Source organism: Barbus barbus (assembly GCF_936440315.1).
Source record: "Barbus barbus genome assembly, chromosome: 47".
Classification (NCBI taxonomy): Eukaryota; Metazoa; Chordata; class Actinopteri; order Cypriniformes; family Cyprinidae; genus Barbus; species Barbus barbus.
In genome coordinates, this window is record NC_136725.1 from 13,116,577 (window position 1) to 13,185,028 (window position 68,452).

The 68,452-nt window shown below is 36.6% G+C and overlaps 3 protein-coding genes across 6 annotated transcripts; 1 reads left to right on the forward strand and 2 right to left on the reverse strand.

The window, feature by feature from the left end:
• The first annotated feature begins 6,410 nt into the window (after nucleotides 1-6,410).
• Nucleotides 6,411-11,627, forward strand: tlx3b (T cell leukemia homeobox 3b). Its single transcript, XM_079410071.1, has 3 exons — nucleotides 6,411-7,105; nucleotides 9,340-9,577; nucleotides 10,495-11,627. The coding sequence occupies exons 1-3, from the start codon at nucleotides 6,658-6,660 to the stop codon at nucleotides 10,706-10,708; spliced, it is 900 nt and encodes a 299-aa protein (XP_079266197.1). The 5' UTR covers nucleotides 6,411-6,657; the 3' UTR covers nucleotides 10,709-11,627.
• A 1,407-nt stretch (nucleotides 11,628-13,034) lies between these two features.
• On the reverse strand, nucleotides 13,035-18,046 carry npm1a (nucleophosmin 1a). Of its 2 annotated transcripts, none has more exons than XM_079411081.1 (10): nucleotides 17,908-18,046; nucleotides 16,726-16,808; nucleotides 16,517-16,636; nucleotides 16,306-16,399; nucleotides 16,111-16,220; nucleotides 15,979-16,025; nucleotides 15,819-15,882; nucleotides 15,530-15,733; nucleotides 15,277-15,351; nucleotides 13,035-13,999 (listed from the first exon to the last, which is right to left on the reverse strand). In XM_079411081.1, the coding sequence occupies exons 1-10, from the start codon at nucleotides 17,945-17,947 to the stop codon at nucleotides 13,958-13,960; spliced, it is 879 nt and encodes a 292-aa protein (XP_079267207.1). In that variant the 5' UTR covers nucleotides 17,948-18,046; the 3' UTR covers nucleotides 13,035-13,957. The 2 variants fall into 2 exon arrangements, with proteins under 2 accessions (XP_079267207.1, XP_079267208.1); XM_079411082.1 differs by having other exon boundaries at nucleotides 15,979-16,022; nucleotides 17,908-18,032.
• An 867-nt stretch (nucleotides 18,047-18,913) lies between these two features.
• On the reverse strand, nucleotides 18,914-56,995 carry kcnip1b (Kv channel interacting protein 1 b; the record flags this gene model as incomplete). 3 transcript variants are annotated; one of them, XM_079411083.1, is made up of 8 exons in its annotated part: nucleotides 18,914-20,054; nucleotides 20,433-20,495; nucleotides 20,879-20,983; nucleotides 21,062-21,169; nucleotides 21,265-21,335; nucleotides 21,427-21,496; nucleotides 22,199-22,323; nucleotides 56,136-56,995. In XM_079411083.1, 8 exons carry the CDS (start codon nucleotides 56,221-56,223, stop codon nucleotides 20,007-20,009), a joined length of 678 nt encoding a protein of 225 aa, XP_079267209.1. In that variant the 3' UTR covers nucleotides 18,914-20,006. The 3 variants fall into 3 exon arrangements, with proteins under 3 accessions (XP_079267209.1, XP_079267211.1, XP_079267210.1); XM_079411085.1 differs by lacking the exon at nucleotides 56,136-56,995 and adding an exon at nucleotides 37,804-37,861; XM_079411084.1 differs by lacking the exon at nucleotides 56,136-56,995 and adding an exon at nucleotides 32,058-32,232.
• Nucleotides 56,996-68,452: the final 11,457 nt, after the last annotated feature.

Below are 68,452 nucleotides of genomic sequence, written 5' to 3' on the forward strand. Positions count from 1 at the left end.
GCAGGGAGACTGGTGGCTCAACAGCTTGCTCCACCCTGAGGGCCCAGCGTGCTGGGAGGAGCAGGGGCTGTAGCCTAGGCCTCTGCCAACGAGAGGGGCAGTAAGACTGGTGGCAGCTGGTCCGCGCTCCCTCCCCTCCCGCCGGCAGGCAGCAGGCAGGGTGAGAAGGTCAAAAGGCAGTCGTTAGGAAGACAAAGAGAGGCACAGCGACACACTGCATAATCGCCTTTTATTGAGTGCCTCTGACACGATTCACGGCGAGGCTGACACCGACGACACACACGCGCAAAACACACACACGCAGGAGCATGTACACACAGATATAGGCACATATGAAGACAAAAAAAACACAACGTAGATGTAATAAGGTTACAGTTAAGCAAAATAAACAATCTGGAGGTGATTAAGGAGTAAGAATTACCATCAAGTGTCCCAACAAAAGTTATTCTCCAAGGCAAAGAAGTCAGACTTTTTCAATGGTTCCTGCAGCTGCCCCCCTCAAACATGCACCCCTTACTCGTCTGCCCCGTCTCATCTGCCATTAAAGCGAAACAGAGCCACGCACTCAACCATCAGAACAGCGGTTCTGCTCTCCACATGCCACAGATCTGCCATCCCCTCCGGCACACACAGTGTCAGTCTACTTTCCATACGGCCATCACATCTGCCTGTTTTGATGTTGGCTTTACCTGCAAACCTGTTAGCAATGGATTGTGTATGGGGTCTGATTTGGTTATGTTTTATATAACATCCTGTAACTGTCCAAAGACTACCATTAATGTTTTTTTTTATTGATCCAGATGAGAATACCATGTTATTTAAATGTAAAGTATATATATATATATATATATATATATATATATATATATATGAAATAGACAACAAAATACTTTTAAATAAAAAATAAACAAATGTAAATATTGAAATTATATTAAATCATAAAATATATGAATGTTAAATAGGAAAATAATGTTATATAATAATTATTGTAAAATATATAAATTTCATTTCAATATTAAAATGATGCTAAATTAAACACATTTAATTTTATTAAATATCTTAATATTAAAGCATATATCACATTGTTATAAAATGTAATAATAAATACTTCAATGTACATAATATATATATATATATATATATATAAAACTTGCATGCCTTTATTAAAATGTCTATTATTATAAATTGTATATATTTTATAAAAAATGTCTATTATAAAAAGAGTTTGTTGTTCATTCAAGTCAGTGGCGTCTGGTGTTATTTTGGACCCCACCAACTTGCTTTGTATAGTTAAGAATATGTTATTTAAATCTAAAATAAATGCAAAAACAGATGTTAATATTAAAATCTAAATATAAGATACTACAAAATATGTTAACGTTACTTACATATTAATGGTAATAACTAAAACAACAACAACAACAATACAAATATTCATCTCATTTTGAAACAAATGCAACAAATTTTATTCTTTAGGATAAACAATTTGAGATTAAAATAATATTAAATCAATTACATTAAACATTCTATATAAATATCAAAGCATAAAATCATTGTTATAAAATTTAAGTACATATAATTAAATTAATGTGTAATAATAATAATAATAATAATAATAAAATATTTTGCTGTATAATAATACAAAACTTGTTTAGTTTGTGGATTATATGTGGGAATCTAGGCAGTACTGTTTTGTGTTACTGATAAAGCTCACCAAGACAGACAGAATGTGGAAATACTAAATGGCCATGGTGAAGCATTTACAAGACCGCAATCTTTGCATCACATCAAACAGAGTCCAGTCAAACACACACATCGAGAGGAGCACTTCTGATTGCGGCTCATTTCTCCACAGCGTGGTGTGTTAAACTCTCTCCATCTCTTCACTCAATGGAGCGTATCTCATCTGAACACTGAGCAATAATGAGGCACAGAGATGCACTTGTGTGTCTGTGTGAACCAAAGCGAGTGATCGAGAGAGCTCTGTAAGAGGAGGGGGAGAGAGAGGCTATCCATTTCCTCCCTGGGGCAACTCCTCTTTGGCTCTTTGTTGCTGAAATGCTCCCAGTGAGCAGGTTACACTAAAGCCTGCTCTATTGTCTTAAACAGCTGTGCGTTGCACGCTCTCTCTTTCTCTCTCTCTCTCTCTCTCTCTCTCTTGCTCATCTTTTTTTTCAGGTTCCTCAATCAGGGGCAGTTTTGAGATCTCTAAAAGCAAAAGCCTGTGGCAGTGCTCCCCCTTACCCAAATACACACAGAGATCTGCTTCTGTTTACAGTGTCCCACGGTAGGGGGTCTTTCCTGATTCAGCTCCTTTCTGATACTCCATATAGAGAATGCAGATAAATAGACTCATATTACCATACATTGCAGATTACTAATAAAAACAACAAGAAAAATGACAACAATAAGAAGCCGAGAACTATTAAGAATAATAATTATAGCTGATTGCATGCTGAATAAGAACAATAAGAAAAAAAATGTGCTGTTCTCTGGCATCTAAAAACAAATGTCTGCCTGCATTAATCTGTCTTGTATATTTCAACAGACAGACTGCTAAAATTATTCAGAAAAATGTATGTGTATTACAGTACAGTGGTCTTTTGTAAATTGTGGCAGACTGCTCATTTTGAAGGCTTATTTAATCATGCTGTGAAACTGTAAATCTATCAGTTGGATATTTGTGGGGACAAATACTGTAAATATGTGTGTATCTGCATTCAGAAGAAATACTTGAATAGCAAGTAATCTGATACTGAAAACTCTGATATGAATCAATTAGGGTATACAGGAAAGGGAAGTGTTAGTACCTAAGTTACTTGTAATTTGTTTGTGTGTGCTATATGTCTCATATGTTTAATAACATTCCATGTTTATCTTCGGCAAATTAAATATGTTTAGAAAGCTGCAAGGTATGTCTAAACTGTGTAAATTAATGTCAGGTATAAACAGTGCTGTTGTTACAAACTGTGGATTGCAATCATGTAGAAATGTACAATTTTGTGAATTATTCTATAATTTGTTGTGGTATTCAAATGTACTTGTTAATAAAATAATAATCACTATGCCATCACAACCCATTGCTTTCATTTCTAGATGTTTAGTTAAAATGTTAAACAAATAGAAAATGGTTTAATTGTGAACACATGCAATTGGAAACAATAATTCAAATGCATAAACAAATAATGTGTTTGCTGGTCTCGCTCACAATTTTGGCAAACAAATAGCTCCAAAAGACAGAACTAGTATAATCTTGATCAGTAGGTTTTCTTGTTTCCTTTATATCCTCCACACAAGTTTACACGTTTAAATATCATAGAAATATAATGAGGGGTTTAAAAATGGTCTAATGTGTTGTTGTTTTTTCCGGACACATATTAACTGCACAAAATAGGTCAGTGCAAAAATCCATTATAACTAAAATATTTTTACTGTCTTGCCACAAAAAAATGTTTTGATTTTTACGCAGAAATGCACACGTTCTACGGTTATACAAATGTATGGTGAATTCACTGTCCACCAAGAAAGAAAGAAAGAAAGAAAGAAAGAAAGAAAGAAAGAAAGAAAGAAAGAAAGAAAGAAAGAAAGAAAGAAAGAAAGCAAAAGGCGCAGATGACGCACCATGTAAACTAAATTAAAAGGAGTTCTATTACAGCCCAAGAATAATAAGCAAGAACAACAAGCAGAAAAACAAAGAAAAGCCATAAAGGACATTAGGCGCTGAGCTTTATATAACATTTGAGTGAATATTTCATGGGCAGAGAGATAGAGAGAGACTCTAAACTTTCATTAAGCAGGGTATTTCGCTGGGAGGGAATTTCGGCGCCTTTCACTTTTTCTTGGCTTTTATTGCAATAATACAGATATCTCTCTGGCTCCCAGCCCCTCCTCATTCAGCCCATTTCCTTCCCGCCGTCTCTCTCACTCTATGCTTTTTAAAATATAGTAATAAAAACATACTAGATCCTTTTTAAATGCACTATTACTTATCATGGTCTTTTCATATCGTAGCATCACAGGTGTTTTAAAGCCGCTATAAAAGTGCGTCATTTATTATTCAAAAGCAGCGTCGTCTTTTTGCATATTATCTGAGCGCTTTTATACTGCGGGCTGCCAGACTCCCATTTAAAATGTTCGGCAGAATTGATAACGGCAGACACGCGCAATAAAAACAGCGCCGGGGGCAGGGTGGCACGCGCACCCGCTCATATGCACATCCCGGTAATTACTCCAACAGTTCGCCAACCATTCCTTTATTTGCTCTTTGAGCGAGGGATTTCACGCTTTTAATTCAGTTTTCATCAATCTATTGATTCTCGGCTGCTAAATTGTTTGCACGGGTCAAAGATAAGAAGTGGGTCCGAGTTCTCCTCCAGCACTCTGCCAGGTGAAAGCGTTTGTGTCCCTCACAGAATCGGGATGTTTATGAGTGCATTTCATACCCACCTCCCAAAAAAGAAGAGATTAAATCATGGTTAAATTCAGACCAGAACTTTTAATTGATGTACAAAAATGTAAAATTTCACATTTATAGCGCTTTGGACAAACTTTTGGAACAAAACATAGCCTAGCTAAGCCTACTATTTTTATTGCACATAATAATAGGCTATCCAAGAAGACAAAAAGTAAAATATTTTTACTTCTTACGACAGGCTTTATTTTTTTACGCGCAATAGATATCTATTTTATTATTGAAGAAATCTTACTTGGATGCATCCATCTATCTATCTATCTATCTATCTATCTATCTATCTATCTATCTATCTATCTATCTATCTATCTATCTATCTATCTATCTATCTATCTATCTATCTATCTATCTATCTATCTCATCGAATGAGAGGAAAACATGTGGCATGATAAAAGCAAATAGGCTCAGAGCGAGTGACCATGGGTCAACGACGGGAATGACGTAAGCGTCTTCAGCCACTGGACGAGGGCCGAACTCCTGGGGGAACGAGGCTTTTTAGCGTCAGCACTCACTAATGGTCTATTAAAATATCAACTACTTCAAAGTAAACGGATTTGCTCCACACCAGCTCCCACCCCCTGAAGCTAATCAAACGCGGCGGCCAGGCCAAAAGAGCATAATCATTTTTACGTGGCAGATTACAAGGAACCACTTAGATCCGCTGTCAGAAGATCGGGTGTCCCAACACTCTCGATTAAATAAGCGCAAGGGAGTGCAGCTCTCCGAGCGCCAACAGTGCAGGCTCCTTTAGGCGCACAGAAACTGACGCTTTCCGGATGCAACAACTACAGAGCATCTAAAAATCACTGAAATGGTGCTGGGCCTATAAAGGACTCAATTCAGTAATGTTTTAGAAAATATTAAACAGAAACAAAATGATTTACTTTGGTTCAAGAACGCTTTAAAAAGTAAGCTGATGTCTGCATTATAACAAAATTATTAACTTGTGATGTCCAATGTTTAATGTTACCATTATTGTAGAATGATTGCCTACTCGGCCATAAATACACCGTCCCTAAATCGATTTAGAGAGACTTCAATTAATATTTTTCAGTCTATTTTTCCGTTTATTTTTATACCTTTTAGTCTGAATACCTTTCAGACTACGTTTAATATCGTAACATTCAGAAGTTAAAAAGAGCTTCAATTAACATGGTTTATATATATAAAAAAAAAATCTGGATTTTAATGCTTCTGTCATAAATAAGAATCCTAAACTTATTATTATTATTATTATTATTACCTTTTATGTTTTATTTCGGCTTGATGCGATATATAGCCTAATTTCATATGAACAACTACTTTCCAACTGCCCCATGGACAAAATAAATAAAAAGGATATTTAATTAGTTTTTTTCTAATAAAGCCGAGAACGAGTCTAAAGTTGATTGGCATATTAGAAAAAAAGGTTGAGGGCAGCTTTGAGGTCAAAAGCACTCTTCCAGTTGCTTAAGGCGATATATAAATTCGATTTTTTTTTTCTTAAAGCGTGAATTGATCATAAGTGTTTCTGATTTTAATATACGCCGATTAGAGTTTCTAATCCAGAAAGATTATTAAAATATTAAAGTCATGAAATTGTAAACTACATTCCTCGTCTCATCTCATATACGCTAACTAACTAATTTCTAATAAGATCCGTATGGTAATAGCCTAATACAATTGATGAGCACTTTATTTTCCACATGAAGCCACGGTAGAATCTCTATTAAATACTCAAGTATTTAAAAAGCCAGCGATGACGTGCTGATGTCAGCATGTCCATAATAAAGAGATACTTGACCAATACAGAAATTGGGGACTAAACGATCTGCATTTCAAAGAATGATGTCACAAAACGTGTTATGTTTTGTGACTTGTAACAAAATGAAAGCCAATAAGGAGAGGGAGATTGAGCACTGTCCAATCAGAGAAGAGAAGAGCCCAACGAGTTCCGCGCAGGGAGCCAGTGGAGAGAGAGAGTGCCAGAAATCTGCCAAGTCCTCGTGCCAAAAACTTTTCACCCACAGACCAATGCGTCCAAGCCATCCTATGTCAAGAATTGAATCTCGAGGAGTAATACATCACAAAGTAGCTATTACTAGGAATTCCCTCACTCATAGAGCTACAGTTTTCCATAGTACAATTCCAGGGCAGTCCGAAATTGTCTGTGGAATAAACTCACTGGAAAGCTACGGGAGGTGAGGATGGACCGAGCCCCAAGCTCCAGCCCAAGTGGCACCAGTCAAACATCACAACCTACCCAACATGAACCCATCAGTTTCGGCATCGACCAGATTCTCAGCGGCACCGATCAAGAGCCACAGCAGAACTCAAGCAGGAATAACTCCGAGAGCAGCAGCAGCGGCAGCGCGAGCGGAGGCAGTTATCATCTCGGCAGCCCAACAGGAGCGAGTGCAACGCCGTACACGACACTAACCGGTACTTTTCACGGTATCGCGGCTCCATATGAGGAGTCCAGTCCATACGGAGTGAACTTGACCCTTGCACCCGGAGGAGTGATTAGGGTCCCGGCTCACAGGCCCCTGGCCGCGGCCGTGCCTCCACCCATGGCCAGCGCGGTTCCCGGTCTTGGGAGCCTCAGTTTTCCCTGGATAGAGAACAGCCAGCGCTTCGCAAAGGACAGGTTTGCAGGTAAACGAATAGTCTTATTCTTTCGATCTGTTCCTTTCATTTTCTTACACGAATCCTCGTGGTTAAAGTTATCAGAATCAGGAAATGGTGAATTGTCTGAGTAACCAAACATCACTCAAGTTCACATTTGCGTCTTATAATAATTATAATTATGTTTAAAAATATTTGTTGTTTAAAATGTCAGTGGTCATGGAGTTTTGACAGTAAAAGTCAAGCAGACTTAGCCTCCAACTTATGAAATGTAAAAACATACTAATTTCTAACACAATATAGGCTACTGGTGTTTTTTTCTTCTTCCTGTTTTAAATATATTTATCTTTAATTCTGTATCATTTATTTATTTTTTTATAGGACGGCATAATTATGGGAGAAGAATTACCCCCCCCCCCCCCCCCCCCCCCCAAAAAAAAAATAATAAAAATAAAATAAAAAAGACAAAACAAAAAACACTCAAGCTATGAGTTGGTTACACGCTATAATAACATAACTTTAGCAATAACTTTAGGCCTAGGCTACGATGTTATGTGATGCTTTAGTTATCATTAAAGTAGCCTTTAAATAGCCTAATTAGTCAATACATGTTATTATAGCCTATATCCATATGAACGCACCACAGATTACTTAAATAGAGAAGCCTATAAAATGTCTTTGCGAGTTATCGCAATAGAAATGTACGCTATTGCCCCAAAATAGGATAACGCACTTTTAATCATTTGCCATTTCAGTTGTGCTAATTGTGATGCTGTTGCATGTGTGCTCGTGAAAGAATAAAAGGATGAATTGGTGGAGGTTTCAATACAATAAATTTTAGACAGTATGTCTGGGAAACGTGATCCTGCTGTTTCCATAAAGAGCCGGCAGATGAATGGATGCTGCTGAGGAGCTCGTTTTAGTTTTATTTGACCTTGAAGAGCGTGAAACACCTGTGCCGGTTATGGGCGAAATTAAATGAAAAGGCCGATAGAAAGTCAACACCTCACAATGTTCAGCTTAGGTCAACAGCGCGAGCAAGCAAAAAAAAAAAAAAAAAAAAAAATGTTTTTGTTGTTTGCATGATTTTGCTTTATATTTAAGCTTATTGGACGTGCAAAAACACATATCTGAATAATTGTGTAATAACTGAAATCATCGCGTTTTTTAGATTAACCAGATTCAATTATACATGCCTATTTTATTTTATTTTTTCAAATATGTATTGAACATCTACCAAGCGGGCTACATAAATAAATGAGAATAGTTTAACCGCTCTTTTGCATATGAATATAAACTCTAACAATTCAGAGCTGCCACATAGATCAGCAGCTTTCTTTATTCTGGGGTAAATGCGAACGCTGTGCTATTAGAAAGACATATCAATATTTCACCAGCTTTAATTATTGCCACCTATAGCTGCGGTAACAGGCGCTCTCTGCTGCTCTCTGTGTTTTGGATAATAAATAAATGAACAATATAGGTAATTACTGTCATTAGGAGAACAGCTGCTGTTTGTATTTGATGCAACATTAATAGGATATGTTTTGTGTGATTTTATTGTACAGTTTATATGTAACCTGAGTAACAGGCCTCTCAACAAATCCTAAGAGCATCAGCAATCCATCTATTTATGAGGGGTTTTAGTATTTATCAATCAATAATATAAAGTCTAACTTCACATCTAAAAGGTATAGTGCCTGAAGGCATGGAGTAAATTTATAATGATGAGGAGCAGAGTTTTCCTTTGACTCAGCAAGAGTTAGAAACTTCGGCTGATTAATGTAGCACAGAATTACACAAACCTTTAAGTGAAAGCTGGCTTAATGTGCAAAAAGCAACTTACGTCTTAACTGTCATTAAGTAACTTCATAAAATAAAAAAAAACAATTTTCTTTATCAATTATTATATGGAAAAAAATTCCTTGATTCTAAAAATGTGCAGTGCATCCCATTTTTTTTGTGGGCTTGGACAGTCTGTCTTTAGAACATTTAAATGCATTTAAAATATACTCTAATACTGCAAAAACAACAGAAATATTTTACAATGTAGGCATACAAACTACTAGGTATATTATATCTAAAAAAAGATCACATTAATAACAAAAAAGATTTTAATTCTTGAAAAGGCAGATTCCAATTTTGTCTTTTTCTACTAAGAAAAATTATTTAGTGTGACAGAAGGAGGTCAATAAGCTGTGTGTCAGACTCTTCATGACTTACCTCATCTCTCACTGGTTTTTCCTTCCTTCTTGATACTACAGCAGCCCTGACGCCTTTCACTGTGGCTCGGCGTATTGGTCACCCGTACCAGAACCGCACACCACCGAAGAGAAAGAAACCCCGTACATCTTTCTCTCGAGTGCAGATCTGTGAGCTGGAGAAGCGCTTCCACAGACAAAAATACCTGGCCAGCGCCGAACGAGCAGCTTTGGCTAAAACTCTGAAAATGACAGATGCCCAGGTCAAAACCTGGTTTCAAAACCGCAGGACCAAGTGGAGGTGAGACAGAGAAAGAAAGGGAGATATATTCTAACGGAAAATGTTGAGAAAAATGGTGAAAAACTCAAGTGTGATCACATATGAGGAACAAAGCCACAAGAACGCCACACTAGACTATATTTCCATTGCATGTCTTTTTTTCCCCCTCTAAACGTTTGTCTGGACATTGATAATGTCTAATAGCACACTGTGAAGTAGGTATCCGGGTTGTTTTAATACTGTAACATGGTTTTAGCCAGAGTTGTAAACAGGCAACAGAAATTATTGGAATGATAGAAATATTTACTTGATAAAATTTCAAGCCTGGACATAAAATTATTAAACAGACTGAAATGTATATTTCAACTGCCCTATTGAAAACCTTTTAAACGTGTGTGTGTGTGTGTGTGTGTGTATATGTATATATATAGACTAACCACATAGTGTCTGTAATTACCTGAAATCACTTTTCATATTTGACCTACTAACGGCCATGATACCTGTAAGAATTAATGGGAAAATAATGGTGTTGTCAAGAAGAAACATGAATTATTAACTAAGGCAAACACACTAATGACATACCACACTTTGGAGAAGAGGATGGGCTGCTTGAACATTACACAAATTTAATGTTTAAACTGATGTTTGAACTGGATATTTACCTCAATTAATCAATTACATCTCCACACAAATTCACAAAATTTCACACACTTATATCCAAATCCATATGTTGGTAAAATGTTCTCACAGTTAGTGATTTGTTGCTCAAAGATCACCCTGTCTTCTTATAGCCTTGCTGTATGTAGTTCATTTCACCCTGCGATTCATTGTTTGCACTGAATATCTGAGGTAAATGTGCACATGAGCAAGTTTGTGGCAAATGTAAAACTTCCACTTCTCTAATTTTCTTTATATCTTTTCCCTTCTTCTCATGTCAGACGGCAGACGGCAGAAGAGAGGGAGGCAGAGCGTCAGCAGGCCAACCGGCTGATGATTCAACTCCAGCACGATGTCTTTCAGAAATCTTTGACTGATTCAGTTCCAACAGACCCGCTCTGCATCCACAACTCATCACTGTTCGCCCTGCAGAACCTACAGCCTTGGGCGAGCGAAGAGAGCGGCAAGCTAGGGGGAGTGACTGCGCTCGTATGAGTACCAGAACTCAAGAAGCAAATGACATTCTCGCACTTTTTTGATGGACTGGGATGTTGGTTGACCTCATCTCCATCCTAAAAGACTATTCCATTCCACAAAAAAGTGTAAACTAATATTGGCCATCCTACAGTGAGCAAACCCATACAAATAAAACGGTTCTGCGTCGTACGAGCCTCTGCAGAATAAATTAAGTCCGTTTTCTGTGGTGTGTCTGTGCGTAGAGACTAATATCCCCATAAGGGTGTTTCATTGACTTGTGCAATGACTTGTAGAATGGAACAGGCCATCTCAGCTGACCCTTTTACAGATCCTCTGATCTTCTCCTCCACCCTTTCATTTGTCCTTCTGCCCCCCTGTGTAATTTCTCCTCCACTCAGAGCTGTAGAATACAGGATTAATGCAGAAGAGGGAAGTAACAATGAATTAATTATTTATAATGTGAGTTGCACAACCTAAAATGCCCCCAATCTGGCCATTTGTGAAAATAAAAGGACACAAAGACGCACAAATAGACACACTTTTCCCTTTTTGTCAGGCATGGGTTTGCATATTTTTTTTTTTTGGGGTTCAAAGGATAACCAGCTACTTTTAAATTTTTTTATTTTATGAAACTACATCCTGATTATTTGAGAAATCGCATGAAGCGTTCAAAAGAGAGGCGTATGACATTGTACGGGGTGGTTGCAATTTATTTTATCTGTTAGATTTATTCAGCAGTGACTCCAAACGCCGCTCCTCAGAATCATGCTTCGATGGTTGAATGCTGCGTGTCAGAGGGAAAGAACAATTTCAGACGAAATAAGGGTTTGTTAGATGATGTAGGTGTGCTGTTGCATCCCAAACTCTGTATTATACTTTGTATTTGATAAATATGTAAATAGCAAACAAAAAGTAATAAACATTCTGTTTTGGCATTAACACAAAAGGTGTGCTTTGGTTAATTTCTTATTCCCCTAATGTTTTTTTTTTTTTTTTTAAGAAGAGGCGTTTTCCAAATCCCTAAGCAGCACTGTTCGCTATAGTAATGTGTTGCTTTCAGAGGTCCTACCACTGTTCTACACAACTTGATCGACAAATAAACACTGAGTCCTGGTAGTTGCTTGCAGTCGATTATGCCTGCCACAGCAAAGAAGCACTTATGTCCTCAAGCAGATAAATGCGGGATCCTGTGGGACCATAAAAATGCCTTTATGCCCACTGCAACCAACTCCCTCCTCCCAAAGTGCTGACTCTCAGGAACTGACCTGTTTTAAAGGCCTGGGTGGGGGGTAAATGGAGGGGTGTCCATTATAAAGTGATTTAACAGACTCCTTACATTATGATGCTGTCAATGCCTCCGCAGGGTGAACCTGTGGAGTTCTGCCACAGCTCTTTGTGGACAGATGGTTAGTAGTGGCCCGTGCTGTGCCAGGCCCGCTTTGACTGGAGAGGGTGAGGTGATGTGTACGTTAGAGTCGGGGTCATCTGAGAAAGCCTTCGGTAAAATAGACTCAATGCTCAAGATAATTTACACAGGAAGTATTCCTGGCTCCTTTCCACATCCACAGCAATGACATCACTTCTACAGTTGCTCAACTACAAGTGATTTGTAAAGCGTGGTGTTTTAACGCCCTCTGCTGGCTATTAAGTACAAGTGGTCCTCTGTCAGTCTACACCCGCGAACTCGCAACGAAAAATGGAATATAGGGTATTAAAGGTCTGATACAAAATAAACGTAACATATAAATACATTAAAATAATCAAACTTGTTTAAAATGCTAAAAAGGTGTAGAATAGTTTTCGAAAATATAGCCTAGGAAACCTGTGGAACCACAGCAACCTGACAATGTTGATAGAGAACTCTTAAACTATTTATAACTCTTTGTGAATCTAAAAAATAGAATTTATTTGATAGAAGCAAACAGAGCTGGGTAGATTACTTAGGCCTACAAATTGTAGTCTGTTACCGATTCCAAATTACATGACACAAATTGTAGCCTAGTTAGTAATGTAATCCGTTACATTACACATGCTAATCTAATCAGACTACTTTTTGATTACTTTTGACCTAACTTGTTTATCGCATCGATTTAAATAGGATAATTTACATAATAAGAGTACATTATGTAATCTTTTTTTTGCTACTGTGTGAATTAAGTAATCATTAAAAAAGTAACTGCAGTCTTGATTACGAGTATTTTAAAATGTAATTTAATCTAATTACAAGTACTTCATTTTTGGAATCTGATTACGTAATCCAGATTACAAGTAATCAGTTACTAGCTCAGCTCTGGAACCTTGAGATCAGATCAAACATTTCTGAATGAAAGACAACAAGGCAAAGCAATCTACAATTTTTTTTGTGTGAAAACAACAAAGGCAGGTTTTTTTTCAACTGGTCCTGAGGTAATGTTAAAATTCACAAATCTCTATACAAACAAATCGAGGATAAAGTAAAGTTTAAGTGGGGGTTAACAGTCAAGATAAAAGAAAACAGTCCTGACTTCTCCAAGAGGGATTTTATAAGCCATATTAAATGGGTTAACACTTGTGTAATATAAACTTCATTTGCATTTAAACAGATTCAACCAAGTCGAAAAAAGTGAACCACCTCTGAATTGTAGTCCACAGATTACGAGTTCTGAGATTTATCTGCACAGACTGTGACATTAACAGTATACATTCTTGACATTTGGATTTCTTACAGTTAACCAATCAATCCCAAACATACAGTACATCCCACCTTCTAGCAGGTTACAAGATATTGACAATTTCAAAAATAACATGAACTTCTGAATTCATCACTGATACCATTCTGAAACCTAATAATCATGCATTGCAAATCAGGTCAAGTTGTTCAAGATTTCAGTAAACTGACTTCTCAGGTGCATCTCTAATCAGAATGCCATATACAAACTTCCATGTAATTTTAAAGAAACAATGGACGGGTGGTCAACAAATCTCCATAAATTACAGGGTTGAAATCTTCTGCTCAGACTCTCATTTAAGCAACTAGGCTGCCAAAAGAAGGCCACACTCCATGGACATGACAACACCATAGGGGTGAGGAGAGGCCAGATTGCAAAGGATGAAAAAGCTCATGTTCTGAGTAAAGTCTTTTCAGGGAATGGCACGGATTTGACATAAAAACCGAAGAGTATGGGGACGAACTTAAAACTGCAGGTAACAAAAAGTAAAATCATGGTCAAAAAAGAAAAAAAAAGGGAGCGCCTAATAATTTAAGCAAAACAAAAGATGGTTTTGCTCTTATTGTACACTCTGTCTCCACTTCCAGAGCTCCTCGATTACCTTTGGGGAAAAAAAACAAAACAGAAGTACAGGTAAGACCTTCATTCATGACGGTTCCTAATATGTTCCTTAAGCTAGCATCTATTAATTTATTATAAATGATTCTAGCATACAATGACTTGAATATACCTCTTTGATGATTAAAGGGTTAGTTCACCCAAAAACGCAAATTCTCTCATGTTTTACTCACCCTTGAGCTATCCTCGGTGTATATGACTTTCTTCATTCAGACGAATCCAATCGGAGTTATATTAAAAATTGTCCTTGCGGTTATTGCAGTGGGTGGGCGTTTCCCTTTAACAGTCCAAAACACGTTAAATAAAGCGTGCCTCACACAGTTTAAATAAAGCCCTCCTGTAGTGATTCCATGCGTTTTTGTAAGAAAAATATCCATATTTCGAACACTTTTCTCTCACTTCTGCTGACTGTTGTATGTGGAAGGCGTTCCGGCAGATGACGTAGGACGTATGAGTCACGCACGCACGTCTGAGATATGCTAGTCTCACGAGTTTGTTGACCGGAGCAAATAAAGCAAAAGGAAAACCAGTCTCCTCTTGGATTATGTCAAAAGCCCCCGACATTTATCTTTACAAATATTCGGTTTGTACTTCTAATTCATGACCGGCGTTTTGTTCTCTCTCCACGTTCACTAATCACGCAATGCTGACGTCCTACGTGTTTATGTTTGAAATATGGATATTTTTCTTACATAAATGCATGGATTCGCTACAGGAGGCCTTTATTCACCCCCCCAGAGCTGTGGGAGGCACATTTCATTACGGACGCACTCACTTTATTTAACGTGTTTGGGACTCTTGAACAGAAACACCTGCCCACTGCAATAATAGAGCTTAGAAGTGCCAGGACAATTTTTAATATAACTGATTGGATTCATCTGAAAGAAGAAAGTCATATACACCTAGGATGGCTTGAGGGTGAGTAAATAACAGGCTAATTTTCATTTTTGGGTGAACTGACCCTTTAACATATTTTTACTTTCATTTATTTTAAACATCTGGTGGCCAAAAAACCAGGGTGTCCTATCATAATGAATATCATTAAAGCATTATTTCTTAGACAAAAAGCAATGAAGCAGTTTTCTTAACTTCATGAAAAACTACTGTATGCAAATCTAAATTTGCAGGGATTGATAAACAAAGAAAACGTGTCTTAGATGTTCTTTTTTTCCCCTCACTGGCAAACATCAATATCAAAACACAACATGACACAAGAAAAATGACGTGACATACTGACGACGACGGCGTCAGTGCACATACCTTTGCGTCAGTGACTTTTAAGCCGTGCTTTATGAAGTTCTCAAACTTTGGCTGTAATTTTGGCAATGCTATACCCTGAAAAAACAAACAAAAAAACATGAGTGCTATTTTCTGGTATGACACCCCCCCATTTTCAATAATATCATGCACAAATCACACTTTTCCCCCGAAGCATAGAAGGATGATAGTTTCTTACGACATGCAAACACATATTGTGACTTCATATGCAGAGAGGATGCAAAAGAAAACATACCTTTTCTACACTCGCCATAATCTTGGCTTTGATCTCTGGGACAGTGAAAGCCCGTGGTGTCTGTGGTGTTTTGGGCGACTGTGTTTTCTTGTCATCCTTTTTGTTCTTTTCAGGAGTCTTGCTCTGTTGTTTAGCAGGCGTCTTGGGCTTAGGTCCCTTTCCGTTCTGTGCAGGGGTCTGTGGTTTGGATGGTGCCTTCTTTTCCTGACAGAACAATTGGGAAAATAAGCATGTCTGACCACAGTTTTAAACATTCTACAAGATGTAGGTCCTGATTAACTAATTTCACCTTCACAGGAGAGTCTTCTTCACTTTCCTCCTCATCATCTTCATCCTCCTCATCATCATCATCTCTGGAAGGTAAAATGTTAATATTTAATTGACTAAATTTTGAAATACTATTTCTAAAATACCTATGACTTTACATAGATGGCAAAGACAACACGTACTCATCATCATCATCATCATCGTCCTCCTCATCCAACTTCATTTTCTTCTATGAGAGAAAGTTGGTTAGAGAATGAGCCACAAAATTACACATATATATTAATGAAAGGACCTCGATTCATTCCAGAACTTACTGAAGGCTTCTGAGTCACTGATGCTGGCCTCTTCTTAGCTGTTGTCAATGTCTCCTCTTCTTCTTCTTCCTCCTCCTCTTCTTCATCAAAGGACTGGTCTCCTCCCATGACTGAAAGAAAAGTACCAATAAGAAATTCCTGAAAGTTTCCAAAATCACAAAAAATCATACACTTCAAGTATTATGAAGTACTCACTAATGAGATGCTGTCCACTAATGTGAACTGGACCAGAACCAGAGCGTAGGCGGAACACAACAGGTGGAGTGATCTCAAACCCACCCAAACACACCTGCGATACAAACACATCTTTAGTTAAAATCAACAAGAGCAATTCAAGGAGATCAACTCAAGTGTACCCAAAAGATGTGTGAAATGACATTGCTCAATGGATGGACATTCTACTTACACTGGGGAGAGTGGAGGGCTTGAGTGTGGCCAGAACCGCTTTGACCTTCTGACCCTCTGAATCTTGCCCTTCGATCTCCACAACGTTCAGTTCATCTTTTGTTGTGGGATCAATGCAGGCCTGTAACAATTAACAAATAAGCAAATGCCTTCTAGGAGAAATTTAAATGTTGATAAAAATTGGAGGACCATTTCAAAAAGGCCACGTACCATTCTGATTGATAACTGATGATCATAATCATCATCATCCTCTGGATTAAAAGTGACCTCCTTGCCTGCCTTGAGCTCACAACCTATAAAAACAAACAAGTGTATTTAAAAAAGCATTAATTCGAGCAATTCTCTCTTCAAACCAATTAAGTGATTCATTTACTTTGGCACGTGGTCCCTAACACGGATCTTGGATTAAATAGGAGTCAGTGAACCGCATTGTCTGATTCAATCCATTGAAATGATCTGGCTCCAAAGAACGATTCGTTCATGTTCATTTTTATAGCCTGCAGTGCATTTCACTCTGCATCGTTTTTAGAGAATAGTGTTTAAAATCGCGTGTTACCGCAACACAACTAACAATGCAGCCAACGGTTTCACGTGGATGCAAGTAACTACACGTGGCAAGTAAGTAACATTCATGTTGATATTTTAATTTACTTCTAAAGACCTGACAGTGTCGTCAAAATGTTTAAACCAGAATTGCGTTTCCATTGTAATAGGTTTCAAATGCCGTTAGCATTGGTATCATTTGAGCAAAAGACTTGGTGTGTCTGTTAAGAAAACGAAACTAAGAAAAAAAAACAGTACTTATGTAACGGTGCCCTCCATTACACTTAATTAGTATATATTTGACTTATCACATATAACAAAGAATATACATTTAAGTTGCATGCTATTCAAACACGTGTAGCACATTGACGCCATTTTGGAGCGCCAGGACCAGTGCACGTGTTTAGAGAGCGCGTGCAGGGAGACACGGGTTCGTCTCGTTGCTTTAAAATGTTCAATTTAGAAGTTTATTTTGAATTTGTCTATAAAGGCTAGAACAAACATAAATCGGTCTCCGGTTAATTGCTGACTACCACTATGTGAATAATGTAGTGCTAACCGATTAGCTAGTGCGAATTCATGCTCTACACGTGGGGTTTAATGTCACTCCACATCGAGCCATTTAATAACGATATTACGTTGTATTTATACCAGTTAACACATCAACACGTGCTAGTAAGCAATTTAAGTCTGACAATATAACTTAGGGTAACGTTAGTTGGCTGGCAACTACACTAAGCCATGCTTAGTCTGCGTAATATACTAGTGCCACGTTTACGTACTATACGTGTGATCTAATAGACTATATGACATGAACGGCTCAATATAAGTATTTAACTCATTACATACCGTACAGGAAGGTTTGGGGACCCATTTGCTCGAGATCCATCTCCGTAGGCTATGTGAGTGTGCGTAGACTGAACTGTGCCGTGCGCTCGAGTGCAGGGTGGACACACTAACCCACATTCAGTATATCACGCCCATTACTGGGACGCTCTTCCTGCCCAGCCAATGAATCCGCTCCACAGACAGAGTATCACGGAGTTTGGGGTCGGATTGATATGTGCTGTAGAACATGACATTTATCCAGTTAAGCGTGTCTTGGAAAGATTTAAATGAAATGTATTACTCTCGCGAATTGGGTGCATTGGAAACAGAAATACACTGTAAAAATGAATTTTCGAATTAAAACAAAATATTATTGGAGTACATTTTACAAGAACATATTTTAGGCTCTCCTTCCAAATTTCACGTCTAATTCAATGTGCTAATTTCCGTTTCCTAGTAGTTGGTTATGAAATTTACTGGCAATTTCTGAGTGAAAATTGTTTCAAACTAAATCCTACACATTTATTTATACATGCATACATCTATATATCCTACACGTATTGTTTTATACATAGCCTACACACACACATATATATATATATATATATTATACACACACACACAACTATAGGCCTATAAATTAGGAAGCATTTTTGTTAAAATACATAAATAAATAGAGATGATTTATGTTGCTTCACTTACTATACATTATTACATACTAGTGAGTCAGGTTTTTCTTTGCTGTTGTGGTGCATCCATTTTTTTTTTATAATCGACTATAGTTGAGAACCACTTATCTGTTCTGTTGTTTATATAGCAAAGCAAGCAGTGAAACATTTTTAATATAATGGTTACATAAATGATTAACATTAAACATAATGAATTTAAGGCATCATTGTCCAGTTTTTAAATAATAATAATACACAATAAAATGATGCCATTCATACACTACTGGCACCTAGCTAAAAATAATAATAACCCAACAGTCTTTGGCGTATAAACAGTGAAATAAGAAAACACAGCTGAATGCTATTCCACAAATGTTTTTAATCAGTTTCGACTGAGATTTGAATTGCACAGAATACTTCATTATCACAGTTTGTATCTGCCTCATTGGACATGTCTTCATGTGGCACCGTACTTGCAAGTATATACATAGCTTATATGTCCTACGACTGACCCTGACCCATAAATAATAATCATTTTTCTTTATTTCATGTGATTTTTATCTGGGGGTTTTCTCCCTCTTACAAATACTGTCTTGTCCTTCTTGAAACTCTGCAGATGTATCTGGGGACAGAAGGGTATCCAGGGACTAGATTGTCACTTGTTGGGTTTGAATACAGTTGTGATTTTGTAGTTTCCTTAATACTTACTTTCATACTTGGATACACACATTTAACTTCTGTCCCAGCTTATTCACTATATATGATCTGGTGGGCAAAAATGGCCTGGAAAATACTGACACAGACATACATTAAGTGGGCGGACTGGAAACTGCAATTACTAACAAACAACGCTGACAACACAAGACAGAATCAACATCAAATTAAGTATCCTTTAAACTCTATGTCATAGATAATAAATAAATCATAAAATTAGATATTTTTAAGGCCAGCATTATTTTCAAGCAACTCATAGGGAACACTGGTTTTTCTCATGCAAGCTTTTTTGGCAAAGAAAGCAAGCAAAGGAGGCTGTAGTTCCTCCTGGATGCAGTTCCAGTACACCAAATGTAGAGTCCTGAGCTCTAGGGTCAACAAATGAAAAACGTTTGAGAGTAGCTTTCTTTTTTTCGTTGGGAAGACGGATGTTGATCATCACCACCTGTCAGGAAATGCACAATGCATTTCAAACATTTGTAGTCTTCCGTGGCTGGATCATAGTGGATTCTGGGCTGGCAATTTCCCAAAACACCAACAAGAAAAGACACTGAATATATTACAAGGTTTGAATAGAGAGAGGAAAACAAAGCCCACAGACTCTCATTCCTCTCAGGCCATTATATTCCCCCAGAACTCAGTTCAGTGAAATATAGCAAATATATATTTAAATGTAAAATCCCTTTTGCGTTCTGTTTCCCACTCTCTGTTTTGTTCTCTTCTTCTGGTGGAGCTTCTCTACATTACATTTTCAAAGAGCTGCATGGATCTCATCATGTTTTCATCCTGGTGAAAAAAAAGAGAGAAACTTTTAGATGTAATTCATCAGTTTGACCACACAGAGGCAGTAGAATCTTTTTGGTCAAACTTGATCTTGACTTCTTTTATTTTATTAAATACACCAGTATGTGGCTTTTTCCACATAAAGGAGAAAGAATTACATTTAGAATGTAAAATTACCCTTCTACCTGACAGATGTCACTGAAACAAACAATCAGGCTCTGTAAACAGTAAAAGGCTCTGAGAGTAACAGGTTTTGAGCCATTAATTACTTTGCATGTTTAAGATTGCTGACATATCTTTAGGAGGTGGGGTTTGGAGAAAGGGGCGTGGCAAATTCACCAAAAGACAAAGGCAGATGTAAATAAAACGATATAAACATACCTCCTGACAGGCAAGCACAAACTCCTCCAATGTTACAACTCCATCTTTGTTTTTGTCCATTTTCTGTAGGAGAGAGAAAATTTATTTGGATTGCTCTGGCATTTTTTGCCGTAAAATGGGAATTGCTATGGATAACTATTCAAACACGTTTTATCCCCAAATCAAAAGAAATGGATAAATCAACAATAAAATGAAGTATATTTAGCCACATAATTTGATGAGAATCACCATTGAAAAAAAAAAAAAAAAAAAAAAAAAAATATATATATATATATATATATATATATATATATATATATATATATATATATATATATATATATATATATATATATATATATATATATATATATATATATATATATATATTTGAATGAATATAATTATTATTTTTTTTTCATTTTGTTGCAAAATGTCACCTAAATGAAAAATGTCTTATTACTGACCTCAAAGAAGTTATCCACATGCTGCTTTGGTACATCCCCTTTTAAAGCCGGATACGTGTACTTCCCCATCATGTCATAGATGGCCCTCACTATCTCTGTCATTTCCTGTGAGGTACATGAAGACTGAGTGACCTATTGAATTAAGTTATGTTAATTATGACTGCCTCTTTAAATATGATATACCTCTTTATTGATAAATCCATCTTTGTTAATGTCATAGAGATGAAATGTCCATTCCAGTTTATCTCTGACCGTCCCCCGCAGTAGAGTAGAAAGTCCAATCACAAAGTCCTGAGAGAAAGACAGAAAAAATATAATTAATGTGATGTCTCTGAAATCTGTATTTTTTTTTAATGCTGTGCCAGGAGTCCACAATTTCTTCATACCTCAAACTTTATGGATCCATTATTTCTGGTGTCAAATGCATTGAAGAGATAATGTGCATATGTGCTGGCATCTGGTACAGAAGACACCAGATGAAAACATTAGACACTTTGATTATCTAAAATTTATTTTAAATTTAAGGATTTCTCTCTTTTTTTTAGTACCTCCATGTGGAAAAAACTGTGCATAAATGTGTTTAAATGTCTCCTCATTCACTACTCCACTTGGACACTCCTGAGAGAGAAAAAATAAATAAAATATATATATATATATATATTATATTGTAAACACATTGGCTTGATGCCCATAGCAGTAATTTGATTATTTAAATAATTAATATAATAATTGTATTTAAATATCTTTTGTAATATTATAATAATATATATATATTTTTTCAATACATTTTTAATAATTATTCCACAAATCATTATGTAACACACATTCATGAGAATGATTAAAAAACAAATGATAGGCTTCAATGCTTAAACACATAATACACAGTGGTTTTGGTAAAGCTTTTTTAACCCAACAAATATGAGCTGCTGTGTGGGTTGCTGAGACTGTTTATGTGTGTCTAATAGAGCGTGTGAATGCTCTTATTGTGAAATATGACTGGCTGACTGTGGCTTGAGGCTAGCACACAGTGATTAGTGACACGCTGGATAATGCAAAGAGGAACAATAAGAGTTTACAGAGTTTTAAAGACAGATGAGACATGGCAAACAGAACCACGGGGACAGTATATGCAGATGAGATGTGATGATTCATAAGAGAAGATATTGAGGCATAAGGATATATTACATAAACACTATAAGCTTCTTATCAGATTCCAAAATGTGTCAAAAGACATTTGTGTAAAGTAAATGTGCAGATGTGAGATGTGATGTGATGTGAGAGTGATGAGAAAGAGGAGATGAGAAATACCAGGCAACATACATTTTTGAAGCCTCTGTAAAGGACTTGTAGCTCTTGCTTGGTGAAGTTTGTCTGCGCCTCGAGCTGCTCGAGACCCTCCGGCCGATGGCAGACCATTGTCATCTCTAATTCATCATCTATATTATCTAGTGAGAGAAAGTAAGCCACATGTCAGTTTCAGGCTGATAAATGAGCACTGCTTGCTCAGAGTTTGCTCCTTCACAGCACAGTAAATATCAACTTTCTCTCAGATGTTCCTCCTTAAATTTCTTAAGAGAAATAAAAGTGAGACAAATAAGACGGTTGCTGAGGCTAAGAATTGGATGAGAAATGATTGGAAATCTTTCACATGGAAATCTCAGGCTTCATCTTTGCAAATCTGAGCAGTGTGTGAAAATATTGAAATGTCTTTTGAATATAAGACCCTTTTAGAGTACTTCACTCAAAAATTAAAATTCTGTCATTAATTACTCAGGCTCATGTCGTTCCAAACCTGTAAGACCTTTGTTCATCTTTAGAACACAAATTAAGATATTTTTTAAGAAATCTCTTTCTGTCTCTGCATAGTCAGCAGCGAAACTGAAAAGTTCCCAGGCCCAGAAATGTAGTAAGGACATCATTAAAACAGTCCATGTGACATCAGTGGTCCTAGATGTGTGTCTACAATACATGTGCACAAACAGTATTCTTGTAGCTTCGAAGAACCACTCACTGGGCCTTAAGTGTGTCACTTGCCTTGCTGTCTATGCAAGGTCAGAAAGCTCATGGATTTCATTAAAAATATCTTAATGTATGTTCTGAAGATGAACGAAGGTCTTACAAGTTTGGAACGACATGAGCGTGAGTAATTAATGACAGAATTTTCCTTTTTAGGTGAACTAACCGTTTAACCCTTCTATTTTTACCTTTTCTATTGATATGTTCCCTTGGGTCAAATTATGTGACATTGCTTTCCACTGCTACGCAGCTAATACACAATTGTATGTCCTGGTAAAGCCTGGTGGCACAGATACATCAGTACTAATAATATTAATAATCTCTCTCCTAGTCTGGTTGCCTTATCTAATGTTTGAAAAGAGACTCGTAACCTAGGTGCCATTTTTTTTTACTTGCAACGCCTTCAATGAACCATATATGGTGACAACACCTCCCTTTATCACGTGAATGTATACATTCTCACCAAAGTCATGGCAAAGATAACGGTACCGACTGAGCGTGCTCTTTGAAAGCACATTCTCTGCCCAACTGTCCTTTATAGCTTTTCACACTATTTGTGCAAATGTTTAGCTTGAAATATGAAATCATTAACTGAGTATTTGCAATTAAAGGACACAGGACACATGCGGTGGGACTTTTTTTGTAGTATCACCGCTCTACCACTAGATTCTCTACGTAAGCATGCTCAGAGTTGTGCTTATAGTTACACACATTCCTACGTATAAGTACAAATTTGTAGATCCCACACTTTGCATGAAACTATTCTTACGCACTCATTACGCAGACATCTGTGCATATGCACTGTTGATAAATCAGGGTGCAGGTGAAAGTGTTGCAGTCTTGCTTTACACAACTGACGCAACTAACAGAGATGAAGTATTTTCTTTCTTTACCTGATTTAGAAAAGGGCATTCATGCTTTTATCTCCTCTAGATTTTACTATACTGTAAAGCACTTCATTCTGGGATCAGCAGGCGAAACATCCAAAGACTTGATTCAAAACACTGCTGCCAGGCTTTTAACACCCACTAAGACAAGTGACTACTGATCCTTGCTGCCCTTCACTGGTTACCTGAATTGATTTTAAGATTTTACTGCTTGTTTTTAAAGCCTTGAAGAGACAAGCTCCTGCCTATATTTGTGATTTGTTAACTTCCTATGAGCCTGATCGCTGCTTGAGATCCTCTGATAGGGCTCTAATGGTTTCGAAATATCGACTTGTCACTTTTGCTGTCCGTTTCCCTCAGCTGTGGAAATCCCTGCCTGGGGATCTAAGGCAGGCAAACACACTATCCTCCTTTAAATCTCTTCTTAAGTCTCACTTTTATCATATGGCTTTTTCTTTTTTTGTATTTTAATTATGTATTATAATATGTTTGCAATTGTAAATTTGTTTTAAAAGGTGCTGTATAAATATAAATAAATTAATCCTGAAAATCCTTTACCTGGTGTTTCCAGACAAAATAAATATATTGTTACATTATAACTTGTTTTCTTTTAATTTACACAGTTTTTGAATCTATTTATGGAAATTATTGGATGCAGGCTTCATTGATCTGAATTTCTGCACCTAGCAATTTTTTGAGTGAAAAAAAGAGAAAAAAATATTTGCGAGTAATTTTAGCAATGTTTATTTAAAAGTACATGCGTAATTCCAAAAACACGTTTTTTTTTTTTTCTCCCATTTTTTTGTACACCAGACATTTTTGATGGGAACACCAGAAATGTAAAAAGGTGGGGGAAATTGTTTTCTAAATGTTGGAAAGAATCCTCATACTCGTTGGCTGCCACCTCTGTAAGTACGCCATTAGCTGTTGTTTGAAAATTAAACAATGAAACACTTAGTATTGTACTTTACCACTGGAGACAATGGGAGAATCAGTAGTTGTAAGGCTAAAGAAGCAGAAAAGATCTGAAGCCGAAGAAATAAAAAGACAAAAACACAGGCGTAAATACTGAGCTGTGGTAAACGTAAATTGGAAAGTTGCAACGCTATCTCACGGCCAATTGGTTCATATTTTACAAGGTGGCTAATTTATACGACCTCATTCATGCAATTTTGTATAATTTCTGTGAGGTTAGGCGGGTTAGGGACGGTCATTCGTATGAATTCCTATGCATTTGCCACCTTGTAAAATACATAAGAATACATCAGTAGATGGCAGTACAGCGTCTTAAGGTGTGGTAAAAAATTTGCGGGTGAAAAAGGTCCATTGTCTGTTGTCAGTAGGGTTTTAATGTATGAAGTATAGCTCACACAAAAGTTTTCTGTTGGTCAGTGTGGCAAATTCGTGTGACCAGCCTGAACCTGAAGCAAAATCTGCATGGGTAAATAATTTACTCTAAGAAAAAAATCCTGATTGTGTGGATTCCTATTGAAATGACTGGATTTCACCCGTCAAATTCATCCGTTGAACAACCGTAAACGTCACCACACCATCACTCTGTTGTGGTATCGCCACAAAGTACACGAAGAACAGCAATACTAACGCTAGCTAGCTAACTAATGAATGTCCCTTTAACCCTAAAGTAGTAATCTTTAGTTTGGATTTTAGTTTGATTAACATTTTCTTCTTAGTGCAGAGAGATTACAGAAGCATCATGGGATTGTCGGTGGTGATTAGAAACACTGTTTCCCTTTGCAAAAACAGAAACTGTGCTTGGGGCAAACCCACAAACCTCCACTTCAAAGACTTTCACTTTGGTAGGAAAGAAACTTGGATGACTCATGTGTTTCGACACACACACAGGCTCACACACACTTGCGCACTCGCCCCCTGCAGGCCATGCTTCTGCTGCTGTGTCAGCTCCGGCAAAATGATTGGTTGTGGGTAGAGAGGCAGATGGGGTGATGGGGAAATCAGTAGCACGAATGAAAATGGCCACGGGTGGCTTGAGGGAAGACCTTCATCTTTCACAGAACACTGGAGAGCCATTGCATCTCCTTATAAATGCTCCAGCCCTTTATAAATCCTCTCTCTGGTTTTCAAACACACACACTTTCACCTTCCATATATCCTCAAATACACATAGATGTGCATATATAAAGTGATGGAAGGTTATTTGAGATGTGAAAATACTTTCTCAGTTTGTTACATTGATTGTTAAGAGTGCAGAGGGAACTATAGGAAAACCATTAGTGAGCTGATTTCCCTGAAGAGTTTTAGACATTGTGCTGTTTATGATTATCCAATGTGTCACTCTAACCTTCTCTATTTGAGAGGGTTCCAAACTGTTTTGAATTAAACCGTCAATGACAATCTATTACATCAGTTTTCCCCTTGTACTCGACATATGGCCACATCAGCTTTATGATTTATTGCACAGCCAGTAACACAACTCTGTCACTAATGATTTTTATTCATTCATTTCCTACATATAATGCTCAGCATGCCGCTATTTCTCAAACGCATAAACTCACCAACGAACTCACACAAGAAGTCTCATTAGCCATTTCAGACTAGTTTGGACAATTTATGGAAAACACATGAACCGATTTCATCATGTTTATGTAGCAGGGTGGTTGAATCCATCTATGGGAATGTCATACACCTGCGCTTAGTTTAATTCCCCTCCCCTTTTTCGTTGGATATAAGGGATATGTTATGGCCACTTGGCACGCGTCTTGGTACTGCCCTTGTGACGTCATCCGTAGTTGCTGCAGGTATGTGACTCGTTCGGGGGTGAACCGGTGCTTCTCGGGCTGTACAGGCGGTTGATGAGAATTTCTTTCGCTGTTAGGTTTAGACGGTAAGCTGGTTTCCCCGCGCCTGCTGCGTGCTGGCTCCCGACTCCTCACAGGTATGAGTATCCGTTTTTTATATAACCAGGAGAAATTGACCACGGTTGGTTATTTACTGTTTGTTTCGTTTTGGTGGCATTGATAGTATGTCACTTATGTTCCTGACTGAGCTGCTGTATTGCAATATGGTGCGCGACTATGAAGTGGTTTGTGTGCAGTGAGCATCCCGCGGTATGTAGGATCGTAATTTTGTGTGTTAGTAACTTGTTTTCTCTTTTTAACACATTATCTTTGTGCTCGGCAGGTTCCCCTGCATAACTGAGGGTCTCTTGGGCTATTTGTGGGAATTGAGCGTCAACATTGAACTGTGACTGTGTGTAATTGCGACTATGTCGTTGTTTTGCCTCGACTTTTATTATGACCGCAACCATTAACTGCTATGGTTTTGTCGCACGTTGCTATCGAGGATTGTGCCTTCGTCTGACTGTACGGGCTGGCAGACTAACGTTACCTTCTTTGGCCGCCGCCTGTTTGAATGCCGTTGGTCCGTAAGCATCTTGTATGTTTAATTTTGGGTAACGTTTTGTTTGATTATTTGGTTTTCTTTTGTTCATTTTCTGTTTAATGTTTTGTCACTGCAAACCTGAGTGAAGTTGGTTTATTTCAATGTTAACTTGTCTTCATGTGGTATTGAGAGTCCTAATTTTGTTAAGTAGTTTAGATCCTTAAATTATTTAATATTATTTCTGCTTCGATTTAGATTTATGTGTTTTGTGTTCTTTTTTCCCTTTCTTTTGTTGCAGGAGCTGTGGGGGTTTCTGGAGGGTGAAGGCAACGCTGCCATTCGTGTGGTGTTCACACCTAGTGCTGTGTGTCTTCTGGCATCTAACCTTCACGTGTGCGTTTTGGTAGTTGTAGTGGTTTATTCAGGGGGGGGTTTTCCAATGTGGCAGCTGGCCCGTCCCTCCAGATACCTCTGCTCTTGGATAATTTGTTTCCTTTAAATTTGAGTTTGTTATTTACTGTTTCCTTTAATTTTGAGTTTGTTTACTTATTATGTGTATGAATAGATGCAAATTGATGGTGTTCCCCATTACTAAAATGTTAATGTAGGAGGTTTTAACTTTGAATCTTTTTTTAGTTATATATTTGACATTGATTAAAATAACCTTTTTTTTCTATTTATACGTATACGACTCATGTTTCCTCACCCACTCACTCACAACGAATCTGTGTGCCCTTAGGGCTATCATTTCCCTGGTTTTCCAGGGTGGCGTAGTCGATCATATATTGCCATTTCTGGCGTCTCTAGTTGAGAATGAGGTATCCACCCCTCAATTTCCTCTACCCTTTGGTACCACAACGCTACATTTAGTGGATTTTCCCAGCTAAAGACCTGCTTAGAACAGTATGAATGGCTGTCTTACGATGGTTGGTAATTGGTGGCTGAGAAACCAATATGCTTCTCATTAGCGAAATTTCATCAGCAGTGAACACTCTGGCTTTGTGACACTATCAAAACAAGAATTTAGTTTGAGCATCCCGACCAGCCTGACAACAGCAGCACTGGCTCAACCAATGGTGTGAATTTGGGGGTGGGGCGATCTATTTGACTGACCAGTAGCAGGAAATGTTTATGAAACCTGTTTGGAAAACATTCCTTATTTAGTGCCAAAGAAATGAGACCCTTAACTTCTCTGACTGAAAAGGATCATCTCTTCATATCTGCTGGACAAAATCTGATATTGTCTCTTTTTCAAAGCACCCAACACAAACTTCAGCTTGCTTCACAGAAATAAATTGCATTTAAAAACCTATTAAAATACAAAGGAGTTATTTTAATTTGTATACAGTTTTCATTGTACTTTTTTTTTTAAATCAAATAAATGCAGCCTTGATGAACATAAGGGAAAAACATGAACAAAATCTTACCAGCCCCAGACCTTTGTACAGTATGCTATGTTGGCGTTTGTGCTTATATGATGCTGGTTATTTGTGAGTTAAATTTGTATTATTATTTTAGCTGCTTAATAGCCACTGATGACTATTTATTACTTTCATTGAGAAAGAGCAGCAAGAGCGTTCTGATAAACATCTTCTTTTGTGTTCCACAGTTAAAGGAAAGTCATACAAGTTTGGAATGGCATGAAGGTGAGTAAATGATAACTGATTTTTTATTTTAGTGGGACTAGCCTTTCAGCCTCTCTGCACCAACAATTTTCAGATCCTTCAGCATCCTCTTCATTTCTTTGCCAGTCTTACTTCGTTCTTAATCTCTGAAAGATCTCTGACATTTTCAAACAAATTCTGTCTCTTTGGAAGACTGCAGACCATTTTAACCAGCTTGGCAAGATAAGTTTGTAATGGAGAGTATAAACTTGAAGCTGAACTGAGTTATAACAACAGGGCAAACTGCATCCATTAGCTATTTTTCTTGAACAACTCCCAGATATTGTCAGATCTGACTGATAACTGTGATGAGAATGTGAGAATGGATACATCTCACAAGACTGACTAGATGAGAAACGTCTGCTTGTGCAAGAACTCAACAGGGCAGCCCCTCATTTCATCACTCTTAATGATTACCGCTCTTCTTTTAATACAAGCAAACTGATGCGAGGGTGAGAATGAAAAGGGAAGGTGCGAGAAAACTAAAGGGAACACACCTAGTGTTATTATCAGAGGGAGAAGAGAGAGAGAAATAGACCAATCACTGATCCCCATATTCACTGCTTCTCTACTTCATATCTCTTCTCTACTTCATATCTCTACTCCACCCCATTTCTCTACTTCATATCAACCAATAACATGTTGAAAGCATATATATTTTTTTTTAACTTCATTTTATTTTCCATATCTCTATATTAATTACTTCATTTATTGTCTGCATAGTGAATTTCTAACCAATAAGACCAAAAACATTAATTTATTAATTCATTCTACCTGTACCCTTGTATCTTTTCTTGTTTTTATGTGCAAAATAATCATGCACAACAAATGGGGAAGACATACTGTAACACAAAAGATAGAAGGGCCTGTGTTTTTAGTATGGAAAAATGAAGAGATCAGTAGAGAATGGGGAAGAAATAAGACGTCAGAACATGAAAAAAATAAATACTGGTAGAGTGGAAGAACACAGCATGGGACTGAAACTCTCTCTCCTTCCATCTATTTATCGCTTGCTCGTCCTCTTTAAAGCTTAAAGCAGCGACAAAGCCCTTGAAAACAGCGGCAGTAGGAACACACTAAAATAAACTTTAAAGACACATTCTCCATTCAAGCAGCTATTAGTGCCATTAGAGTGCTTCCTCTAGCACAGTGATGGCAGAAAGTTAAAAACAACAACAGCACAAGCCTTATTGTCAATCTTTTCTTTATTGATTTTAAAACTGAGATTATCTCTGAGATTGATTATGCGTCTTTTGAACTCATTAGGGAAATCACTGTAGATTAAATTTATTAGCTACAAGCAAATCGCAGTGCACATTTTGACTAAGTAATTGCAACTGGAGAGTGTTGCATTTTATTTCATTTTCTAGTTATGTGTCAATTATAAGTATTTTGAATGAGCCAATTATAAACAAGTCAAGTTAAAGCAAGTTTATTGCCATTAATTCTCAATACAAGCCAAGTGTATGGAAATAATAAACTGCAGTTCATGGCGCTACATGCTGTATAAGAAGACCATGTCATTAGAAGCCTGCCCTTGACGTCAAGCTCAACAATACATATCCTTCTAACAGGTAATTAACCAAAGCAAGCAACCCACATTCAACTGCGGGGAGCACAAGATCACAGTTATTTGACAGATCTACAGGGACGATGTCAGAGAAAAGCGACAAAGAGCAAGCAAATAGTTAAACCGCAAGATGAATATTCATGAGCAGCTGCTGTAAGGCAGTACAAATCACTTGTTACTGCAGCTCTAAACTCCCCTCTCATTAGGACTGGGGTTGGGACTGGAGTTACACCCCTCACTGAGAATAGAGCTGAGAATGCAAGCAATGGCCTCCAGACCAGTCTTGGATCACTGATCTTTGAATGGAGAAATGGTTTGTTTGGAGCTTAATGTCCCAAAGCAGTTGTCATACGGTAAACTGTTTGGCTGGAACAAAGGGAACAGAAGACCCTCTGCCAGATGGAAGCAGTTTATTATGCCATTTAATTTTGCACTAGACCATTTTAAGAGATTGTAGAGGAATAATTCACCCCCAAAATTGCAATTCTGTTCATTCAAATAAGTTACTCCTCTTTATGTTGTTCTAAACCCCCAGTGATTCAAATCACAAGGGGCTGTGCAGAATTTAAATTCATAAGTATGAATTTGAACCGAATTGATTACAGGAAGTATAATTTACTCAATAATTATTCAAAGAAAATCAACACAGGTAATGCATTTCAGAGAAATCTCTTTAAATAAAAATTATATTTATTGTTCTAGTGTTCTCTCTGTCTGTAAGGCCTTTAAGGCTTTAAAACACTTGGCTTTTCTAGTTCAAATTATATTATTTTTGTACTTCGATATATTATTTATGTATTTGGTTGCTTTCATATTTGAATTTGTTAAATGTATTCAGATTAATCGTATGGACACTACTTGTTTGTGGAGCAGCTTTTTATTTTTGGAACAGCATTGTATAGAAAAGAGCAGATTGGACATTTTACAAAATATATTTTATGTTTCACAAAAGAAAATCACAATGACATAAAGGTGAAATGTATCATTTAAAAATGAGGTATTTTAGATCTAATAATCATTATACTAATCATTTGCCATGCAGTTGACCTCTAATTTAGTGACTGATTGAATGAATAAATGACTGATTGTAATTATGATTAAACTTGTGATCCATGTAAATAGACCAAGGACAGTAGCAGTTCTGTACAGAATTCATGTGTATAATGCTTCCCTTGCTATCATGTCGATCATAACATCCCATCATCTGCTGTACAAAGCATTAGAAAGCTGTCTCCATGACAACTACACTATATGGCGCATGTGAACAGGAAGAACATTGATATGTGAGCAGAGTGTTAAAACACCCGCTCGCGTAGAAAGATGCCACACACACACACACTGTCCATGATGTTTATCTGTGAGGGACGAGGTTAAACCATCGTTTGTAAACAGCAGACTGTGATGTGTTGCCTGTCGACTGAATATCTTCTCAACCCCGCATCTTTTCTGTCCTCTCTCAGCTCTTTAGTTTAACATTGTCTGTACATAAATCTCATCTTTTTTTAAGTGTCATCTGTCTTTGAACACAAACATGACGCTTTCTTTTCCTTAAGCGCTCTTTAAACTAAGTTAGCCTTTGTGTCATTGATTTAGTGCGGTTATTGCTACTTCAAAACTCTTTTAGTCTTTATCCATTACAGAATGCATCTTTGAGTCAGATAATCTGTCATTGGTTAACATACCTCTAGATGGTTGTCTTTGTCTTGTCTGCAAAGTCAATGTGCCCACTACTGCTCCCATGTTGTCACCGCAAAGACACGTACGTTCAAACTAATAAACGTTGAGTCCGCCAGTCTGTGTTTCTTTGTTGAAGCCCCTGCTCTTGCCTCTCCACTCTCCTCTCACTTGTCAGTGAATGAAGACAAGCTGGAATTTTCTTGCTAAAAGCATATGGTTCCTTCCTTGATGCCCCTCCCACAAATTTCATTCCCTCTCTCCCTTCATTTCTCTTTCTTTGCTCTCGCTCTTGCTGTTTCTGTTTGGTCCCGTTTGTTATACTGTGTCAGGAACTGTTGCTTTGCAGGCGGATCAGCCTGATGGGAAGCAGTAGGAAGAGTGTGAGGATGAAATGCTCCTCTCTGTGGCGCACACACACTCACACATACACACAGCAAGCAGATCTGTTCCTTATGGAATTGCAAATATTCACACAAGCTGAATGTGGCAAGATGGATGATGACTTCCGTTCACACTCTACTGCTCTTATATGCACAAGCATTTGTTGGTCTATCATGGTGGGATGCTCCATTGACTTCTGTTGTTCTTGTATGGTGCACATGAGGTTTTCTATCCTCTAACCTTATATCTAAACTTCACAGAAACCATTTTAAAGGGATTATTCAGTCAAGAATGACAATTTTGTCATTTACTCACACTCATGTTGTTTCAAATCTGATAAAAAAGTGTTTTTGTTTATGTATGGAAAAAGACCCTAACTCTTACTATATAGAAGAGGGGGGAGGGGGGAGGGGGGGGGGGGGGGGGGACAAAAAAGGGAAAAAAAATATTGAATGCATTTTGGGTGAGCTATCCCAAAAATGGTTACTGTCCCTTTATTCTTATCGTTGGTTCCATTTACATTAAAATGGCAACTGTGGTGGCCAGGAATTGACTATAAAATATAGTTACAATGTTTCATTACAGGATGGCATATTGATGCAGGTATATTTTATAACTTTAATGTTAATGTTTTACTTTAGAACAATTATAATTAATTAAATAACAGAAAATGTAACACAAAACAATATTACAGATTACAAAAATAATAAAGTTCAGAAAAAAAATACAGAAAACATATTTATATAAAATGTAATCGTATGTGATGCTTCATGTGGGGACTTCTGAGAATGTTTTTACTGTTTTTTGCCATGTATTATACAGTAATTTATACTTTTTACTTGCAAAACCCACACATTTCACAGTTTTGTACAGTAGCATTTTTAGCCTTTCTCTGTCTAGCACTACTTGTGATAAGGAGATGTTTTATTATAACAATACCACTAAAATATCTCCTTATCACAAGTAGTGCTGGAATTTGTCCTCACATTCCTGTATTTAGTTCTTTTCATGCACCTTGTGAGTGGTAAAGTTGCTCCAGACTCAAAAAATTATAAAGATTTTACAGTGTACCACTTGCTAGTCACCCAGCGTTGGTGATTTTACTGCATTTGTGGAGACATTTAGTCATTTAGTCCCATATTGTAGGCAAAACATAACCCACATACATCAAATGAGCTGTGGTACAACTACGAGTATTTGGTTTCATCATCCACTGTTCATTTCCAGTTATGAGCCTTTGTGCGTGTGTGTGCGTTTGCAATTTAGTGACTCCGATAAGAATGTTTCACGGATCAAGGACTCTAATTTTCAGTGTGTACGGTGCACAAATGTGCAATCTCTGTAAAATGACCCAAATATTCTTGTTTGTTTCAGTATTCTCTCTCATTAGTGGGGAACCAACCCCACAAACTTTTCAGATTAAAGAGATGGAAACAGAGATAAAGGAAAACAGAAAGAGGAAGCAGAAAGACAAACTACAGAGGAAAAGAAATTGCCGTTGGGGGATGTCTGCATTTCAAAACTGCAGGTCTGTAACCTTATTAATAATGGAAAAAAGATGAAACTTCAGACAGGCGAGCTTTGGGCTGAGAGTGTGGAGAGAAGTTGAAGGTAATGAGTAATTACGTAATATTAAGCTGCATCGCTCCGTATTGCGCAAATCCAGCAGGACTGATCTGAATATCAGGCCAAGATATCCAGAGATATCCTCATTCTAGCACAGAGGCATCTGCACTCCTTCACTACAATCAGGTCTACACAAAACACAACACCCTGAGGTTGTACCACCTGCCACACTCAGGATAAAGACGCTGGTATCAGCATTCAAATTGCATCAGAACACTTATTTTTTATTTTTTGTATTTTTTTTTATTTTAAGAGGGCAGTTATGGCCTAATGGATAGAGAGATGGACTTGTAACCTGAAGGTTGTGGATTCGAGTCTCAGGTCCGGCATGGATTGTAGGTGGGGGTGTGAATAACCAACACTCTCTCCACCCTCAATACCATGACTGAAGGAACCCCCAACTGCTCCCCTGGTGCCGCAGCATTGGCTGCCCACTGCTCCGGGTGTATGTTCACTACTGTGTGTGTGCACTTGGATGGGTTAAATGCAGAGCACAAATTCCAAGTATGGGTCACCATACTTGGCCACACACCACTTCCTTTTCACTTTCCCCCTTTCCCATTTTGTTGATGTAAGATGTTTGTAAGGGTATTCTCGCTTTGGCACTCATCCTTGGAAGAAAAACAATGATATCCAGCAAACGACTGGCATGTGTGAAATCCAGGCAGGCAGGTGTAAGCCTCTTTTCTCACTCTTAAGTGTCTATGTTAGACATTCTCTTTCTCATTTCTCATTGAATCTGCTGATGCACTTGGGAGCTGGTTACAGATGATCGGTTTACCCTTGGAAACATATTCAATAGTGTGAATAACAGCCTGAAACCTTGTATCTCTGAGAACCTGTAATCATAGTAACATTGTTAATAGGGTTTTGCAACAGCAGTACAGTGAGAAATGGCATAACAGAATTTTACCAGCATTGCGGTAAAAAGAAAAACAGCAATATGCTTGGATTATGCATGTTTGAAGTAATTAATAATTAATCTCTCCTATTCTTGCATGCATAGAAAGCCATTGTTTTTGCACAGTGTTCCCTAACAAAAATAAATCATAGTTTGCGGTGTTGAATTTGTATGTTTTTAAGCTACTGATCTTTAGATTACATAAAAAAAATATATATCAAAACCTTTCTACACAAAGTTCAAGTGTGAGATGGAAATATGAACATACACTATATTGCCAAAAGTATTGGGTCACCCCCTTCTAATGAACATGTTTGACTACTTTAGTCATTTCTATGAGTACAAATCTTCGAGTAGTCAAACATGTTCATTAGAGGGGGGTGACCCAATACTTTTGGCAATATAGTGTATATTAATATTAACATTATTATACTGTAATTTGTTACAATAATACCAAATAGCATTTTTCAGTGTAGCTTAAAAATGAATAAAATACAACCAATATAAGTCATGTGTATATAAACTCATTTAAAGCATGTGAAATGAAATATTACTTGGGTTTGTTTCTTATATTGTTATATATAACGTTTGAATTTATATATTCAAGTATTGATCACAAAAGCGCACTATTTATTTATTTATTCCTCCTTAAGGTGTTGATTCTGGTGTTCCCAGGATGCACCAGGGCATGAATAATTAATAATAAGGGCCTCAGGTTTTCACTTATTTACTAACTTGTTTTGTGACATATGGAAAGAAAGCAAGATTACCTGCTAATTATTACAATTATCATACCTTGTGTGTAAAGTATTGGGCTCTTTGTGGGGTTTTTTTCAACTAAAATGTGACCCTGGACCACAAAACCAGTTATAAGGGTCATTTTTTAAAATTGAGATTCATGCAAAATCTTAAAGCTGAATAAATAAGCTTTCCATTGATGTATAGTTTGTTAGGATAGGATGATATTTGGCTGAGATACAACTATTTAAAAATCTGGAATCTGAGGGTGCAAAAAAATCTAAATATAGAGAAAATCGCCTTTAAAGTTGTCCAAATGAAGTACTTAGCAATGCAAATCAAAAATTGAGTTTTGATATAACTATGGTAAGAAATTTTACAAAATTGTTCCACAGAACATGATCTTTATTTAATATCCTAATGATTTTTGTCATAAAAGAAAAAATGTTGGATATTGCTATAAATATACCGTGCTACTTATGTCTGGTTTTGTGGTCCAGGGTCACAAATAGTTTTTGACCATAGATTAGACATAAGTCTTTACATCACTAGGCTGATTGATAGGTGTTTTAAAGGGATCTTATGATGCAGTTTTTGTCTTTGGAGTGTTACAAGCTGTTCGTGCATATATAAGATCCATAAAGTTGCAAAGTCTCAAACCCAAAGAGATATTCTTTATGAAAGTTAAGACTTGTCCATGGCTTCCAAAAATGCCTCATTTAAACACGCCCCCACAAATCTACGTCATTGTGTTGGAAGATTTGCAGAACACCTCCCAAATGTTTATGCAAAGAAAGAAGGTGTAACTTTTATTCTTGCTGTAGTATTGTTTCCGCCGCCATGTCGTGAAGATGCTGTGTGTTTCCAAATATGGTAAGGGGCGTAACATTTACGTCACACTAAGTAAGTTAAACCTGCGAGTTCAATGCATACAAAAACACAAACATCGTATTTAAACACGGTATAGCTGCAATGCTTTAGATTCCTACAAACTACAACAATTTAAAGTCGAAACCTAAATCTCCTAGTTATCAGCCTCAGAATTTTTATCTCCAACACATGAACCTGAAGCAATGCCCTTCAGAAATCCAGCATAAGTTCTAGTCCGTCAGGGCTGAGTGCCAAAGCCGACATACAGTTTGCATCTCTACTTATAAACTAACAGGCAGCTCCCTGTAACTCCTGGGGATTTTAGTGAAGACTTCAAACAAGCTTTCTGTCTTCCTGCCCAGAACTCGCAATCCTCTTGGCTCCATAATCATTCTTCAGGTCTCCGGTGTGTATGAAATGTGGCTCTCCCTATTGCTCTTATGAGTGAATAAAAACACATGCTCCCACATGTGAGTGCAGTGGTGTTGATGTGTTGGTTTGTTGCAGTATTGTTTTTGACATATTCTGTTGTGCATTAAAGCTGTGGAGAATCAGAAATGGTAAATTTGCATGCAGTGTAGGTTAATTAAGCTTCAAGGCATAAATAATCACTAACAAACCGCCTTCTCTTTTTCCTCTTTTTATGCATTCTTATCGCATACGTGCAGCCTGATCGCTCCGCTTTTCAAAACCTTCAAATCGCTTCCTCCATGCTTTCAGCTCTGAGCGTTACAGGAGGTAATAATTTTGGAATAAATGGCTATGCAATTCTTTCGTAGCCCATAATGCCTTGAATGGAGCCCATGCCAACACATTCACTTCATCCTTCGCACATGCACACGCTTCACATCCCCTTTATCTAAACTAAATCATTAAAATTGCTGTTTTCTTGCCCTTTGAGATATAAATTCTGGCATTTGTGGAAGTGAAAAAAATAAATTCTCTCTATGAACTATTTTTCCTTTATAACACAACCCCAAGAGGAGTTTTTCTAATTTAGCTAACTTCAAGTGGCTTTCTGTTGCAATTTTGTTGTCCAAAAATTATCTAGGTTAGAAACACACATGCAGACATTCGAGTTGCACATTAAGTAGAACAAGTAGATAAATGTATAAAAAAGTTATATATTCTAATTCTCTCGATCTTCTCATCTGCTCGTCTATCACTCCTCAATTCTCACAAAAGCTTATTAATGGAAGTATTTCTAGTTGATTAATGTGTAAATTGGATCCTACCTGTCCTGAAGGCGACCTGTTTGGTGTGCATAGAGAAGGTCCCCAACACTACACCCATCTTCAACAGAGTTCTTCACTTTAGCACTAGAAAAAAAAAAACTAGTCCCTGTTTTTGTCTGTATCTTCTGATCTTTCAACCTTCTTTTACTCTCAGGGTTGTTGGTTACTTAGCTCTCGCTCTCTCTGACTTTCCTCCGTGTTCTTTCTGTCTATCATGTGGTCTCTGAAGGCTGCTCATCATTTCCTGTGCTTTTATTGGGGGCTGAGAGAGAGACATGGAAAGAGAGAGAGGTGGTGAGTGGTTCATCTAGTGAAGAGTGAGGGAGTACTAAAACTAGTTAATAGGTCTATCCAGCAGTGTAAGAACAGGCTCGTGGTGGGTGCTTAGAAAAATAAACGATATCAGAGTTTTTCCAGCAGGTATAAAAAGATGATACTTTTCAGTCGGAGATTGAACCCTAATTATCAATTATTATTTATCATTGCATTGATTGATGTCTGTCTACACATGTTGACTTTAATGTGTTAAATAATGTTATAAGGCTTCATTTTTTAATAGTGAATTTGAAGATATAAATTTGACTGAACCATTGGTTTTCTCGCTCAGATACATGGCTTTATGGGCTCTATCAGTGGTCAGAGTATCGCAGTGTGAGGATTAAGATAATCATTTTAACCAAAGCGCTCTCGCTCGCTTTCTAGAACATGCTGGACTCTATCTATCTGGGCCACTTAAACATTGACGTCTTTTAGCTCAGCGCACATATTGACACACAGAGGGAAAAGACTAGAGATTCAATTACACGCTGCAATTAAAATACAAGCATTTGGGCTATTAAAAATAGAGCTTTAAGAGCATCAAATCCTTGAGCTGGAAAAACCACTGGATAAACCCAAAGCAGGGCTGAAGCATGTGTTCAAGAAGGGGGACGAAACACAGAAAAAAAGGCTTAGAGGAGGATAGAAAAAACGGATGATGTGAGGACGACAAGAAATTGTGAGGACGAGGCTTTGCACCCTTGATCTTTGCACAAATATCTCTTCTCTTCCCTCTCTGAGTGTGGAGGAAAATGTCTGAGAGCCAGATAGAAGTGAATGAAAGTGATGCAGAGGAAAAGACAAAGGAAATAACAGGAAAGAGAGATTTAGCTGCTTCTTTTGAGTAAACCCTTGTTCTGTCAAGAGCTGATAGAAACACGTCTCTGCAATGTTTGTACATCATCCCGTGTTCTTTCATCTGCCCTTCCCTTTCTTCTTCTTCTCCTCCTTAATCTTCTACCCAAGCATCCCTATTTCCATCTGCCCTGCTGCTGTTAGAGGAAACTGCTGATGCAGTGAAAGATCCAGGAGCAGGTGAGGTTAGGACAGACGATTGATCTGTATATCCTCAGTTCAATATAAGATAATGTTTTGCTGGGAAAGAGAAATCATAAAGAAGATCTTTATCTCAACTGTTTCTCCAAGATATCAGTGAGATTAAATGCAAACATATTGAGACTTTGTACGAAACTGTGTTAACAACCCATTTTATGTCCATAATGACAGCAGCTGAGAAGTAAAGTTATTTCAGAGTTAATACGTTTATATTAAATATTATGATTTTTTTTAAATCTATGGCACCTTTAAATCGTTCACAATGAGAATAGACACGCATGATACAATTTTATGCCACTTTCTTTAACAGAGATAGTTCGCTCAAAAATGAAAATTCTGTCATTAATTCACCCTCATGTTGTTCCAAATCCGTAAGAACGAATGAACTGCATAGACGGCAGTGCAACTGAAACGTTCTCAGGGATACTTTGTGTGCAAAGAAAACAAAAATAAAATGTATTTTCCGTAGCTTTAGAAAATTACGGTTGATCTACTGATGTCACATGGACTATTTCTTAACGATGTCCTTACTACGTTTCTGGGCCAGGGAACGTTTTAGTTGCGTTGCTGTCTATGCAGGGTTAGAAAGGTCTTGGATTTCATCAAAAAGTTCTTAATTTGTGTTCTGAAGATGAACGAAGGTCTTACGGGTTTGGAACGACATGAGGGTGAGTAATTAATGACAAAATATTCAGTTTTGGACGACCTATCCCTTTAAAGGGTTATAAGATAAATAGCAAGGCCTGTTCACACCAACACAAATGTTTGGAGTGAAAATTTGGTCGTTTTTGCATACAATTTGTCACCTGCTTGTCGCTGAGAATAACGTTTTAAAAGTACATGTTTTGTGGGCCGAATTTCCATGTAATCAAGCCTCAAGTTAAAGTTACTCATTGTCTTTTAGATCACGAGACATTCATGCAGATGTATCCAAACGTTTGACTGGTATGGTGTATGTATAAAGAGTAATGAAGTGATGAAATCACTTTTTGATAAAGATGGAAATAGTAAAAAATGCAACAACACAATTTTTTGTAGTAAATATTAAATGCCCACAATATGAAATCTTTCTTCTGAGAAAATGACCCTAAAATTTCACGTATGTGTGCAAGAAGAAATCAAAAATCAGAAATCTCAACATTAAATTTCTTAAAAAAAAAATCTGAATTTTCAGAAATCCAATGCGATTCGCATTACTTTTATAACACTAAACTTTTTTTTTTTTTTTTTTTTTTATATGTAAACTGTATCACTTGTTTCTATTTGTGTTAACATCAAAAATGAAAATCTATTTGATAAAACATCTGAGCCAAAATCTATACTTCAGTGAAACATTACTGAGTAGCCTACTCGATGCAGTCGAATTTTAGCTCTAGGTTTCTACACACGTGGTCAGAATTGTTGGTACCCTTGGTAAATATGAAGAATGGGGGAAAATCTCATTATGAAATGTTTTTCTCAAATACACGTTGGACACAATTATTGGTACCCCTAGAAATTCTTATGAGTAAAATATCTGTGAAGTATATTCCCATTCATATTCACAATTTTGGGCACTGCAGGGTGATTATGAACATGAAATTATCCAGCCATGGCGTCCTGTTTCTTAGGAATATAAATAGGAGAGAAAACAAAGGCCAAATTCCCTTAATCATCCATCACAATGAGAAAAACCAAATAATACATTTCGGATGTGCAGTAAAAGATAATTGAGCTTCACAAATTAGAAAGTGACTTTAAGCAAAAAGCTAGAGCAGTGAAAATTCCCATTTCCACCATCAGGGCAATACTTAAGAATTTCCAATCAACAGAAAATTTGACAAATCTGCCTGGAAGAGGACATGCGTCTATATTGTTCTAATGCACGGCGAGGAGAAGACTTTGAGTGGCTAAAGACTCCAAGGATCACAGCTGGAGAATTGCAGAAAATAGTCTCAGGGTCAGAAAACATAAAATGTAAAATAAAAATCAAACCGCACCTACATCACCACGTGTTGTTTGGGAGGGTTTCAAGAAAAAAAAATCAAGAAAAGAAAATGCTGTCATCCAAACACAATCCTCAGCATATTCAGTTATCAGACATGACCGGAACTTCAAACGGGACTGGCTTCTATGGTCAGATGTAACTAAAAAATGAGCTTTTTAGTAGCAAACACTCAAGATGGGTTTGGTGAACACAGAGATAAAAAGTACCCCATGTGTACAGTGAAATATACTGCTGCATTTTTTATGTTGTGGGACTATATTTCTGCTGGAGAAAACATCTTTGTTTAGATGCATGGCATCTTTGATTCTATCAAATACCAACAGATAAAAAATCAAAAAGAGACTGACTCTGTTAGAAATCTTATTTCATGTTTGGATCTTCCAACCGGATAATAATCCAAAAACAAACCTTAAAAACAACACACAAATGGGTCACTGGGCACAAAACCAAGCTTCTGCTGGCCATTCCAGTCCTCTGACCTGAACCCTGTAGAAAATGAGTGAGGTGAACTGAAGAGAAGAAGCACCGTCATGGAGCTGTGAATCTAAAGGGTCTGGAGTGATTCTGGATGAAGGAGTGGTCTCTGATCTCTTCTCAGGTTTTCTCTAACCTCATCAGAAAACTCAGAGCTGCTATTTTGGCAAATGGAGGTTTCAAAAAGTATTTAATAAAAGGGTACCGTTAATTGTGTCCAATATGTATTAGAGAAAAAACATTTATTTCATAATTATATTTTCCCCCATTTTAAATTCTTATTCTCCAATGAATTTTGTGAATTTTTAAAATAAAAGATCAAAAGGATGAACAATGCAGATTTATTTTCCCAGCCTTCTATGTTCATATTTATCATGGGTACCAACAATTCTGACCACGTGTGTGTGTCCTACAATCCACACTGTAACACTAACGAGAAAGAAAAGAGTTAAAACACTGTACCAGCTTGATATTGTTAAGCTGAGGTTATTTAGCTCATTATATGATGTTTTTAAACCTAATGTATCAGTCGCTCGACAGCGGCAGCTGCAGCTCACAGTATGTGAGTTACTGCCTGGGGTAGATCATCAGCCCGTGCCCCTTCATATACCCACAGTTCACAGTTAGCTACTGCTCCAGGCCTGCTGTCGACTGTATGCAAACGCAGTCCCTCGTGACCGTGTAAGCACTGCAGTATGATCTTCTAGTCAGTGTGATAAGATACTGTTAATGCCAACTGGTAGAGTTGTGCAGTGTTTTCCAGGTTTCTTATTTGTTGTCAGTTTCTTTATGAATAGTGGTTACACATGTTTTTGCCTTGTAGGCAATTTGTTGAGCCTGTTGGCTGCAGATATATTTTCCTTTTGTCATATCTAATTTTGCTTCAGAATGCTTACAGAGGCATTAAATCAGTTTAATACAGTCCGTGCGATTTTGCTCAAGTGCATTTATTTAGGATATTATACTGCCTTCCTGTGGTTACTTATGGGATATCAACCCCCCCCCCCCCCCCCCCCTGAGCTGTCAGACATTAATTGTTAAAAGCTACAGTATGTAACAGCTCTTGATGCTAAAACTACAAGTTAGTGGGTTCTGCACTATTCTTCGCTTGTGAATCTGATGGTTTAATGTATAAACACTATTTTGTTACCCGTATCAATGAACGGAAAATGATTATATGCAACTAAACATGAAAAGCAAGCTTTTGATTGGTGTTTCGTTAGTGCACTCTCCAGATCAGCTCTTACAGTTTTACTACTCTTACAGTTACTGCTTACACATTTTCAAAACTGTCTCTTTCCCCCCCCCCCCAAAACTTTGCACACCATAAAACACCATAATATTAATTCCTGTTATTTTTGTGTGTTACATAAATAATTGTGCATTGTGTTTTGCACAAAGTGTTTTATGAAACTGAGTCAAAGGCTGAGAATTAGTGTATTTGGTGTGTGGTTCTGGTGTTTGTCTCTCAGGTTTCAGAAATTGTGTGACAAGAAAAGATTTTGTGTTTTAGCAGTTGAAAAAACTATAAACTATAGTTTATATAAAACTATAAACTAAAAAATGAAGAACTATAATTCAGCCAATAAAAAAATTGGCTGAATTAAAAAACTAATTCAGCCAATGTGCAACCGTGGTGATTTGAGGTAAGACACAAACGCTGGAAGAAATTTATGATGTTCTCAGGCATTTTTATATATTTCAGAAAATTTGAAGATTATTGAAGTATTTTCTTGTCAGTCATTTGATGCGATATTTAGAGGTGGAGGTTTTGGAGAAGGGCGATGAATGGGAACGCTAATAAACATTTTGACAAATTAAATTGAAATGTAATGTTAGGCTGGCAATGACTTCATCTTAAATGTTTAATTTCAACTAGTAGTTTGGATGCAGCATTATACAAAATCAAGTTACAATTTAAGAAATGCTCTAATTAATATGATAAGATGCTCTTATAACAAAGTGAGCAGTATTTTAACAGGTGTGCAGTTCATTTATGAAACAGAAGGGGGCAGCATCTTACACATAATCTACTACAGAGCCTCTGTGTTGTCAGGCAGTCGTGCTGTGCAGCTGCAAGTGAACATATTGATATAAAGTATAAACTGCTAATGAGCTGTCACAGTTTTCCAATGTAATCCAAGTGCTTCTTTACATTCACTGCATGATCATAGACCTGACTTAATGGTAGAACTGACTGACATTTATATGGTCTACAGTTTTGATCTATAAGAAGTTCATTGTAAATTATGGATTTTTTTTTTTACCCATATAGTTAGAGTTTCAGCAGATGAGTTCATAAAATAAACACATAGGTGCTTTCCTGTAGCTGAAATAGTAGAGCATGGCGCTACCAATGCCAAGGTCATGGGCTTGATTCCCAGGGAAACAAGAGCTGATCAAATGTAAAAACTGTAACTTGAATGAAATGTAAGTCGCGTTGGATAAAAGTGTCTGCTAAATGCATAAATGTAAATGTTATACAATTATTATTATTTTTTTTAAATCACATTCATATGTAGGAAGAACATCATTATTTCTCAGCGCCTGCCTAAAAATACCATATGCCACATTTATCTCCATGGAAACCATCTGCACAACCTTAACACAGAAGATTTATATATTTAAACTCTTAAATAACCTTTGCTGAAAATAAATATGTGCCTATAATCAAACTGATGCACAGAATTGTTTTGATGCAGTATCGCAGGAGACATATTCCTTTCACTTCTTGTACGTGCCAGTTTTGTTTGGTCTAGCATGTTCGGTCTCCATGTACTTCCTTTAAAAATCCTTTAAAGTTCATCAGATAAGCATTATTCATCCCTCCAGCCAGTGGCAGACCCAGTTAGAGGTCACATATCTGCCTAGAGCGGTAAAGAGTCACCTGGTCTTCCCTCACGTGTATTTCAGTGCTATAACAAAATAAAAATGCCAGGTCCAAAGGGCATTTACGTTGATAATGATTTAAAGGAACAACGCTAGAAGTCATTTGTTTTTAAGGAAACTTGGCAATATTGATAACAATGCCAGTCTATTGGTTTGAAGTTACTAAATTTGATTATAGCCTACTCATTGCAAAGAAACCGCAAATTGGAGACCCACTTTTAGCAACAACACATTAAACAGGCCCTGTCCCGCCTGAAGTACTGCTAGAAAGCCTACTAGCAACAGTGCAGTGACTAGCAGAGACAAAATCGCTGTCAGCGTGAATGGCACTTATCCTGCTATTCTGATATGCATTGGTCTCATAACTAAATGATTCGTAATGTTTTTTTCAGGGGCTCGTAAACTCCTCAGCAAGCAAATCTGAACTGACAACGATCGCCTCGGTAAGAGCTGTGCAACATCGACCCGACTCAAGACCTTGTGCTGTGGGTCAGCGCGCATATGACGAGAGAAGGAAATTATAGATGGATGGAGAAACAAAGAGGGAAAGTGAGAGTGAATGGAGGAAGTGTCGTGAAAATGGAGGAAAGATGGGTAAAGGAGGAGAGATGGAGGGGAAGACTGCGAGAGATGGATAGGGATGCTGGGGATAAAAATAAACTGCAGGAGGAAGTAGATTACATAAAACAGGACGAGCGATTTAAAAATTAAAGGTGGAGACGTGCACGGTCAGCTTCAATCTGCTGTTAAAAGGAGAGGGAGACAAAGACAGAGAGGCAGAAGGAAAGAGATAACGTAAAATACCCCAAGTTAGAGTTTCGTAGTAGACGTTTATGTTCACTCTGCAGGGAAGAGAAAGAACTGCTGCCAACCAGACAGTCTGTGTCTTCACTCCAGTGAGTTTAACATCTGGCCTCTGCAGCAGTACATCTGGCCAGGCAGCATTTTAACAGCTGTTTCTTAGACTTTAGTCTCAGTGGATACTCTGTGAGAGTCTCATATGAACCGATTCTTACTTTAGTGAAGAATATGCGTAATTTTGAACAAATCTGCTGAAAAATGTCCCTGAAAGAGAGCCAAATTGTCCTTTTTGAAGATGTTCTCATGGAAAAGTGGTCTTAAATTATGAAAATGCTAATTATATAGTAACATTTTTTTTAAATGTTTTTGAAAGAAGTCTCTATGCTGCGTTTATTTGATCAGAAATACAGTACATATATATATTTTCAAAATATATACTGTATATGTGTGTATTTATATATACATAATAAATATATAGTGAACACACATTTACTACACGAACAAAAACTTTTGTATGCGATTGATCGCAATTAATCATTCGACAGCACTAAATAAATATTTATATATATATATATATATAAAATATACATGCCAAATATAACAAAATATTTTTTTTCTGGGGCAGGGGAAGTTTAAATTTAAACTAACCAGCCAGCAGCAAGTTCTTAATGTTTTGCCCAAGAGACAAGCAGCAAGAAAGGGGAAAAGGAGGCGTGTGTTCATAGCTAAATGTTTCTATATTTTTGTGTGTGTGTGTGTTTGTGTGTGCGCATGTGTTTGTGTTTAAAGAAAAGGACAGAAAGGACGGCAAAAGAGCAGAGAAAAAGGTCGTACGTCAGGAAGAAAGCTGATGCTATTTCTGGAGAGAGTTCAGTCCAGGTGTTTCTGAAACAAGTGCGTCCAAGTGTGTGCCAATGTGCGTGTGTGACCCTTGCAGAGTGCTGAATGCCTCTGCGTCTGTGGATGTGTGTCTGCGTGGCTGCCTCTGTCACGAGGCCGGACTGCAGGTCTGCCCTTCCCCACCAGAGGTCGGCCACGTTCTGTCATGATACGTGCAGAGAATGAGGCGAGAACTCAAGTGCAGGGGAATGGTGAAGTTTTAATAATAAAAAGAAACAAAACAGAAACATATGTCATATGTTCTTGGTGCAGTAAGTCATGTCTGTTTTCTAGTCCTCGTTTTTGCATTGCTCTGTCAGTCTGTTTTTCCCCTCGGGGTAATTTATGTTTCTGTTTTGTTTCTTTTTATTATTAAAACTTCACCATTCCCCTGCACTTGAGTTCTCGCCTCATTCTCTGCACGTATCATGACAGCCTCTCCCTCCTCAAACTCTCACAGACTTCTCAACACACCTCCGAGACGCTGCAGTCAGGTGGACTTTGCTCTCGTACACATGCAGTACTGTTCCATTCTCATATCTTCTGGCTTCAGCTTATCTTTCCATTAAAAGTCAATCAAAGGGCCTCTGTTAAAATCAGCCAAGGTAACCATGGTTGCACATGCATGAAAACCTCAGTTTGCTTGTGCAAAGCCTGTACTCAGAAAGATGGTCACCAGGTTTTGTTCAGTTAAGATGAAACATGCTGCATTGCATATTAAATTAACGTTGTTTGAGCAAACTACATAATGTTTATTATGTACTTATGTACTCTGACTTAATGCAGTTCTTAATTGTGAGAAAGAATTTGCATAAAAATGACTTTTTGATAAATTAGAAATATCCTCCCAAGATCAAACAAATAAAAGAATACTTTTTTTTTTTTTTTTAACAAGTGAACTGCAAATGGATTAAATTATGACAAGATTATTTTTATTTTCGGTTGGAATATTGGGGGTATAGCCAATATGTTTATATAATAACATGTAATTTGATACAATTATGCAGTATAGTAAGACAAAATAGGAAAATAATATTAAAAGTATTATTATCATTTGCTTAATGGACCTTTCTAATTAAGCCATCTATAGGTTAATTTCCCTTAAAGTTTAAATACTGTGACTGTTTGTCTTTAAAATGTTTGGTGGCACTAGTGGTGCAAAAATTATTCACTGCAAATGTTAATATCTTTTGATGCTGGTATGATAATACTACCATATAATTTAATACTGTTATAGTAATAATATTATTTTTTTTCTGCAGTAGTCAATAATACTTTAATACTCTATTTAATTTAGGTCTATATATTTGTATTAAATAATTTATATTATTATATGTATATGGGTGTTTCTGCAACTACGGGCACTTTTGACTCTCCAAAACCGAAAAAAACCATTAAAAAAAAATCAACTTTTGTAATTTTGTAATTTTGAAAGTCTGTAATACATATAAAGAGGTCAACAAAATTGCATGGAGTCATTAAGATTTTAATCTGGAACATGTTTTTTTTTTTTTTTTTACTCTTCTTCTTACAAAATGTCCTTACCGCAACGTTACAATAACATTCATTATATTCTTTTTTTTATTTCTATAAAAACATAATATATTTTAATATCCTAATATATCAACATTGTGACCAGAGTTGTGGAACATGAACAAAAATGGTGTTTGGACCTATAAATGCTTCGCAATTTTATATTAAATCACATTAATCATTAATTATATTTTTTGTCAAGGTGTGTAATGACACTGTGAATATATTTATAAAGCATCATAAGACAAATTTGAACATAAATCTAAAATTTCACTACTGGGACTTAAAAGTGCCCGTAGTTGCAGAAACACCCATCTACACTTCCAAAAGGTCATCCCAGCAAACAAATACTTCTTTCATAATTTACTCAATTTTATGTGGTTATAAACATTTAACACTTTCTTTTTTTTCTGTAGAACAGCAAGTTATTTTTAAAGAATGCTCAAGAAAGAGCACCATAAATATGAATACACATTGTGATATTTCATATTTTACAGGGTGAGTTTGAATGTGTGCAAGTGACGGCTGTGGGGATGTTTATCATTAAATATTGATTTAATTCATTTAAAACAAAACTTCATATCACAATAAAAATGGAAGAAAAATTGCTCATGTTATTTTGAGGAGTTAAATTAATAGAAAAAAGGTCATCATAAAATTATTTACAGTGAAGATTGGGAAAATAGCACACAATTCATGTGCACTATTGTTTTCTTTCTTGGAGCTTGACTGTTTCAGGTCACTATCTTATACTGTATGGAAAAAAAACACCTTGGGCATTCTTCAAAATCTCTTTTGTAATTCCTTAGTAGAAAGTAAAAAAAAACAAACAAACAGGTTTCAAAAACACAATAGTGGTTGGTCATTTTGGTATATTAAAATAGCATATGTCCACTCCAATGCGCAAAGCTGGTTGTCAAGTGGATATATATACAAAAACTGGTTCAATCTGCAGTGTATTTTCCAATTCCAATAATGGACTGGAGTGCAAATCTCACTCTTGTGCACATATGAATACACATGCAAGCACACAGGAGTTCATTCTCCCACACACATACAAACACATGCTAATTCAGGTGTATTTTTTAAAGGTCATTAAAAGGCCATAAAGATGTCAGAGTATGCTTCAGTCTTTTTTTCTCTCTCAGCCTCTTTTTCTCTCTTTTTTAATTACTTTTTGCCTTCTTTAGATAAAAGGAAATATGTTAGAGGTTGGGCCCTGCTGGTATTGCCTGTGTTATTGCCGCAAGTTATTATGAACCTCAGACACACACACACACACTCGTATTATCAACAGCTCAGCAGGAACTGGAGGCCGAGGTGGAGGAGGAGGACGTGAACAGGCCTGAATAAATTCGGGATGTTGTGAATGTTTCACATCTAATGTTACATTTACATAAGATGATGCTGAGAGAAACATTTGGCACATCCACAGCAGCTGGAGCCAAACCGAAACAGAATCACTGAGAAAATGCCTGAGTCTGAAAAGAGACTGAATTTCAGCGAGTGACAGAGAAGGAGGTAAAAGAGAAGGAGAAAATGTGCGAAGGAGGTGTGGGAGAGTTAAATTGCATTGCTGTCGGACAGATGGTAGGGAACTAGTGTCAACTAAAGAGTTTGTCTGAAACCAGATGGAGAACGAAAAAACTTTTCTGGAAACAAGTAAATAAAAAATATATATCACATTAGATCACTGCATAATAAAGTACACTGACTAATCTTAGTTTCCATTACAATTTATTTGTCCAATTTGTGAAAAGTTAATGTCTAAACCTCTCAAACATTTTTAGTTTCACTACTACAAATGAAAAATTATTCATTCCGAAGTGTACGTTTGTATATTTCTAGATGTGTAGTACCTTCAGAGGGGATGATTATCATTCAATAACATGTATTTTGCTCAGTGTTTCACACAATATTATTGTATCTTTTTAGAAGATTTTGGATATGGCATGCAAATTCTATTATGATACATTTATGGCGTTTTGTTTTAATTTTGAGCTTGACAAATCCAGTCCCTTTCATTTTCATTATAATGAAAAGAGCTGTGCTGAATACCCTTCAAATATTCACCTTTTGTGTTTCACAGAAGAATGAAAGTCATACAGGTTTAGAAACAACATGAGGGAGTCAATAATTCCAGAATGTTCTTATTTTGGGTGAACTATCCCCTTACTGTAATGAGACACTGAATAACTGAGTCACTCTCCGAAATCTCTTTCCCATTTTCTCTTTGTGTGTGTGTGTGTGTGTGTGTGTGTGTGTGTAGTATATCTTTGTCTGCACTGTTCTGAAATGTTCTGTTTAGAGTCCTCAGGCAATTGGACTGTGAACACTGTATCAGCACCTCAGACATGACAGGAGAGGTCAAGCTGTAGATGCAGACAGATGAAATCTCTCCTCAATTTAAAGGGATAGTTCACCCAAAAATGAACATTCTTTCATTACTCACTCACCCTCATGTTGTTCCAAACTCACAAGACCTCTGTAAATATTCGGAACACAAATTAAGATATTTTTGATGAAATCTGAGAGCTCTCTGACCGGCAGGGATTGTAGGTGGGGGGAGTGAATGTCTCTCCAGGGGAAGCGCTCTCTCCACCCTCAATACCACGACTGAGGTGCCCTTGAGCAAGGCACCGAACCCCCAACTGCTCCCCGGGCGCCGCAGCATAAATGGCTGCCCACTGCTCCGGGTGTGTGTTCACGGTGTGTGTGTGTTCACTGCTGTGTGTGTGCACGTTGGATGGGTTAAATGCAGAGCACGAATTCAGAGTATGGGTCACCATACTTGGAAGTATGTCACTTCACTTCACTAAATACAAAATGCAGTATTGAAACAATGATTTCATTTATTAAGGGAAAAAAGCTGTCCAAACCTGCCTGGCACTACTCGAAAAAGTAATTCTGCAACAGCTGCAATCAAGCATTTGTGATATCTGGTAATGATTCTTTCACATCACTGTGGAGGAATTTTGGCCCACTCTTCTTTGCAGAATTGTTTTAATTCAGCCACATTGGTGGGTTTTCGAGCAAGAAAGGACTGTTTAAGGTCATGCCACAGCATCTCAATCGGATTTAGGTCTGGACTTTGATTTGACCACTCCAAAACTTTAATTTTGTTTTTCTTGAGCCTTTCAGAGATGGTCTTGCTGGTGTATTTTACAATCATTGTCCTACTGCATAACCTAAGTGCATTTGAGCTTGAGGTCACAAACTGACGGCTGGACATTCTCCTTCAGGATTTTCTGATAGAGTGCATTGCAATTCATCGTTCCATCAATTATGGAAAGTCGTCCAGGTCCTGAAGCTGCAAAGCAGCCCCAGACCATCACACTACTACCACCATGTTTGAATGTAGGTATGATGTTATTTTTATGAAATGCAGTGTTGGTTTTACGCCAGATGTAATGGGACACACACCTTCCAACAAGTTCAACTTTTTTCACATCAGTCCACAGAACATTTGTCCAAAAGTCTTGAGGATAATCAAGATATTTTTTGGCAAATGTGAGACAAGCCTTTGGGTTCTTTTTTTGGTCAGCAATGGCTTTTGCCTCGGATCTCTTCCATGGATGCCGTTTTTGCCCAGTCTCTTTCTTATTGTTGAATCATGAACACTGACCTTAACTGAGGCAAGTGAGGCCTGCAGTTCTTTAGATGTTGTTCTAGGTTCTTTTATGACCTCCTGGATGAGTCGTCATTACGCTCTTGGAGTAATTTTGGTAGGCCAGCCACTCCTGGGAAGGTTCACCACTGTTCCAAGTTTTCTCCATTTGTGGATCATGGCTCTAACCGTGGTTCGCTGGAGTCTCAAAGCCTTAGAAATGGCTTTATAACCCTTTCTTGGGTTTCTATAGGTTGTGGCATGATGTGGTACTCTTTAAGCATGCTTCACTTTGTCAGACAGGTTCTATTTAAGTGATTTCTTGATTCAACAGGTCTGGCAGTAATCAGGCTTGGTATTGGCTAGTGAAATTTAACTCCGCTTTCTAAAATAATGTGGTTAATCACAGTTCTTTCATGATTTAACAGGAGGGGGCAATTAATTTTTCACGTAGGGCCAGTTAGGTTTGGACAGCTTTTTTCCCGTAATAAATTAAATCATCATTTAAAAACTGCATTTTGTATTTACTTGCATTATCTTTGTGCAATATTAAAATTAGTTTGATAGTCTGAATCTTTTAAGTGTGACAAATATTCTGAAAATAAAAAAAGGAAGGGGGCAAAAACCTTTTCACGGCACTGTATGTCATCCCTCTTTTTTTTAATGCCCTTTGCCAGATAAACCCTCAACCTGGTACAAAACTCCAAGTGCGTCTGCACCAATATTGATTCCTCCAATCACAAGGGTTTACATCAGCTGTTGTATGGATGTACTGTGCACTCTCATGTGTGCTACAGTTCTTCTACAGAGAACAGGGAAAATGCGCAGCATGTCAAGGGAAGTTGGTAGGATTGATCGACCCTGTACTCTTTTAAAATGTCAAATGCTCTTTCTCTTTTCCCCAGAGGCTCATTCTATTGGAGCTGTAAAACTGCAGTAACACCAGCATAGCCATGTTGTCACTCGCAATCACACACACACACACACACACACACACATATATATATATATATATATGCCCTGCACTTAAACAAAACACTTACACCCTGCCATGTGCTTGACTGACCTTGTCACTTGCACTCACAGTTGCTATTGGTAACAACAAAACAGCTTCTGATTGGGTGTACATGGGCAACAGTATTTCTTCCTGCAATATTCTTCATCTTTTCCTCCAGTCATAGGAAGAAGGCTGTGATGGAAGATGTGGATGCAGAATATGCCAAATATGCAGCATGGACAGAAAGATGAATGTGTAAAATATAAGTGTGTAAAATAATGCATTTTTTAGTGCAGAACAGTAGGGAAGGCTTAGAAATTCATGAAATTCAACATCAGATTATCTGCTCCTGCAGGGATGAAGAGTTATCATTAACCCGTTAATGGTTTGACTGAGGTAAATTGCAGTCAGCTAGAATAACCATAATGGATGTATACAGACTCTCTCACACTCTATTCACTGAGCTTTCATTACATACGACACTAGTTCATTCCAAAACAAGGCTGTTTAGCCTTATGTGACTCTGGACCACAAAACCAGTCATAAGGGTCAGTTTTTTTCGACGGTTTGTTAGGATCGGACAATATTTGGCTGAGATACTACTATTTAAAAAACTAGAATTTGATGGTGCAAATAAATCAAAATATTGAGAAAATCGCCTTTAATAAAGTTGTCAAAATGAAGTTCTTAGCAATGCATATTACAAATCAAAACTTAAGTTTAGATATATTTACATTAGGAAATTTACAAAATATCTTCATGGAATATGATCTCTACTTAATATCCTAATGATTTTTGGCATAAAAGAAAAATCAATAATTTTGACCCATACAATGTATTTTTGGCTATTGCTACATATACCCCAGCAACTTAAGACTGGTTTTGTGGTCCAGGGCCACAGATGACAGAAGATGACTTGGGAAACTATGGGATCATTTGGGAAAATAGTCATTTTTGGTTCTGTTTTGTATGAAAGTAATTATGTATGGTTTGTAAAGGTAATTGCAGCTTTTTATCTCACATTAGATTTTCACACAGAGGAAAAAAAGTCAGAATTAAGTGATATAAACACATAATTGTGAAACGCAAACTCAGAATTAAGGGGAAAAAGTCAAAATACAGAGTTTACATCTCGCAATTCTGATTTTTTTTCCTCAAAATTCTGATTTTACATTTGACCGTTTGTTTTTTTCCGCCACAGAAAAAAAGGTAATTGCATCTTTTTATTGCGCAATTCTGACTTTTTCTCAAAAATGTTAGATTATATTTCACAATTCTGCACAAAAGTCTTAATTGTGAGAAACAAGTCAGACTTAAAAAGTCGCAATTACCATTTTTACTTTTTTTATTGTGTGGAATGGGGTTCAATAGTTTTGTACTTTTCTATTTAAAATTCTATAAATATCCTACTCTGGTATTCTGTTCCTTTCTACTAAAGATTCTCTTCAAAATTCTATTCTATTTTATTTTGTTTGCATTCTTTTTTCTACTCTGTTCTGCTAACTATTTTATTCTGTTTAAGATTCTGTTCTATTTTAAGTTTCCATTTTCTGCTGAAGATTCTATTCTATTTAAGATTCCATTCTGTTCTTCTGTATAGAGAAGAACAGAATTTAGAGTTATTCTATTCTATCGCGCTAAAATGTAATTGTTCCGTTAAAGTTTTTATTCTATTGTACTACATTCTGCTAATGATTTTATTCAGTTCTGCTATATAATACATTAAGATAAGTATTCTATTTTAATCCATTTAAGATTATTTTATTGTGTTTAAGTTTCCAAACTATTCTAATATATAGATTCAATCTATTATTCTCTATAGTGAAGAATAGAATCCATGCTGTAGATTTAATTTTATTAATGATTTGTTCAACTGTTGTCCTATGCTACTTTAAGTATTCTGTTGTATTCTGCAAAAGATCGTCCCGTATTGTATTGCATTGTATTCTGTTCTACTCTAAATGAATCTTTAGCAGTTCCTCCAGGGTGGAAGGGTTATCTACTATTCATCTGCTTCTTTATTTATTTTTATTCACACTCAGAGCTCAGAGCACACAAATACAATATTTGAGTCACAGCTTCCTTTCCCAGCTTTAGTGCACTGTGGTCTGCTATAGTGGTCTAGAGAGACTGGTTTAAATTCTATACTGTGGCTCCAAATCCTCAATATCCTCTTTAAATTAACTTCCTACTCCCCTGTGTATAGGAAGAGTATCTATCTGTGAGGAAGATATAATGAAGGAGTGTAGAGATAGTGGGGTTCATCATGCAGTGCACGGTGAGGTTCCGGCTCTCTGCACTCAGTGACGGCAGATAAACAGCCACTGCTTGGTTCCAGCATCTCCACGGGCCCCGTCGGCATGGAGACGAACCATGCAGTGCTTTTTCTGCTGACGCAGTGCTATGGTACTCGAAAAACAGAGGAGATAAGAGGGATGAAAGAGAGAAACGAAGATCATTGCCAAACTAGGAATCCAGACCAAGAAAAAAATAAAAAGAAAGAAAAAAAATTATAAAAAGAGGATTTTTCCTTTGGAGTCGAGTTGAGGTGTAAATGTGTGCTCATGAAAGATTCCAGGTGAAGCGTGACAGAGTGAGGTGTTGGAATTCCATTCTAATATTGGCACATCTTACTATTTGGCACTATGATAAACAGCTTGTAATATCAAAAGAGAAACAACAGACAAAAAAAGCGAATACAATCAATGTGAATACAGGTAAATTGGGACACTATACAAAATTTTGCGTTGTTTTAAAATATGATGCCAAATGGCTCTTGTCCCCAGAAATAATACCAGTTTAAATAGCTAAATTTCTCCTCTACACTATACAAAGGAAAAATGAAGGAATATTAAAAACAATTACATTATATTAAAATAAAATATGTTAATGAAGTGTCTTATTTAAAAATTAATATATATATTAAAAATATTATTAAAACAAATACTTTAAATACAAAATAGAATAACAACATTTATATTATAGAAAAAACAACATGTATTAAATATAAGGATATTAAAAAGTTTTACAGTTAATATAATGTAAAAACACTTATGAATATAATATTTATATTAAATACATTATAATAATTATATTCAAAACTTTATATGGAATACAATTAACATAAAATATTTATATTCAATAGTAAATACATGCTATAACAAAATGGTAAGTATAAAATAAAAATCTAATAAATATGAGCCTTATACTGAATATATTACAGTATTTTTACAGTAAATATAATATTTGTAATAAAACTTCATTAAAATGAATCAAATACTTCACCAAAAATCTAATATATATTTTTTTAAATATATTGAAAATTATTTTAAAATAAAATATCCATTAAATATCATTCTAAAAATAAATAAGAAATATTAAAATCATGTACGTTATCGTAAATACAACATTAAAAATTTTATACTGACTATATCATTAAAACACAATTTTATAGCCAATATTAAAAACTAAAATGTTATTAAATATAATGTTAATAACAAATACTGAAAAAATATAATATTTAAATATTAAAGTAGTATAATATATATATAATATTACAGTAAAATACATTAATCTGATATTTAAAACAACTTTATTAAATATATTGAAAAAAGAGATACATTTATGATAAATGTAATATTTAAAAATGTTTCAAATATATTGAATATAATATTAAAAACCATATTTGAAAAAATATATATAATTTGTCCCACTTTACCTGTACTTACCATTTTAAACAAGCTTGTTTCCTTTTTTTTTCTTTGAGTGTGATGTTAATGCAGGTGTCTTACCTTTGCTTAGGGTTCCTGAGACGAGCCTCTGAAAGGACTGAATGAGCTTTAGCACCCCCTGTCTGCAGCGGCAGGTACAGCCAGCCATGATGAGAGAGGATCCAAGGGTGCACAGACAGCCCCTACAACAGCCTAAACACTGCTTTCACCAGCGGTGCTCACAGACGAGACGTACGTCCCATACAAGCCTCTCCGTGGCCTCCAGAGTGCTTCTCACACTGCCTCTTGCTCGTCCAGTCTCACAAGAGCTGTCCAAGAATGAGATGAGCAGGATGCCCAGACAAAACACACACACACACACACACACACACACATGCACACACACACCTTTCACCCACTGTCCTCACACACACTCACTCACACATGCACAAACACACACAAGATGCTCACAAAGCGCCTTAACCTGTTTTCCTCTTCTTCTGTGCCAACCGTTTGAAGTATAAAAGAAGAGTTGCTGAAACAGCCGACTGCTGCTGCGAAAGTTAGAGGGGGAAAAGTTGGTGAGTGCTGCAGGCTCAAAGCTCAGAGACTGACCTGATGAATTATTAAGTGGATGGCAAGAGCCCGCTACTGCGCTACAAGGACTAAGAACTGCTCGGAGGAAGTTGAGTGTCCATGGAGACAAAAGAGTGGCTTTCCTTTTGCTTGATGATGCTTCTCCTGGTTACGCCTCTGCCTCTCTCTTCCTCTAGTTCCTCTTCCTCTCTTCCACACAATAAGAAGTGTGTGTGTGTATGTGTGTGTGTGTGTGCTTGTGTGAGTGTGTGGTGTGTGTTGTGGTGAGAAGTCTGTGGTCCGCTGCAGCGTTTCCGACTGCTCTGTGCTGCTGGACAGATCCCTGCAGCATAAAATTGAAGACTACTGCTCTCTCTCTCTCTCTCTCTCTCTCTCTCTTCCTCTCTCTCTCACACTCACTCACTCACTCACTCACTCACTCAGGAAGCATCTCTTGCACACCTCTCACACTTGCCTTGTAGTAGCTGAGCTAAAACATATTAGAATCTATTCAATTGTAGTGTTTTCTGTTTTGCTCTGCTCTATTTTTCTCAAGTGTTTGCATTAGATTCTCTTCTATGCAAGTTTCTATTTATTGTACAACACTCTGTTGTAATCTACTCCATTATGTTAAGAATATATTCTATTATACTGCATCATAATATAGTGAAGATTCTATTCTATTATATTAGATCTATATTATTCTGTTACGTTCTATTCTGTTCCATTCTAGTAAACTTAAAGATAATTTTTTATTTACTCTCTATTAAATGTATTCTATTCTATATGATATTCTATTTTGTTTAAGATTTCTTTCCATTAAAAAACTGCTTCTTCTGCTATATTTCTATTCGATTCGATTCGATTCTATTCTATTTCGTTTTGTATGTCATACTATTATGTTAAAGATCACATTCCATTAAGGATTTTTCTGCTCTATTTTGCTAGATGCTATTCTATTAAGGTTTCTATTCTATTCTAATATTCTGCTACTTTCTATAATATTATATACTCTACTTTTTTATTCTATTAAAAACTCCATTCTTGTTCATTCATTCATGCTCTATTTTTAGATTATATTAACACTTCTATTCTATTCTGTCAAAGATTTTATTCTATTAAAACTGTATTCTTCCACTTATTAAAACTTATTCTATTCTAAGTTTCTATTCCACTCCATTCTATTTTATTATATTGTATATGCTATTCTATTTTGTTTAAGATTTCATTCCATTAAAAACCTGCTTCTTCTATTCTATTCTATTCTATTTTCTGTGAATGTGCAAGACTTACGATTACTCAGCAATTTGTCAACAATAAGAATGACAGAAAACAATAAAACTGTTTGTGCTACAAACCACCGTGTTTATGATTAAAGTTATAAATTATGTAGTATGATGAAAAAATACCAGTTTGGAGTATCGAGTATTGGAGTATCGAGTATCGACTCTTTCTTTTTTTTTTTTTTTACCTTAAAGGTGCCATAGAATGAAAAACTGTCTTTACCCTGGCATATTTAAATAATAACAGTTCTGTACATGGAAATGACATACAGTGAGCCTCAAACACCATAGTTTCCTCCTTCATATGTAAATCTCATGATTAAAAAAGACCACTGAAAAACAGGCGAATCAGAACATAACACCGACTGTGACGCAACAGTCAGGATCACTACGCCCCCAACATTTGCATAAACCCGTCCTTGTTCTAAGCCGGCCGAACCATCAGAAGCTCTGCAGGTATTGTAAATAAACAAGCGCAGACAACAGCGAAAATAACAAAATAAATTTTATGTTCCAGGCCGTGCAGGGGGTGTGAAGTGCAGGGATGGGTTGGTGTCTGTATTCAGAAAGGCACAGAAAGCAAATAACGCGAGCCACTAAAGGGACATGGTTAGCTCCTTGCTAGCGGTAGCCTGTTACAGTACATAAGATTTCACTCTCAGTAAGGAGAGATGAGGATGATGGCGAATGACTTACAGATCCTGAGCACCACTGACAAGCATCTGATCTTGAGAAATGTGTGGGAAGTACTGTTGCTCCATAATGTAAACATAGTTTGTGTGATCGCGTCTCTTGAAAGTGAAACTATAACGCGATCGATGGATCGTTCACAAGCAGTTTCAATGCCTCGCATATTAATAACGGCTCCCTGATGCCCGCGTTTTATATACAGTATAATTACCCGACGATATAACTGCGAGAGAAAGTATTTAAATATATATTTTCCTCCCTGTGCTTCCTTCTTGCTGATGAGCCGTACTGTGAAACAGCCAATCAGAGCAGAGCTCAACATTGAGCAGCACTGTGAAACAGCCAATCAGAGCAGAGCTCATTATTATTCATGACACTGCCAAATAAGCCAATAACAGACCGTTTCATTCAAGGGAGAAATCCTAGGGTTGTAAATGGACATGTAAAATAGTTTCTGGAGATTTTTTGCCCTTACCTAAGCCACATACCTTCTGTGTAGATATCAGAGAACAATTTAAAATACCGTATCAATGCATTCTATGGCACCTTTAACAAGGCTATATTTCATGTAAAATTTTGAATCTTTTGACATATAGATTCTTGATTTGAGAATATCATTTATGTTGTATATTGTATAATATAGCTTGTTTAAAATATCATTGGTTCCACCCCTAAAGTCCCACGCACAAGCCATTCCAACTTCTCGCCCTCATTTATCATGCTTGCCCTGGCTGAGGGGAACCCAAAATAGGCAGACAGAAGAAGAGGAAAGTGAGAGAGAAAGAAGGAAGAGGTAATGAGAAGTGACAGCTGTGATAGATGGCAGGATGATGCTGGAGGAATGAGACAGATAAATATAAAAGGAAATATGAAGGAAAGATGCAACGCAAAGAGATATGAAAAGATTTGGATGAGCCACTGTTTCTCTCTTCTCCTGAGAAAAATACCCCCATAATCTCAGGAGATTTCAACAATGTCTCAGACTGTGCTCAGATGTGCCAAGATACCAAGTCTGTAGTCAAAGGAAGAGTTCTCAATATCAAGTTTTCTTCAATCAAAACAAACTGTGCATTGACATCCTCATATATACTTTGTCAACAACTATATAAATTTTCTTCTAAGAAATTTTAAAAGGCACATCTGATGATACCACAATGAAATAGCTGAGAGCTTCTTGGAAACAACAACCTCAGAGATATAAAAATGTACCTTTAGGCAACATGAAGCAACATTTTTTTTTAATGTTGTTTTAAATATAGCGGTAACGTGATAATTGAATATTTGTTTCTTTGTTTGAATTATTTCTGCCAGTGGGAGGTTTGTAAAGGTTAGGTTTAGCAGGTCCTCGGAGCAGATGCTTCTTATTCTATTAGACATGCTCAGAAAAGCCCTTTTATGTCCTGCATTGCATATTGCAATATTTTTGGACTGTGTGGGTGGAAGTGCAAAGTGGATAGAAAGCGAGCAAGACAGAGTGAGAGTTTTGTTTTTATTGATTAGGAGATTTACATAACCGAAGTAATAGAATCTCAACAGTCTTCAGTGTCTAGATTTCCTTTTATATTTCAGTTCTGCTTCTGCAAGATTCTGAATCTTTTATAAACATAGATTAAAATAAAACCATTTATTCTTGTGCCTAAAACAATAAAAATGGTTTCTCACATAATTATGCAGAAACATGCACATATACTGCAAAAATGAAGCACTCACAATATGCAACAATATCGTACAAAGATGTGCTTCAGTTCTGCAGGTCTGACATCTCCAATTCTGTTTGTCGATCACTTTGCAAACTGCTGGATGCTTTTGTTTGGGGTGCATTTAGTCAAACTGCATTTGAAGAGTCACAAATGATATATGCAGAACAAAGCATATTGCGTATATGTAAATGAGTATGTATGTGTTCTTGCATAAGTGTTTAATGCATGCTTATTTTATGCATATTTTGTTCTTTCCTCTTTATTTGAATACATATTGAATAGCAATACTGATATCTCGACCAGGACAATTGATCATCATTTAATACAATTGCATATTAGAATAATATAGAGTAAAATAATTTATAATGAAAAAAAATCCATCAGTTTAAAAATAAAATAAAAATAAAATTATATAAATATTTGATTTTATATTTATTTTTTGGTATAAACTGCTTAGTGTCGCTTGTTTGCATTAAATAATAATAGTAAAATTGTATATGTAGAGAGAGAGAGAGTTTATATTTAGTTTTTTTTCTGTAAATGCTCAATCTCATTTGTTTGCATGAAATAATAAATAATAATAATAATCATAAAATATTAATAAAATTATATATAATGCTCAGACTGTATATATAAAAGATTATCAATATATACATGGTAGAAACTGGCTTAAAAAAGGAGCATTATAAAAGGAGAATTTATAAAACTTGAAAACTGCCTAAATATCTTTTTATCAATTTTTTGGTGCTGGTGAGAGGTTTGCATCTTGCTGTGTAGCATCTGTAATTCTGTGTCAAAGTCTCCTGAAGACAGTAGATTGTCAGAGCATCACCCAGCTTTCTGGAATTTGTTGGTGATTTTACAGACACGTCTTTTAGGGTTCATTTTCACAGCTTTTATGATTTGTCTGTCATCAACTACTGTTGTTTTCTCAGCCGATCAGGTCGTTGTTGGTTGCTGGTGGTTTCCAAACTCTTGATTTCTCCATGCCCTTTGTTTTTGCTATAGCTCTAATTGAATTCCTCTTTTCTTTTAGCATCCAAATTGCTTACTCTTCTCTCAGTCAGCTCCCTCATCTTCATCCTGGTTTGTGTGTGTCATCATCGAATGCAAGATTCAGAATACAGAAGTAGTGGATATAACTGATATGACACATTCCCTGCTTTTAATATCTGAAGAATTAATGCAACAGGACACAGCTGATCACTTAGAAAGTGTTCCAATACTTGTTCCAATACTTATGCTCACATCAGATAGGGGGATGAACTTCTTAGCTGGTAAAACATCTATGTGTTGAATCACCCAATAATAAAATGTGACATTCTGTAGTTTTGTCTCATATTCATCTTTTAATCATATTTGTAAATGTCTTGACTCCACAGCCAACAGATCAATTTTGTCTTTACTGTTCCAATACTTTTGGAGGGCACTGTATGTACTATTCCAACTACACAATACACAATAATAATGACAAAATAGCAAATTAGAAACATAATTACAAAGTACTGTAAAAATACAGTACAAAACTGTTTTATAGTTATATAGTACATTGTTCTACATACTGTAAAGTTACTTTACAGTACATTGCTGTAAAACAAAATACAGTAACTTGCTGGCAACCGTGCTGCCAGTAACTTACTGTAAAAATACAGGAATACAGTTTTAACAGTGCATCCCATCCCAATCTATCTCACAAAGTCTGAGCATCTCCCACAAAATATTCTTTGCCACACACCGACTCACACCAGAGACTCTGTTGCCATTACGTCACACTGTCTGAGAGCACCCATCTCAGGCTATTTTTACTGCGAACCATTTAATGAAGCTGCCACGGCTCACACTTACACACAAACACACAGTGATACACGCACACACGCTTAGGGCAAGGAACTGCACTTGGCACTGTTGAATTAACCTTCAGACTCCTCTTTAGCTCCCCTGCACCTGTTCAATCCCACTGCTCTTAACAGCACAGTCTTCTAGACTGCTTACTTTTTGAAATTCTAATTAAAAAACTAAATCTATCTGAATAAAACTCTTTAAAATAATTAGAAAGGTCATGCAAAAATCTACAAAAGTCATGATTTTGACACAGGCTACCTGCCAGACATGTATCAACTGTGTGAGAACTGCAGTGAATTTGCTGTGCTCCAATTTCGATACAAGTAATAGATACAGCAAAACCCATGAGATTGCAGATACAAACGTCAACTCTTCTATTTTATAGTGATCTATTTTATTGTTTATTTTCAGAAACAAAAAGAGAAAATGAGGCATCTTTCTAGTTCAAGACACATTTTTAATGGTCATTAGCAATGCTGCTTTTGGTAACTGTACTTTGCAGCTTCTCAGAATTCCCTAGCAACTGGCAGTTTGTCTTTCTGTCTATTTCTTTTGGTGACTGTAAATCCTACAAACCTCAAGCTTTTCAAATTCTTTAAAAACTTCCTGACAGGGCTTTGTCAAGTCAACAAAAATGTCAAATCGACTTTGTTTTAAGCAATGTACTTCTCTGTAAGTCTTCATATACACAATTTGTTTTTTGAGTAAAGTACTTTTTGCAGTGTTAACATCTGAATACCAATGGCTTCTAATTTACTTCAGTTAGTTTATGGGAGAGCGAACAAGAGAGAAAGTTAATGATATAGAGAGAGTTAATATGATAAAATGAGGTAGTGGTATGACATAAATGTATAAATGACATAAATGTGTAATTTATGACGAGAGATAATAATACATTGGGATATAATGACTAATTTGCACTCACAAGCCAAAATGATAAAGCTTTATGGGACCTAATGGATTACAGCCCACCACCCCTCCACTATCCTGCTATACCTGAAAATGCAGTCATTGTAAAGTGAGATACCACAGCCTCTATTTAGCGCAGCGTTATATGCGATAATGGACAGAGCATGTGTGATTTAAGTGCGTTTGATAGGTGACACATAGCAGGTGCCAGACAGTTGTGGCACCACATCTCAGAAGCAAACTGGAAGAAAGTTTCAAACTGACAGGAAGGTACGCACCAAGCGAAATCTCACCAGAACAACGAATCCATATACTGTCAGCTAAGAATGCTATAGTGAAGTTTTGAAGTGTTCAAATTGCTTATTTTAGAACCATGGACTTTTTAGGCTATTGACATGCCTTTCAAATTATTTAGTGTGACCACTTGTGTTCAGATTTTATCGAGATGCCTGAATACTGTTAAATGAACAAACACGTTATGAGGCTTACAAGTGAGCGTAAAAGAAAGGAAGTGAATCTTCTTTTTAACAAATTTGGAGAAATTTAGCATTATATTACTTGCTCACCAATGGATCAGTGAATGGGTGCCATCAGAATAAGAGTCCAAACGGCTGATAAAAATATTACAATAATCCACATGACTGCAGTCCATCAGTTAATGTTTTGTGACGTGAAAAGCGGTGTGCTTGTAAAAAAACAAATCCATCAAGGCATTTTAATTTTAAACTATATTGCTTCTGGCCAGAATACAAGTTCATAATCCATAATAATGCTTCCTCCAGTTTAAAAAAAAAAATGAATCTCCTGTTGTCCGCTCACATCAAAATCCACTAATATTTATTTAGGACAATTGTAAACAGTGTTTGATTTGTGCATATTTCTCTCCTTGAGATGACTTTTTCGCTGGAGAAAGCAATATAATGGAGAGGACACATATTTTAGCTGAAAGCAATGGTATAAGTTAAAAACCTCTTAATGATGGATTTGTTTATTACAAACATGCAGTTTGTGGATTATTGTGTTGTTGTTTTTTTCAGCTGTTTGGACTTTCAGTCTGACGGCACCCATTCACTGCAGAGGATCCATTGGTGAGCAAGTAATGCTACATTTCTCCAAATCTGAGTATTCTAATGAAGAAACAAACTCATCTATGTCTTGGATAGCCTGAGGGTGATTTTAAATTTTGGTGAACTATTCCTTTAATCCCAAGTGTTGTTTCAACATGGTCCATAATCATCCATCCATTTTATTTTATTTAGGATCAAGCATCTTTATGCGATGGTTTGCTTGAGCAATGGCTACCCCATCGGAAGCAGTGTAAGATTGTGATTCAGGATGCATGGACAACAATACCTGAAGAAACTTCTAGTATTTCATGGTCTCCATGGCTCACAAAATACTGGGATTGGGGAAGGTTATGGCAATGCAGCATGTATCTGTTTTTTCCTCGTGTGCTGGACGAAACAGAGTGTTAAACCTGATGTCACCTGAAGTAAAAATAGACACTATCTTCTAGATCCTGACGCGCATGCATGCCCCTGAATGAAACCATGTGACGTTGCTCTCTTTCCCCCCTCACTCTCCCTTTTCCTCTCTCTCCTCCTCTTTATTTTGTCTCTACACTATATAAACAATTCTAAGAAACACACAATCCACCGTGTAGGATGTTTCAACCACCCATCTCAGAAATATCCCAGGCTTTTGGAGCTCATCTGACATTAAGAGTAACAGACATAACATTTGCTTGTTTCACTCATATTCACACGTGGGTAATTGTTTTCGGTCCCACTTTATATTAGGTGGCCTTAACTACTATGTACTTACATTTAAATTAATAATTTGATCCAATGCACTTATTGTGTACATACATGTTTTTACATTGTACTTATATTTTTTAAAATACCTATATGTAATTACATCTGTAATTCATTTCTGTAATTACATTTATAATTACACTGTTGACCCACCCCTTACACCTTAACCCACCCTTAAACCTACCCATACCACCCTAACCTATCCCACCTCAATAGCAGCAAGTGTTTTGCAATACAGTATGAACACAATAAGTACATTGTACTTATTTTTTGATGTAAATACAAGGCCACCTAATATAAAGTGTGACCTTGTTTTCTTCTTGTTCCCCTCAGGAAAGAAGATAATGTGTGCTTTAATCACACTGCTTTTCTTCACCGCTCTGACCATCCATGTCCAGGAAAAATCCCTCTGGTATCTTTCTGTCATAATCTTGCTTTCTCTCTCGCTGTGGTGAATTTTTTCCTGGTCGCTGGTCTCATGTGATTTGCATTGTTCTGGTGTTTATTATTTTGGGGATTACTTTGGAGATATTCTGTATGAAGGTCTGTTTGGTTTTCCTGAATAATCAAATGAGACCTTCAGTCTAGCTTTTCTCACATTTGATCTAAAATCAGACTGGGCTAAATAAGAATATTTACATTTGACTTTATATAAAGCTTATTTTTTAAAAAGATTTTATTGTATTACGATCAGTCTTTTAATATGTACTGAGAGCCTTTATGTAACTAACGGTTTGACTTACTTGAATATTTCAGTAGAAGTGCTCCTTGAAACTCTCCGATGATTGGTCCTACGCATCATGTGACCCCTTACATCAGCACATTTTGCCCTTAACACAAACGGTGAATCTCTTTTACGGTGAATCAAGTTTCGCCCTTGTGAGCAAAATAGAGCACAGTTTTACGATCATTAATTATGAAAGACTAAAAGTAAGCAATGAAGATGCTGGCATAAGGAAATCTACATGAAAATCAATGCTGTGAGTTTCAAGGGCAGGGGGATTCGTTCGTTCGAGAGAGAGATTTGTAAGTGTTTGGGTTAAAGTTACATAGTGCGCAAACACTAACACTCAAACGTACGACATAGTTATGTAACTCAAGGAGACAGACAGCTTTTAGACCACAGTGTTTCATACCTCACTGGGCTGAGGACATTTTCAGTAACTCACTCTCTTTTTCTCTGTGTCACATAGTGCTTCTTGTTGTAATATTTGGTTATGACTGTCATAACTCATCTTTTGAAAAAGAAAAGTGATCCACACAGTACTGTTAGTGTCCATGAACAACGCATACACATACACACACCAACAAAACCATGTCGAGACCTCTCCCTGACTTGAGTCTGAATTCCAACAGGAAAAACAGCCACAAAAATAACAGGACTTTATTTTGTATTTATATATTTACTAAAGGCAAAGTTTATTTATATAGCACATTTCATACACAGTGGTAATTCAAAGTTCTTTACATATACAAGGATTTAAAACAAACCTGAAAGAAAAAAAAAGAAAAAATAATCACAACAATAAAAAACAAGGAATTACATTTTTTTTAAATGAAAAATGAATTAAAACAATTAAGAATAAAATAATTATACATAAAATACAGTGCAATCAGTTAGGACGTAGCACAGTGCCAATTCAGTATATGCACAGCTAAACAGGTGTGTTTTGAGTCTAGATTTAAATATGCACATCTTTTTTTGCACATCTGATCTCTTCTTGAAGCTGGTTTCAACTGTGGGCTGCATAATAGCTAAAAGTGGGCTCCCCTTCTTTTGAGTGAACTCTTGGTATTTCTACCTGACTTGATCCTAATGATCTGGTCTGTTAGGTTTATATTCAGTGAGCATATCTGCAATGTATTTAGGTCCTAGGCCACTTAGTGATTTATAAACAAGTGATAGTGCTTTACAATCAATCCTAAATGTAACTGGAAGTAAGTACCTGATGGCTAGTGTGATGTGTTCAGATTTTCTGGTTCCTGTCAGAATCCTGGCAGCAGCGTACTGGATGAGCTGCAGCTAATGGTCTTCTTTGGAAGGAGGAGACCATTACAATAATCCACGCTGCTTAGAATAAAGGGATGAACAAGTTTCTCCAATCTTGACTGAAAACAAAACATCTAATTCTTGCAATGATTTTGAGATGATAGTATGCTGATTTAGTTATTGCGTTGACATGACTACTGAAACTAAGGTCTGATTCCAGAATCACACCAAGATTCTTTACTTGATTTTTAGTAGTTTGACCCCTAGAGTCAAGGTATGCATTCACCTTGAGAACTTCGTCTTTGTTTCCCAATTCAATGACTTCAGTTTTCTCCTTGTTGAACTGAAGAAAGTTTTGGCACATCCAACTGTTAACTTCATGAATGCATTGGCAGAGGGGTGCAATGGGGCTGTAGCCATTTGGCGATATGGCTAGGTAAATCTGGGTGTCATCTACATAGCTGTGATAGGTCAATTGTTTTTTTTTTTCTCATTATTTGACTCAGTGGGAGCATATACAGGCTGAACAAGAGCGGTGCAAGAATTGAGCCTTGTTGGACTCACATAATAGCCTCTCCCTTCTAAGTATGACCTGAACCATTTGAGGACTAATGGTTCTAGTCACATAAATAGAGAGTAGTTTATCATATACTCATTTGTCCAAAAATGAAAATTCCAAATCAGAATGATTTTTTTTTATTACATTTTTTTTTGCATCCTGGCTTCTCTTTTCAGTGTAGTGAAATTAATGAGGTTTTTCTTGTATGTTCCACAGAAGAATGAAAGTCATACAGTTTTGGAATTAAATTAGTAAATAATGAGAGAATTTTTTTTTTTCGTGAAGTTTCTCTTTAAGTCATAGGTAGCAAACAAAGTATACTTTTGTGTCAAACATTTGCAATGAATTGGTTCTTTTGAATCTGTTTTGAAGCTTAAAAGCTCCAGTCCATATTCATTGTAAACAATGCTTGATCTGAGCATATTTCTCTCCTCATTCAGATTAGACAACCTTTTCACTAGAGAATGCAATATTATGGAGAGGACACATTATTTAGCTGAAAGCAACGGTTTGTTAGGTTAAAAACCTCTTAATGATGGATTTGGTTATTACAAAATTCAACTTGTGGATTACTTAGTCATGGCCAAAAATATCGACTAGTATAATATTCTGTCAGAAAATGCAACCCTTCTCTCAGAAAATTGTTGCAGTTGCAAATGTTTTGGTACTTAAGTTTATTTTTTTGTTTGCATTGGAACAACACAAAAAATCAGAGAAGACAAGTCAAATCTGATACAATTCCACACAGAACCCAAAAAATGCACTGGACAAAATTATTGGCACCCTCAAATTAATATTTGGTAGCACCCCCTTTTGAAAACAAATAACTGAAATCAATCGCTTCTTGCAACCATGAATGAGTTTATAGCACTTCTCTACTGGAATTTTGGACCACTCTTCTGTTGCAAACTGCTCCAGGTCATTCAGATTTGAAGGATGCCTTCTCCCAACTTCTGTTTTGAGATCTCTCCACAGGTGTTCTATGGGATTCAGATCTGGACTCGTTGCTGGCCATTTCAGAGCTCTCCAGCGCTT

Bases quoted from the DNA above. Each gene is read 5' to 3' on its own strand.
- npm1a (XM_079411081.1), bottom strand. From the start codon at position 17,947: ATGGATCTCGAGCAAATGGGTCCCCAAACCTTCCTGTACG. The intron at 16,026-16,110 runs GTAAGTTCTGGA...TTTCTCTCATAG, and splicing joins CAGTGACTCAGAAGCCTTCA to AAGAAAATGAAGTTGGATGA. The intron at 15,883-15,978 runs GTACGTGTTGTC...TTTACCTTCCAG, and splicing joins GATGATGATGATGATGATGA to AGATGATGATGATGAGGAGG.
- tlx3b (XM_079410071.1), top strand. From the start codon at position 6,658: ATGGACCGAGCCCCAAGCTCCAGCCCAAGTGGCACCAGTCAAACATCA. The intron at 7,106-9,339 runs GTAAACGAATAG...TTGATACTACAG, and splicing joins CGCAAAGGACAGGTTTGCAG to CAGCCCTGACGCCTTTCACT. The intron at 9,578-10,494 runs GTGAGACAGAGA...TTCTCATGTCAG, and splicing joins AACCGCAGGACCAAGTGGAG to ACGGCAGACGGCAGAAGAGA.